Below are 55,477 nucleotides of genomic sequence, written 5' to 3' on the forward strand. Positions count from 1 at the left end.
TGGTGAACGTGTCCTTTCACAACTACTTTGGCACGTGTTGAAGCCATGAAATTGTAAGTTAATTATTATTTGCAAAAAAAAAATTACGTTTATGAGTTTCAACATCAAATATCATGTCTTCGTAGTGCATTCAATTGATTATGGGTTGAAAAGGATTTGCAAATCATTGTATTCTGTTTATATTTACATCTAACACAATTTCCCAACTCATATGGAAACGGGGTTTGTGTATATATATATATCCATCCATCCATTGTCTACCGCTTGTCCGTTTTGGGGTCGTGGGGAGTGCTGGAGCCTATCTCAGCTGCATTCGGGCGGAAAGCGTATATATATATATATATATATATACATATATATATATATATATATATATATATATATATATATATATATATATATATATATATATATATATGTATATATATATATATATATATATAATTTTCCTCCACTTATCAGAGGACGGGTCGTGGAGGTAGCAGCCTAATCAGGGAAGCCCAGACTTCCCTCTCCCCAGCCACTTTGTCCAGCCCATCTTGGGGGATCCCGACGTGTTCCCAAGCCAGCTAGGAGACATAGTCTTCCTAACGTGTCCTGGGTCTTCCCGGTCGGACTTGCCCTAAACACCTCCCGAGGGACGCGTTCCAGTGGCATCCTGACCAGATGCCCGAACCGCGCCATCTGGCTCCTCTCCATTTGGAGGAGCAGCGGCTTTACTTTGAGCTCCTCCCAAATGACAGAGCTTCTCACCCTATCTCTAAGGGAGCCCCCCGCCACCCTCCGGATAAAACTAATTTTGGCCGCTTGTACCCATGATCTTGTCCTTACGGTCATAACCCAAAGCTCATGACCATAGGTGGGGATGGGAACGTAGATCGACCGGTAAATTGAGAGCTTTGCCTTCCGGCTCAGCTCTTTCTTCACCACAACGGATCGATAAAGTGTCCGCATTACTAAAGACGCCGCACCGATCCGCCTGTCGATCCCACAATCCACTATTCCCTGACTCGTGAACAAGACTATGAGGTAGTTGAACTCCTCCACATGGGGCAATATCTCTTCCCCAACCCGTAGATGGCACTCAACCGTTTTCCGGGCAAGAACCATGTTCCTGAATCCATGGTTCAACTCCAGTACACCTGAATAGAGGACTGTGATCCCATGATAGTTGGAACACACCCTCCGGTTCTCTATCTTAAAGAGAGGAACCACCACCCTGGTCTGCCAATCCAGAGGTCCACGCAATGTTGCAGAGTCTTGTCAACCAAGACAGCCCCACAGCATCCAGAGCCTCCAGATCTCATCCACCCCCTTGGCTTTGCCATCGAGGAGGTTTTTAACTTACTCAGCAACTTCATCCCCAGAAATAGGGGAGGCCCCCACAGATTCCCCAGGCACTGCATCCTCATAGGAAGACGTGTTGGTGGGATTAAGGAAGTCTTCGAGGTATTTCCTCCACTGATCCCCAACATCTGCAGTCAAAGTCAGCAGAACACCATCCTCACCATACACCCTTCCTGAGGCGGCGGAAGATGGTCCAGAATCGCTTCGAAGCCGTCCAGAAGTCGTTTTCCATGGTTTCCCTGAACTCTTCCCATTCCGAGTGTTGGCCTCCATGACCACCGAAGCCGCACACCGCTTGGCCTGTCGGTACCTATCATCTGCCTCTGGAGTCCCATGAGCCGAAAGGACCCGATAGGACTCTTTCTTCAGCTTGACGGCATCCCTCACAGCTCCAATCAGACACCTCGACAATAGAGGTATGGAACATGGTCCACTAGGACTCATGACATGTTCAAGGTTCTTTTGGAGGTGGGAATTGAAACTCTTTCTGACAGGAAACTTTGCTAATTGTTCCCAGCAGACCCTCACAATGCGTTTGGGCCTGCCAGGTCTTTCCGGCATCCTCCCCCACAATCAGACCCAACTCACCACCAGGTGGTGATCGGTAGAAAGCTCCGTCGCTCTCTTTTCCCGAGTGTCCAAAATATGAGTCCACAAATCCAATGACACAACTACAAAGTTGATCATGGAACTGCGACCTAGGGTGTCCTGGTACCGAGTGCACATATGGACACCCTTATGTTTGAACATATTCAATATGGACAATCTCAGACGAGCACTGAAGTCCAAAAAAAAACCACCACTTGGGTTCAGATCCGGGCAGCCATTCTTCCCAATCACACCTCTACAGGTTTCACTGTCGTTGCCAACATGAGAGTTGAAGTCACCAAACAGAACAAGGGAATCACCTGGGGAAGGAAAGCACCCTCCAGTACTCCCTCAAGGGAATCCAAAAACGGTGGGTACTCTGAGCTGTGTTTGGTGTCTAAGCACAAACAACAGCCGAAGGCGTAGGGAAGCCACCCCAACCCGTCGCCTCTCATTGTGTGCAACGCCAGAGTGGAAGAGAGCCCAGCCCCTCTCGAGAGAACTGGTTCCAGAGCCCTTGCTGTTCGTCGAAGTGAGTTTGACTATATCTAGCCAGAACTTCTCCACCTCGAGCACTTGCTCTGGCTCCTTCATCCCCAGCGAGATGACGTTCCACGTCCCAAGAGATAGCTTATGTAGCCAAGTGCCCTGCCTTAGGCTCCCGCCTAGCTCACGTTGCACCTGACCTCTATGGCCCCTCTTACGAGTGGTGAGCCCATTGGAGGGCGCCCCACGTTGCCTCTTCTGGCTGTGAGCCCTGGCCGCCAGGCGCTCGCCATCGTGTCCCACCTCTGGGCCTGGCTCCACAGGGGAGCCCCGTTAACCTGCGTCCGGGTGAGGGAAATCTGAGTCCTTTATTGTTATTTTCCATAAAGTTCTTTGATCTGCTCTTTATCTGATCCCTCACCTAGGACCTGTTTGTCTTGGGAGACCTTACCTGAGGTCATAGAATAGCTCCTAGGATCATTAGGACACGCAAACTCCTTTACTACGATAAGGTGGCAGCTCAGAAAAGATATATATATATATATATATATATATATATATATATATATATATATATATATATATTTACATTTATAGTGTTCGGTTAAAGATACAACTTTGCGTATTAGATGACAAATAGTTTTATTATAAATTAAATATTTGTTTGAAAAATTAAGCTTTTTCTCATGACGTTTATATTTTTTGCTCTTATTTCTCACATTTTCACTCTTCCATCCATCCATCCATCCATCTTTTCCGCTTATCCGAGGTCGGGTCGGGGGGGGCAGCAGCCTAAGCAGGGAAGCCCAGACTTTCCTCTCCCTAGCCACTTCGTCCAGCTCTTCCCGGTGGATCCCGAGGCGTTCCCAGGCCAGCCGGGGGACATAGTCTTCCCAACGTGTCCTGGGTCTCCCCCGTGGCCTCCTACTGGTTAGATTTGCCCTAAACACCTCCCTAGAGAGGTGTTCGGGTGGCATCCAGACCAGATGCCCTAACCACCTCATCTGGCTCCTCTCGATGTGGAGGAGCAGCGGCTTTACTTTGAGCCGCTCCCTGATGGCAGAGCTTCTCACCCTATCTCTAAGGGAGAGCCCCGCCACCTGGCGGACGAAACTCATTTCGGCCGCTTGTACCCATGTTCTTGTCCTTTCGGTCATGACCCAAAGCTCATGACCATAGGTGAGGATGGGAACGTAGATCGACCAGTAAATTGAGAGCTTTGCCTTCCGGCTCAGTTCCTTCTTCACCACTACGGATCGATACAGCGTCCGCATTACTGAAGACGCCCACCTGTAGATTTCGCAATTCACTCTTCCCTCGCTCGTGAACAAGACTCTGAGGTACTTAAACTCCTCCACTTGGGGCAGAGTCTCGTCCCCAACACGGAGATGGCACTCCACCCTTTTCCGGGCGAGAACCGGGGACTCAGACTTGGAGGTGCTGATTCTCATCCCGGTCGCTTCACACTCGGCTGCGAATTGATCCAGTGAGAGCTGAAGATCCCGGGCCAAATGGAGCCATCAGGACCACATCATCTGCAAATAGCAGGGACCTAATCCTGCGGCCACCAAACCGGAACCCCTCAACGCCTTGGCTGCGCCTCAAAATTCTGTCCATAAAAGTTATAAACAGAATCGGTGACAAAGGACAGCCTTGGCGCAGTCCAACTCTCACTGGAAACGTGTCGGACTTACTGCCGGCAATGCGGACCAAGCTCTGACACTGATCGTACAGGGAGCGAACCGCCACAATCAGAAAGTCCAATACCCTGATATTCTCTGAGCACTCCCCACAGGACTTCCCAAGGGACACGGTTGAATGCCTTCTCCAAGTTCACAAAGCACATGTAGACTGGTTGGGCAAACTCCCATGCACCCTCAAGGACCCTGCCAAGAGTATAGAGCTGGTCCACAGTTCCACGACCAGGACGATAACCACACTGTTCCTCCTGAATCCGAGGTTCGACTATCCGGCGTAACTTCCTCTCCAGTACACCTTAATAGACCTTACCGGGAAGGCTGAGGAGTGTGATCCCACGATAGTTGGAACACACCTTCCGGTTCCCCTTCTTAAAGAGAGGAACCACCACCCCGGTCTGCCAATCCAGAGGTACCGCCCCCGATGTCCATGCGATGCTGTAGAGTTTTGTCAACCAAGACAGCCCCACAGCATCCGGAGCCTTAAGGAACTCCTGGCGGATCTCATCCACCCCCGGGGCCTTGCCACCGAGGGGCTTTTTAACTACCTCAGCAACCTCAGCACCAGAAATAGGAGAGCCCACCACAGATTCCCCACACACTGCTTCCTCATAGGAAGACGTGTTGGTGGGATTGAGGATGTCTTCGAAGTATTCCTTCCAACGATACACAACATCCGCAGTCGAGGTCAGCAGAACACCATCCGCACCGTACATGGTGTTGACAGTGCACTGCTTCCTCTTCCTGGGGCGGCAGATGGTAGTCAAGAATCGCTTCGAAGCCGTCCGGAAGTCATTTTCCATGGCTTCCCCGAACTCCTCCCATGTCCGAGTTTTTGGCTCCGCAACCGCTGAAGCTGCACACCGCTTGGCCTGTTGGTACCTGTTGACTGCCTCCAGAGTCCTACGAGCCAAAATAACCCGATAGGACTACTTCTTCAGCTTGACGGCATCCCTCAGCGTCGGTGTCCACCAACGGGTTCTAGGATTACAGCCACGACAGGCACCAACTACCTTGCTGCCACAGCTCCAAACTGCTGTTTGGTGCGTAAGCACAAACAACAGTCAGGACCCGTCCCCCCACCCGAAGGCGGAGGGAAGCTAACCTCTCGTCCACTGGGTTGAACTCCAACGTACAGGCTTTGACCTGGGGGAAACAAGAATTGCTACCCCAGCTCGTAGCCTCTCACTGCGTGCAATGCCAGTGTGGAAGAGAGTCCAGCCCCTCTCGAGAGAACTGGTTCCAGAGCCCTTGCTGTGTGTGGAGGTGTGTATATCCGGCCGTAGCTTCTCCACCTCGCGCAGGCTCTTTCCCTCCCAACGAGGTGACGTTCCACGTCCCCAGAGCTGGCTTTTTTAGCCGAGGATCAGACCGCTAAGTGCCCTTCGACTGCTGCCCAGCTCACAATTCACCTGAACTCTATGGCCCCTGCTATGAGTGGTGAGCCCATTGGAGGGGTGACCCACATTGCTCCCATGTGGACAGGCGCTCGCCATCGTGCCCCAACTCCCGGCCTGGCTCCAGAGCAGGGCCCCGGTGACCCGCGTCCAGGCGAGGGAAATCTGGCTCGACGATTTTTTTTCCTCATAGAGGTCTTCGAGCTGCTCTTTGTCTGATCCCTCACCTAGGACCTGTTTGTCTTGGGAGACCCTACCTGGGAGCATGAAATCCCCCGGACAACATAGCTCCTAGGATCAGAATCAGAATCAGACATACTTTATTAATCCCCGAGGGGAAATTAAAATTTTCAGCACAATCCCATTCAAGATCAGACAAACATTACAGGGAGACAGAACAGGATCGCTGACGGGTCTGCCAACTTCCGGCGCCCCTTACAAAAAAGGTGAGATACAGGTAAACAAGTGGGGCGGAATGGGAGAAAAAAATAAAAGATTAAAATAAAATAAAATAAAATAATCGGTCTAAGCCTGGGTGGGCCCCTGGAGAGGGGGTCCAGACTGAGGCCAAGGGAAAAACAACAACTCATAGCCATAGTACACATCCCTCTTACATGTGTGTAAGAAGAAAACATCAAAAATTAAAGAACCCAAAGGACATGACAGACATTAAAGCAGCGGAGCTGATACAACCAGCCACTTCTACATACAGCTATGAATAAAAAGTAAAAGAAACATACACTGTGGTGGCCTCTGCAGTGTTCCACGCCGTCGTCTGCTGGGGTGGAAGGAGCATGGCCTGAGACAGGAGCAGACCCAACAAAGCAACCAAGAGAGCCGACTCCACCCTCGGTTGCTAACCAACTCTCGGCCAGTGTCCAGTCAGCATGGATGAGCAAGGGTATGTCCAAGGAGACCGAGGTGTTCGATACCTGCTCATTCATGCAAGACACTGTGAAGCTTGTCCGTCCCGACGCTCAGTGCCAGCTCCGCAGCCCTGTCTCTTCATCCGCATCTCCTCCAGTCTCTCCAAACTGACTCTGATGTGGCAGAGACCCAGTAGCTGGTCTCCATGGCCAAAAGGCTCCCGGGAGGCAGATCCAGAAGTCCACAAAAAAGCCCCGCAGAGGTCACGAAAGTGCCACCCCTTGTCACACAGTCCCAAAGGGTCCCGGACCAAAAGGCAAAATAAAAAATATATATATAATAACACATGAAAACAAGAGGGAAACACAAAAGGATGACACAAGAGCACAGAGCTCCTGCCAACAGCAGCCACTACAGCGTCGCCATCTTGGAAAAAATCATTGGGACACGCAAACTCCTCTACCACGATAAGGCGGCAGCTCAGCCACTGTTGAGGCGCAAAAATGACGCCCGGGCTACTTTTTTAACACCTCTAATATACATACTTGCCAACCCTCCCGATTTTACCGGCAGACTCCTGAATTTCTCCAGACTTTTCTCCAGATTTTCACCCGGTCAACAATATAAAGGCACTGCTTTTAGCGTCCTCACCAACCTATACTCACGTCCACCTTTCCTCCATACTAACAGCGCACCAATCAAGTTACACAATATATGATATAACAGACACACAAGTGAATGCAATGCATACTTGATCAACAGCCATACTGGTCCCACTGAGGGTGGCCGTATAAACAACTTTAGCACTGTTACAAATACGCGCCACACTGTGAACCCACACCAAACAAGAATGACAAACACATTTTGCGAGAACATAAACAAATAAATAAATGGGTTGTACTTGTATAGCGCTTTTCTACCTTCAAGGTACTCAAGCGCTTTGACACTACTTCCACATTTACATGGAGGGAGCTACCATGCAAGGCACTAACCAGCACCCATTAGGAGCAAGGGTGAAGTGTCTTGCTCAGGACACAACTGACGTGACGAGGTTAGTACTAGGTGAGGGTTGAACCAGGGACCCTCGGGTTGCGCACGGCCACTCTTCCACTGCGCCACGCCAAGCACAGTAACACAACATAAACACAACAGAACAGATACCCAGAAACCCTTGCAGCACTAACTCTTCCGGGACGCTATAATATATATACCCGCTACCACCAAACCCCGCCCCTAAACCCCGCACACCTCAACTACGGCCCCACCATCTCCCGAATTCGGAGGTCTCAAGGTTGGCAAGTATGCTTAGTATTAAAAAAACAAAACTTTTATTATCGTTATGGTTAAATTGTCATGTTAGTAACATCAACAATGTCGTTAAAATTCTATTTGAATAGTTTTGAAGAAAAACAGTAGATCTAGCTTTTCGGGTTTGTATTTTGTGTGACGTATTTCCGGCCAAACCCGGAAGTAGCAATGGACATCTGGACAGCTTCTGAATTAACTGATCGTCCTCACTAAATTTATTCATTACCTTTTAATTTGCGGTACATTTGTAAGCGCTGGCTTGTACATAAGGTAAACATCGCCATATAAAGTACACCTAAAGCACCGGAACATGGTAAGACTGTGCTGTTCTCTCCATCTTTGCATCTTTGGCTGCGCTAGCGTCGCATGCTAACTATGTCTGTTGTGCTAGCATATATGCTAACAGTGGGTTTTCATCAAAATAATCACCTTCTGGTCGCTTGGTGGAAATTCAGTCACACACATAAGTATCGTTAGGCAGCGTCGACATACGTTTTATTTCAATATTTTTCTTCTGTCCTTACTATCTGTTGTAATAAGAGGAGGGCAGGCAGCGTTGAAGTGGCTTGCTCTGCTCTGCGTCTATTTGTAAACACATGTTAGCCTGCCCATTGTGTGCAGCCCTCCATTCAACTCAATTCTAACCGAATATCTAAGCTAATATTTTTATTTAATTGTAACTAAATATCTGCATCCAAATTTTAAGGAATGTAAAAAAGGCCTTGCCATAATATAATAACAAATAACGGCAGATTTAAGTAATTAATTATAAACAATACGCTATTGCGTATTATTTTGTACGCGTTTAATTTTGAACACCGGAAGTCAACTTAATTTGAAACATGTTAAATTTATTATGCGAATGGACCGTCGGTAAAAGACAAGGAGATGGGAAATTATTAAATATAAGCAATTCTTCTTCCTGATCCTTTTTTAAAGATATGGTAAAATGTACAAATGCAAACCTTAAAGGGGAACTGCACTTTTGTAGAATTTTGCCTATCATTAACAATCCTTGTGTATGACACACACACACACACACACACACACACACACACACACACACACACACACACACACACACACACACACACACACACACACACTCTTATATATGCATAGTAGAGATGTCGATAAATGCTTTAAAATGTAATATCGGAAATTATCAGTATCTGTTTCAAAAAGTGAAATTAATTACTTTTTTAAACGCCGCTGTACGGAGCGATATCCATCCATCTATTTTCTACCGCTTATTCCCCTTTGGGGGCGCTGGCGCCGATTTTTACAATCGGGCGAAAGGCGGGGTACACCCTGGACAAGGCGCCACCTCATCGCAAGTCCAACACAGATAGACAGACAACGTTCAAACACAGCGCCAATTTAGTGTTGCCAATCAACCTATCCCCAGGTGCATGTCTTTGGAAGTGGGAGGAAGCCGGGGTACCCGGAGGGAACCCACGCATTCACGGGGAGAACAAGCAAACTCCACACAGAAAGATCCCGAGCCTGGGATTGAACCCAGGACGGCAGGACCTTCGTATTGGGAGGCAGACGCACTAACCTCTACCATCGTGATATATCCGGTAAAACACGGATGTAGGGCATACTTGCCAACCCTCCCAATTTTCCCGGGCAACTCACGAATTTCAGTGCCCCTCCTGAAAATCTCCCGGGGGAAACGTTCTCCCGAATTTCTCCCGATTTCCACCCGGACAACAATTTGGGGGCGTGCCTTAAAGGCACTGCCTTTAGTGTCCTCTACAACCTGTTGTCACGTCTGCTTTTTCTGCATACAAACAGTCACATAATATATGCGGCTTTAACACACACATAAGTGAATGCAAGACATACTTGATCAACATCAATACAGGTCACACTGAGGGTGGCCGTATAAACAACTTTAACACTGTTACAAATATGCGCCACACTGTGAACCCACACCAAACAAGAATGACAAACACATTTCGGGAGAACATCCGCACCGTAACACAACATAAACACAATAGAAAAGATACCCAGACCCCCTTGCAGCACTAACTCTTTCGGGCACTACAATATCCCCCCCGCTACCACCAAACCCCACACCCTCTAATCACCCACCCCAACCCAGCCATGCCCCCCCCCCCACCCCCCATCTCCCGAATTTGGAGGGCTTAAAGTTGGCAAGCATACGCAAGTATACTCTGGACTGAAGCTGTGTGCCTTCATTGTTTTTGTAGTTGTTATTTCGAGGCATGTTTAAAAAAAATAAAAATAATGCACTTTGTGAAAGTCAAAGTATAGTATTTCCCATAGTTGTAGTGGGTATCAGGATTATCTCAGGGAGAGCATGTCCCAAATTCCGAGCTGTTTTGAGGCATGTTAAAAAAAAATTATGCACTATGTGACTTCAATAATAAATATGGCAGTGTCATGTTGGCACAAAAAGGGACATGCGGTAAAAAATGGATGGATGGATGATTGAAACTTGTATTAGTAGATTGCACAGTACAGTAAATATTCCGTACAATTGACCACTAAATGGTAACACCCGAATAAGTTTTTCAACTTGTTTATTGTTTATTAATCAATTCATGGTGAAGATACATTGTTTAATACATCCAGCAGGGCATCACAACACAATTAGGCATAATAATGTGTTAAATTCCACGACTGTATATATCGATATCGGTTGATATTGGAATTGGTAATTAAGAGTTGGACAATATCGGAATATCAGATATTGGCAAAAAAACCCATTATCGGACATCTCTAATACATAGCAAAAGTAAGCCAACAATGGAGCCAATGGGGGTCGCTCTTTTCTGCCTATAAAGCGCTGTAAAAACCTCCATGAACTTTTTATATGCATGCTGTAAGTATATATGTAATATGGTATCAGACACATTCATAATAACAAGTAATATTTACGTATTTTGCTCATTTTAAGCATATGGCAGAGCATAATTTAATTGATACATCACAACGTTCTCATTTTCTTTCAACAACAACAACACTGATTATTACTTATTCTGTCTTCATGAGAGACAACAAACATAATAAAACAATCACTACCAGTACAATGTGTCCTCTCACCGGGATGATGACTGATGGGATGTTCATTCATGCCTGTTTAGATAAATAATTATATTCCTCACAAAGGGTGAAAAAAAACTGCCGCAAAATTGCTTCTTTTCTTGTCTTTTTCGCCATTTCTGTTGGATGGGGCCAACGTTCTACTATCCAGGTGATATGCATGACTTGTAATCTATAAATACATTTCACCATCTCAGAGGTGATGCAGCAGCTCATTGGCTCAATGTGCCAATATAGCGGCTTAACTAGTCAGCTCTCTGTAATCACGGCACTGCTAAAAATAGTCTTTCTGCGTTAGTGCTTATAGTAACAATATTGCTAACACTTGATTAATATTCAATTCACAAGATGTAAATGGAGTGTTGTTGGCAGGTTTGGGGTGTTTTTTTTGTGGGCTTTACGGGCGGAATAGTTTACGTCATTAGCTGCATTGTCAGTCACCTCGTATTTGCTGTTTTTTTTTATGAATTAGAATGCATAAAGAGAAAGAACAACATATGTGTTCATCTCTTAAATAGGGATTTTGAATGATAGGCACAATTCCAAGAAAAATCCAGTTCCTCTTTAAACGCCTTGTCGCTATATATTAAGAATAAAATATGAAATATACTTCACCTTGTTGGTTAATGTTCTTGGTGTGCAACGGAAAAAAGAGGGGAAGGCATTTTCCACAACGCTGTGAATACTTCTTGAATGTTTCAAACTACATGTTGTTTGTCCATTGCTTTCTTTGGACTCCTACTGATCTAGCCAAGCTAGAAAAATCTTGTAGGAATGTTTAAAAAACACTTAAAAATCACACAAAGTAGAGCAGGCGCTACTGACAGCAATGCTGTGCTGACTAAATAGGCTGTGCTGAGAGGCACACAATGGGTGGATGAAAATTTCGTATACTGAGACAAGGTTCACACACCAAAGCATTTTTAATTCGGTCTGTGGTTCATTAATGAAAACGTTTGTTCAATGAGGGGTTTGTAAATCGAGGTTCCACTCCATCCGTTTACTACAGTGTTTTGGGTCAGTGTTATTGTTCTTTGAACAACATTTAAAGTTGCGAAAAATATGTCAAAAATGTCCAATCAACCAAAAGTTTCACTGCAATACTTCCACGGGCCCTCTGTTGAAGTCCTCTCCTCTATAGGACAGGAGTACACTGGTGTAGTTTCTCCCAAGTTTAGTAGTGAACTAACCTGCTGCCAGTTGACAAGCACTTGTGTAAACGACTGACATTGTTTTTGTGTTGCAGCTTTGCTGCTGTGCCTTACTGCCTTGGGAATCATGATGGACCATCGGAAAGCCTTAACCTTCCCATTTACTGTCGACAGGAACAAGTTGGTAAGTGGCACTCAACTGTTGACCCTCTTTTCGACATAATCTTCCTGGGCTGCTTTGGTGGCATACAACTTTCCTTCCAGTCTGGACCATATAGAAATGTTTACAATCACCTGATAAACGTTTTCTCTCTTCCTGGTGTCATGCTCACATATCATCTCAAACCTTAAGAGGTCCTTCAAAAGTCACTCAATTCTCATTAATGACAAAATACTGTGGGGGAAAAAATATATATATATACTTTGCACACTTTATATTTCTGAAACTACTTCACCCTGAAATATACATCACAAATGGTTATTATATTTTAGTCTTTTCAACCTTCAAAAGGCGAGTATGGTTGGATAATTCAGACAGTATGTTTGTGTTATAAATAATAATAAAAATATATAAATTTTCAGCCCTATAGATGTGTCAATGATTGGCAGGAATGCACATTTTATGCATTGCTTATGTCAAAATTTTACAACACAATTTCTTCTGGCCAAAAAATGTCCAATTTCCAAAAACTGCTTTAAAAATTTCTTGGGTGGGTAACAATAAAGGATATAATGATACACCGTGGTAAAACTTCCCACGGTTAGTCTTACTCTTTTAAAATAAAATGATTGTAAAAAAGTGATTGATAATACTTAAATAAACTCACACACCGGTGACCTTTAAATTTACTGGAGAAGCAAGCTCGTGCTAGCTACCCTAAATGCCGACATGAATAAAAGAGACATAACCTCTTTTCCTGTTAAAAAACAAATTGCCCAATCTAAACTTATAAACACATTACTAAGATATTCAACTGTGTGTGCTCTTTTAGAAAGAGAGATCAGTCGATGTTTGAGGCAATATGACAACAGTAAGTGACACACCCAAACACTTTATTTTCTTTGTTGTTGGAAAAACTCTAAAACTTTTACAATTCAAAACAGAAGAAAATAACATATTTAAACACTTAATTGAAATAATATGGCTTTACTTTAAATTTTTGAGCCCATTCAACAATACTCTAATAATATTAACTGTGATAATTTTGGGAACAATAACTGTGATATTGAATTTTCTCTTCGTTAAATTCCTAATATATATATATATATATATATATATATATATATATATATATATATATACTTTTAACTTCAAACAAGTAGTTTGAAACAGCTTATGCCTCAAATATACAAATAACTTAGTAGAGATGGTAAATACACACACTTGTCATTTAGGTGTGAAGCTTTTTCTGAATGTGCCTTCTAGTGGACAATTTAATCCAGTCTTTCAAATCAAAACGTACCATAAAGAATTAATTTGTTATTAATCACTACTAATTGCGGTCATTTTATAGCTTGCCCATGGACTACAGTTGAACACGAGTTCATAATAATAATAATAAATAATGTTTTCTGTTTCAAATAAATAAACTTAAAGTCTGAAAGGATTTATTTTTAAATAAAATTACTTTTTTTTTGGCTCTCAGGGACAAATGTGTCACTTTTAAGGGAGAGGGAAGACAATTTTAGAATATTTTGTTAACATTCCTGTGACAAATTCTACCTTTTATTTGTTAAACACATTTTGAAAATCCAAGATTGAGCGACACAAAGGATCTCCTCAGGGTTAAACCAATGAAACTCACCAGCGGTGTCGACAACAAGCTTGGGCTCTTTTTGGTTTTCTTCTAAATTCGAAGCCAGCGTGGTAACAAGAAACCTGTGAATTTAGGATGGATAATCCGCTCAGAATCCCCATGATTTATCACTCGTCAGAGTGTGGAAGGTTAGAAAAACAGGTACAAAGCTTGTACATGAGAAGAAAACATGACTTTAAAGGGCTGTGGTACTCTGATTGCTCTTCATCGTTAGCCACAGTCTTTTTATTCACTCATTCTTTGGTGTGTGTCTATTTATCAACAGGTGTCCTGGGCCGCCATTCCCGGTTGCAAGCTTAAAGTGTCGGACTTGAAGCTTGAAAGGGGGTCCCAGCCGTTTGATCACAATCATGCAGCACTGGTTAAATGGGGAGTGGCCAGGTAAGCAGCTGCATGGGACTGACTACTACTTGCTATCTATTTGTTACACAAGCAGAAGTAGGTACTTCTTAAAGTACCTGCTCAGGGTTCCAAGCGGATCAAGGTGATACCATATTAGTGCCTTAGCTCTGCAACCTTGTGGTCCTAGTGTTTTTCTACAGAAAGGCCTTAAAAACAGCAGTTCTCTCCTGTCATATGGAATATCTTTGTATATATATTTTTAGGTATATTCATTAAATCAGGCACAATGCCACCAAAGGATGTTTGTACTGAATTCCTAAAAACAGCAAAAACACTTCATAGAGGAGTTTTGACCAGTTATTTTGTATGCAGAAATTTCTTAAAATTTTTAAAGTAGAGTCATAAAATTATGCAAAATACCTTCACAGAAGATATTTGTCTAGCATTTTTGCAGTAGAATTATAAAACAGCTTAACACTGATATAGAGGATCTATGACCTGTGTTTTTCAACAGAAAGGTCTTAAAAACAGCAGTTCTCTCCTGTCATATGGAGGATTTTTACTATCTTTTTTGCAGTAAGTCTTTAGTGTGCGCCCCTTTTAAATGAATGATATTTTACTGTTTTTTATTTGCAGTACAGTCCTAAAAAAAGTAAGCACTCTTTACAGAGGATCTTTCATAATTGTTCATGCAGAAAGGTCTTTAAAAACCCAGATCACTTCTACGGTGTGGGGGATCTTTGACTAGCTTATTTAAAGTAAAGGCATACAATCAGGCTAAGTGCCATCATAGAGAATCTTTGACTAATGTTTCTTGCTGTGGAGTCCTATAAAGCGAACTAATCATTCAGAGGATCTTTGACTAGTGTTTTTGCAGAATGGTCTTAGAAACAGCAGTTCACTCTTGTCATATGTAGAATGTAAGACTAGCATTTTTGCAGTAGATTCCTAAAAGAAGCAAAATATTCATACAGAGGATATTTGACTGACATTTTTTAAGAATGGTCTCAAAAAGAGCAAAGAACTTCTGTCATATGAAGGATCTTTGACCCGATTTTTTGCAGTATATTTCTAAAATCAGGCAGCATACTGTTAGAGTATCTTACACCAGTGTTTCTTTCAACAAAATTTCAATCAAACTAATTTAGTGCAAACTCAGATATATAGATAAAAACAATACATAAAATACCAAACACACAGCTCACAGGCACAGTCAATCTTTTTTATGCCTTGTGTTGAGACACTATTGCTCTCGGGTAAAAACTGTTCTTAAATCTGTTTGTCCGGCATTTTATTGTCCTGTATCTCCTGCCCGTGTGCAGCAGTTCGAATAGTTTATGTCTCGGGTCAGATGGATCCTTTATGATGTTTTTGGGCCTTTTTGAGTCACCTGGCACTGTATAGTTCATCTAAGGTGGGTGGGTGGGGGGGGGGGGGGGGCACGGCACCCAGTGGTATTCATGGCAGTTTTTATGACCCTCTGAAGTTAGATTCTCTCTGCCGCTGTGCAGCTGAAGTATTACCATACACACAGGCTTTATGTCAGCACACTCTATTGAGCAGCGATAGAAAGACAGGCAGTTTTTGTGACAAGTGGTTCTTTCTGAGGAGTCTCAGAAAGTAAAGTCTCTGCTGTGTCTTTTTGATGGTCACTCCACGACAGGTCTTCCTCGATCTGGATGCCCAGGAACCTGAAGTGAGAGACCCTTTCCACATAGTCCCCGTTGATGTACAGTCAGCCGCTCCACTTCATTTCTATGGGCAGGCTCATCTGTCCCAGGAATGAGTCCCACTACTGTGGTATCGTCTGCAAATGTAATAGTGGTATAGCTTAGCGCGCAGCCCTGGGGTGAGCCGGTGCTGATGCTGAGAGGTAGGAGCCTACTCTCACCCTCTTAGAGCCATTTTTTCAGTAAGTCCAGGATCCAGTGGCAGATGGAGGAAGACAGTCCCAGCCCCGTCATTTTGGCACCAGACTGTGGGGGAGGATGCAGAGCTAAAATCAACAAAGCCTTGCATAGCTCCCCTGCTGCTGTAGGTGGCTCAGAGCAATGTGATGGGCTGTTGCGATAGCATCTTCTATAAATCTGTTGGCCCCCTCACACAAACTGGTGAGAGTCCAATGCAGGTGGCAGATTTGAGGTGATGTGCCCCTGAACCGGAGTTTCAAAGCACATCATAATGGTTGGTGTAAGTGCCACTGGACGGTAATCATTCAAGCTGTTTACTGCAGTTTTTTTGGCAGTGGGACAATAACAGAGTCCTTTAGACAGAGTGGGATGATGTACTAGGACAAGGACTGGTTGAAAATCGTGGTAAAGACAACAGACAGCTGGTCTGCACAGGTCTTTCGTACACATCCGGGTACACCATCTGGTCCAGAAGCTTTCCTCGGGTTCACCCTCCTTAGTGTGCGCTGCACCTCATGTTCCTCCAACATGAAGACGCTATCACAGGTTGAGGGTTGTGATGCGACTGCATGTGGTTACTCCACCTCGTAGATCTTTTGTTTTCGTAGTAAGTCTTTACAAAGCGCAGAGCACTGCTGTCATAAACATAATCTTTGACTAGCAAATAGATTCCCAAAAACACCAAAACACTGTCGAAGGACTTTTGATCAGCCTCTTTCCCCAAAACAGCAAAGCACTCCTGTCTCATGGGTTAGGTGTTCTTGTTTTTATTATTGCAGTATGTTCTTTAAAACAGCAGAGATCCTCTAATATTGAGGATCTTTGATAGGAGTTTTTTTATTCTGTCTTCTGACCAAGCTTATCAGGAGCCTCCATATGGTTTATCTATGTCAGCTGATTGCCGCCTTTCCCCTTTTACACCCTCTGCTGCATTTGCAGTGTTTGTCCTCAGTTTACAGCTGTGGCGACAGACACACACACTCCAATCATTTAATGAGAGTGATCGTTCCTCCGCACGCAATATGGCGAACAGATGAGAAATTGTGAATGCTATTTAATAAGTTTGATAATAGGACAATGTCTATATCAGCACTGTATGAAACATATCTTTAAATTATTTAATTGTCTGGCGCTTCATAAAAAAATTGCATGAAAATTTAATTAACTTTACATACAAATATAATGGTATGGAAAGCAGTGATACTTAACAACGATATTTATTATATATGCAGAGGTTTCCTTTGAATAATCCACCCTCTCTTTTGTCCTGCAGGAGGCGGCCTTGCCTGAAGCTGAAAGATGTGCTGAAGACAAACCTCGGCAAGGCGTACCTGAGCAAGCAACAAGGTAACAAAAGAGGCCAAACTCCCTGCGTGAAGAGTCCGTGCAAGAAGCAGCCTGTCAGCTGTCAAAGGCAGACGCCAACCAAGAGTGATAAAAGCGAGACGCTGACAGCCAAAAGTGACCAGAAGAGTGCGACAAAACCCCTTCAAAGGTAGCAGGGCAACCTAGTGTTCCACACCGATGTGCTGTTTGTTTGTCATTGGGTTCCAGGGCTGCTGGGTCATGACACAAAACTCAGTGAAAAAACTGAGCTTTTTGGTGCGTGACATAAGAAATCTCAGCCATTTTTAAAACCTTATTTGAAATCGAATTGGTTTGGTTTTGTGCAGCGGTAGACGTGGGGGTGCTCTAAAAGATCGATTCACATCCAAACTGCAAATTGTATGTATTCTGGATTATAAATCGATTGAAAAATGTTTCATATTAACATACTTACATATTTGTGTGTGTGTACATACTGTGTGTATATATATATATATATATATATATAAAATAACCATATTGTTTTGAGCAGCCAGGAAAGTTCCATTTCTGATCCTAATTTTTCCTCTTCCGCCCTGTTGTGTGTGTCCAGGGGTCGACCGAGGAAGTGCTTACGGGTCGGTGTAACGAGGAAATGCTTACAACCCGTTGAAGCCAAGGAAGAAAGCAAAGGCATTGAGGAGGGTGTACTCGCCAATGGAAATGGAAAGGACTACAGAGTAGTAGGTGAGTACTTACTGATAGAAAGGATTTTCCCCATCTTAACGTGATGGATGACTGCAAGGCTGCAAAGGAAGAAACATTTGGAAGGAAGAAGCGTTTTGTTTACGTCCAGCAAACAAAACTGACAGTGAGCGTGAGAGTTCATCTGAGGATTAGCGATACCCTTTTCTCCTCGCTTTTCTGGCCACGGACATCTGAGTTGACATAGCTGTTTTTCCTGCCCTACTTTCCACTTGACACAAAAATGTTCTTTACGACAACCAGATTGTCAGTTCTATTGAGGGTTTCACTCACCGTCCGTGTTCTGTCTACAGATTGTGGCCTGTCACTGAGCTGGAACCCTGCTCAGGATGCTGGGGAAGAGTTTTCCTCGACTCCCATCAAGGACATCGGAACTGAAGAGAGGAATCAAGTACAACCGTGTCAGGTAAGCGTCAGGTCTGCCACAAATTTACCTTAGGGTGACAGCAAAAGTCACATGTGTGTTGGTGTGGTAATGTCAACCCAAAGAGGAAAAGAAAGAGCGGATGGGTCAACGGCACTAGCAGCCCCAAACGCCACCGTGAAAGCGTGCTGCGCCTCACAGGGGAAGACAGAAGAAGTAGAAGGATGCCCTCGACACATGTATTTTCCAATGAAGCCGGGGAAGATTCCGACAATGCAGACGATAACATCGTGAAGTTCACAGTGGGCGCGTTGGACGGGACGCCGTGTCTTCTGCCGGTTGTCCATCCTAATTCGGAAATCAGAAGTCAAAGCAGCCTTGCGTCTTCACAGGACAGCACGTCTCAGACCAGCCTGGTGGAACCCAGTAAGTACACCCATTGTACTGGGACCATGGGGGAGAACACTATTCAAGCGTTAATAGTAAGGTATCAGATGGGTTCTCTAAACTTTTGACTAGTCACATATCTTTGTTGTAAATGTATAATTTGACAAGAATGCTGAAGATTATGGATTTTTAAAGTGAGGTACAAATGCCATGGTGGTGTACAGGCTCCATCGAGTGCTATGCAGGAACATCCAAGTTTAAAAAAAAAAAAATCTAAATGATCTAAATATGAACAAGAAAGATAAAAGAAATAGTCATACAAATGCAAACATACCAGTACTTACAAAGTGAATTTACACGATAATAACAAGTTAACGTTAATTTCTTTGTGTGAGACAAAAACACGTCTTTCTTGTTTCTGAGTTTTTTAAATAATAAAAAAAAACTCTAGCAAGTGGTGGCTAACAATACAGTGAATGACGATTAACTTGTCTGTCTAAAAATTTAATTCAATTAAAATTTCAATTGCTGTTTCACTAGAGGCCACATGTTGAAGCTTTACTACGATGGTAAGCGGAAGTAGTAGAAGTGGTGAAACTGGCAAAGCAAAAATATTTTGAAGTTTAAGAGCCACTGCTGGAGATTTTTATTTCAAGGACTGAGTTCAAAAGTAAACAAACGTAAGTTAGACATTCATGTAATTCCAACAATTCAAGTGGCCTTTTTGTACGCCTTGCAGTTGTGCTGTCCAGTGATGACGAGGGGAGCAGCCATGTAGACGATGCAAAAGGAAGAGTAGAGAAAGAGGAAGCTGCATCCAAAGAGCTAGAAGTCTCTGTTTTACAGAATGTGGAGGTGAGTTCATGATGGTTACATAGCCAACTGTCTGTTGCTTTAATGCTAATGAGCTGTGTTTATTCATTCCTGTAACAGATGTCGTACATCACATACAACAATGCAACAATGTGTGGGACAGGAGCACACAAACGTTAGCAACACTAACATCGCTATATCTCCTACATGCTAACATTACACACATTTTTAGAGCAACCTAATGCTAGGTTAGTTGAAGAGAAACCAAATAATCACAAATGCAGCTCCCATGTCTGTAGCTGACAGACATATATTGTACATCTTTATTTTATGATATGTAGCAAAAACTTCATTTGTATTTTTGTCCCAAAGCTGTCCTCCATGAAGTAGTGGGCTCATCCAGCTAGGGGCCGGTCAGACTATCATGTCCATGGAGAAGGAGTCTCCTTCATGACGTCATAAAAATCCAAAAGCGAGCGTTTGAGTACCTCTTCTCTCAAAGGTGCAGCAGACAAGTGAGGGAGATGATAGCTTTTCTTTCTCACATTTGGTGCTCAGAAACTGGCTCCGAAAACATCATTGAAAAGTCACTTTTCATAATTGGGTGCCCTTTTTAAAGAAATGGTAGCATTACACTATGCATGAAGGGACAAGCGGTAGAAAAGGGATGGATGGATGTGCTGGTGAATTTAGTAAACTGTGTCCAGCAGGGGGCGCTTAAGCAGGAGGATTATTGCTCCATGACTGAGGTTTTCATTGAGCATTTATAAATATTTCCCCTTTTTAATTATGACTGTATTTTTCTTTACAGGCGTTACATGCGGTTGTAGACGGGGTGGAAGCAGTTCTTCACATGCCCAGGATAGACACCTCTTTCCTGGGAGTTGCTTTCAGCTCCATGTTCTGTGGGGGTTACCAAGGAAAGGCAAATGGAAACCTCTTGGTAAATAACTTTTTCTCACCTTAATTTTGACTCATGCCTAATGTTCATCACATATTTAAATGTGATAATAAAATGAGTATATGTGTGTTTGTTTTTTATATATTAAATGAAATACAACATTGTTGTATTGCAATGAGGTTTGATATTTGCACTCCTGAACAATCTTATTAAAAAAAAATAAAAACACAACACATATTATAGAGAATAATTGTAGTTTACCATGCAGAAAACAATGCAAAATACATATAAGTGATGAATGAACATTTAACATCACTTTTACCTATATGGAAGATGATTGTGTGCATTGGAATGTTGCTCAAGCATTATTGTAAATATGTTGTATTATCTGACATTTGGACTATTTTTAGTCCTATTTTAAGGCGTTCTGATGATTTCTTTTGCACAAGGTTTATGTTGTCATTACTTACATGAGGAAGGATCTGATCTGATTAATGAATGACTGATGATGATGTTCTGTACTGCTGTATTACTGCAGTTTTATGACTTTGTGGAGTAGTTTGTCTTATTTAGTGCTGTCATTCATTTTTGCCGGTGCAGCGATCACATGAATTAGATGACTCATCTTTATCAAACACAGGAATGTAGTCGTCTGATAGTTAAGCCAGGGAGTTTTTGTGTCTTAGATAATTTTGAGTCATCTAAATTATTTTGATTATGGATTTTGTGAGTTAACACTAATAATCTGAGTGGAGCGGTTGCATTATTGTCCCCTGGGAGTTTGCTTTGTTATGTATTTGCTTGGAATCGTGTTGACCCAAGACCACCTTGCATGTTTTTCAAATTGTACAAAAGAGGCATGGTAACATTAATTGTTAATGTAACATTGTTTTATTTGATTAATACAAATGTATATAATAATAATCAATTATTGTATGTTTGTGAGTAATACATTAACTACAAATAATTATGCAGTAAAATATAAGGAGTGCCAAAGAGAAACAAATCACATTCGATCGCCATTCTTATTTTTTTAATTTTAAATCGCCTAATAATTTTCAAAAATGTATAAAAAAACTAACAAAAAAATAATCAATCTGTCAAAGCAAACTTTATTTATGTAGCAATTTTCATACACAGGCAAGTGGCAAACACAAAGTGCTGTACCAAAAAAATAGTTAAGTTAAAGTACCAATGATTGTCACACACACACTAGGTGTGGCCAAATTTGTCCTCTGAATTTTACCCATCCCCTTGTTCACCCCCTGGGAGGTGAGGGGAGCAGTGGGCAGCAGCGGTGCCGCGCCCAGGAATCATTTGTTGTGATTTAACCCCCAATTCCAACCCTTGATGCTGAGGGCCAAGCAGGGAGGTAATCGGTCCCATTTTTATAGTCTTTGTTATGACCGAGCTGGCGTTTGAGGTCCCAACCTACCCAACTCAGAGCGGACACTCTAACCACGAGGCCACTGAGTAGATAACAAAAAAAATAGAAGAGGAGAAAAAACACACACGTATTCACACACAGCACTATTCACAATAACAAAGCAAAAACGTGCTTATGTGTGTATACATACATACATACATACATACGTACGTACATACATCTAAAGGTGTGTACGTACGTATGTATGTGTGTGTGTGTGTGTGTGTGTGTATATAAACAATTATTCAGACGCCTTTAAATATTTTAGTCTGTTTCATTGCAACCATTTGTGAATTAAAAAAGTTAATTATATTTCTCATTACAGAAACAACAGAAATGTAGAAATGTTTGCAAATTAAAAAAACCTCAAAAAAACTGCATGTCACATAGTCGTTTGTATTCCGACCCTTTGCTGTGACACTCCTATTTAACTCACATGCTGTCCATTTTTTCTGATCCTCTTTGAGATGGTTCTGTTTCTTCATTGGAGTCCAGCTGTGTTTAAATAAACTGATTGGACTTGATTAGGAAAGCCACACACCTGTCTATATGAGACCTTACAGCTCACAGTGCATGTCAGAGCAAATGAGAATCATGAAGTCCAGGGAACTTCCCAGGGAGATCAGAGATATAAGTGTGGTAAGGCACAGATCTGGCCAAGGTTACAAAATAATTTCTGCTGCACTTGAGGTTCTTAAGAGCACCGTGACTTCCATAATCCTTTAATGGGAGAAGTTTGGGGCGACCACAACTCTTTTGAGACCTCGCCGTCCAGCCAAACTTAGCAATCACAGGAGAAATACCCTGGTGAGCGAGGTAAAGAAGAACCTAAAGATCACTGTGGCTCCAGTGATGCAGCAGGGAGATGGGAAAATGTTCCACAAAGTCACCTATCACTGCAGCTCTCCACCAGTCGGGCTTTATGGCAGCGTGGCCTGACATAAGTCTATCCTCTTTGCAAGACATATGAAAGCCTGCATAGCGTTTGCCAATAAACACATGAATGACTCCCAGACTATGAAAATGAGATTCTGTGGTCTCATTTGACCAGTGCTTCTCCAATATTTTCTGTTAAGCCCAACCAGGAAGAAGAAAATATTTTGCCCCCCCCCCCCCCCACTCTGCACTCTGCATTGTGACTATAAATAGTATAATTTGTTTAAAAAATGTTTTAACTATTACCTTTGCATAAGTTTGTAAGCTTGTTAACAATAATGGAATGACACCAGTCTTTCCTGTACATGTACATGTATATATATATATATATTCGTTAGGTCAGGAAAAAACACGGAGGCTAGTATAAACTTCCCCAAAAAGCAGGGAAACCTGCGAAACAAGCTGGTAGGGATGAAATAGCCTCCTAGTTTTTTCCTGACCTAACGAATACTCCGCTTTACCCCAATATTGAGCACTGTCTTAACGGATAAACCACAGTAGCCTCGGCTATACAGTATGTATGTATGTATGTATGTATCTAGAAACAGTTTCCGCAGCCTCCGAAGCAGAACCTCCAGGTTCTGTAAAAGCTTCTTCCCTCAGGCCGTTAGACTTTTGAACGCATCATAATTAAATGATCCCCTCAACTCCCCCCAAAATGGATTAACTCGCTGGAATAAAAAAGACAATATAACATACATCCATTACGTGGACGCATGTTAAAAAGTGCAATATATTTATCTGTACAGTAATCAATTTTTTTATTTATATATATTTATATATTATTTACATATATTTAATTATAGTGGGGCAAAAAAGTATTTAGTCAGCCACCGATTGTGCAAGTTCTCCCACTTAAAATGATGACAGAGGTCTGTAATTTTCATCATAGGTACACTTCAACTGTGAGAGACAGAATGTGAAAAAAGAAATACAGGAATTCACATTGTAGGAATTTTAAAGAATTTATTTGTAAATTATGGTGGAAAATAAGTATTTGGTAAATAACAAAAATTCAACTCAATACTTTGTAATATAACCTTTGTTGGCAATAACTGAGGTCAAACGATTACTATAGGTCTTTACCAGGTTTGCACACACAGTAGCTGGTATTTTGGCCCATTCCTCTATGCAGATCTTCTTGAGAGCAGTGATGTTTTGGGGCTGTCGCCGAGCAACACAGACTTTCAACTCCCTCCCCATATTTTCTATCGGGTTGAGGTCTGGAGACTGGCTAGGCCACTCCAGGACTTTCAAATGCTTCTTACGGAGCCACTCCTTCGTTGCCCGGGTGGTGTGTTTGGAAAAATTGTCATGCTGGAAGACCCAGCCACGTTTCATCTTCAAAGCTCTCACTGATGGAAGGAGGTTTTGGCTCAAAATCTCACGATACATGGCCCCATTCATTCTTTCCTTAACACGGATCAGTCGCCCTGTCCCCTTAGCAGAAAAACAGCCCCAAAGCAAGATGTTTCCACCCCCATGCTTCACAGTAGGTGTGGTGTTCTTGGGATGCAACTCAGTATTCTTCTTCCTCCAAACACGACAAGTTGAGTTCATACCAAAAAGTTATATTTTGGTTTCATCTGACCACATGACATTCTCCAAATCCTCTGCTGTATCATCCATCTGCTCTCTGGCACACTTCAGACGGGCCTGGACATGCTCAAGGGGACACGTCTGGCACTGCAGGATTTGATTCCCTGTCGGCGTAGTGTGTTACTGATGGTAACCTATGTTACTTTGGTCCCAGCTCTCTGCAGGTCATTCACCAGGTACCCCCGTGTAGTTCTGGGATTTTTGCTCACCAATCTCATGATAATTTTGACCCCACGGGATGAGGTCTTGCGTGGAGCCCCAGATGGAGGGAGATTATCAGTGGTCTTGTATGTCTTCCATTTTCTGATAATTGCTCCCACAGTTGATTTTTTTCACACCAAGCTGCTTGCCTATTGTAGATTCACTCTTCCCAGTCTGGTGCAGGTCTACAATTCTTTTCCTAGTGTCCTTCGACAGCTCTCTGGTCTTGGCCATAGTGGAGTTTGGAGTCTGACTGTTTGAGGCTGTGGACCGGTGTCTTTTATACAGATAACGAGTTCAAACAGGTTCCATTAATACAGGTAAGGAGTGGAGGACAGAAGAGCTTCTTAAAGAAGAACTTACAGGTCTGTGAGAGCCAGAGATCTTCCTTGTTTGAAGTGACCAAATACTTATTTTCCACCATAATTTACTAATAATTTATTTAAAATTCCTAAAATGTGAATTCCTGGATTTTTTTTCACATCCTATCTCTCACAGTTGAACTGTACCTATGATGAAAATTATAGACCTCTGTCATCATTTTAAGTGGGAGAACTTGCACAATCGGTGGCTGACTAAATACTTTTTTGCCCCACTGTATATATGCACCTTATTGCTTTTTTTATCCTGCACTACCATGAGCTTATGTAACGAAATTTCGTTCTTATCTGTGCTGTAAAGTTCAAATTTGAATGACAATAAAAAGGAAGTCTAACTCTAATATGTACATGTATGTATATGTACATGTGTATGTATATGTACATATATATTCTTTATAGGTCTTTGCTGTGCATATCTTTCAATATGTCAGCAGCTAGAAGGAGCTTTTGTAACCTCTAACCTGTTTTCAAAAGGTTTTATTATCTTTATTATTAATTTTTATACAAAATAATAAATTGTGAGAATTATGTTGAATTGAATGATCGTCCCAAAATCGGAAGCAAATCATGAGTTGTCACACACCTATAAAATATAAAGCACACAGTATACTTGTGTATTGCAACATAGCAGCCCCTACATCCTTAATTATTCTTTTAATATGGTTTTGTTTAGCAAATATATTAGTGTTATATTAATTGTACGTAATTAATAAGTAATATTGTATGTTTATTACATGTCTTAATTTGTATTATACAATTAAATAATATACTTTCAATAAAATGATAGCAAATAATAACTTATCGTTAATATTTTCTTTAGTTATTAAAAAAAACTAAATCCATCCATGAGCCAGAGTACCCGGAGGGAACCCACGCAGTCATGCGGAGAACATGCAAACTCCTTACAGAAAAATCCCGAGGACTACTCAGGACCTTCGTATTGTGAGGCACCTGCACTAACCCCTGTTCTACTGTGCCGCTCAACAAACTAAATACATTCTAATATTACATGTGTATGTCAGCTGATGTCTTTTGTCTAAACCCTAAAGAACCATAAAGAGATTAACTTGATTCAATACGTCTTTCTCTCTGCAGATAGCAAATCAAAAAATCATCATACCTTTGAAAGGTAAAGTTTTGTATTTTATGACTTCAACACGCAAGAAAAATGGCTGCTGTGATAAAACAAGCCTTATGTCGCCTCTCTTCTCGACCTCAGACGAAAACCACCAATCTGAGGTGACTGTGACGTTGGAGCGCAAGGAGATGAGGAGGTACAGCATTTGGGAGTTAGAGGATCTGGCATCCAGGGGTCTTTCCTGGGAGGGCGACGTGGGCGCCGTGCTTTTAATCTGCGTGACACAAAGTGCGGCGGTAGCAACACAGAAGGCACTCTTTCACCTGAGTGCTGAACAGGATGGAGCCTTGAGCAGTGGTGAGACGTGCGATCTGTTAACACTTCAAGTTCTCCATGGTGATGATGGTTTCCTAATGTAGGTACTGTGAGTCCCTTCATCGTGCTGAGTCTAAAGGACCCCCTGGTGGGCATGGAGGGCGCGTTACTGCGCTCTCTCCTGGAACTCGACTGTCTTCACTGTTTGGCTAACGACGACACCTCCGTCGATGGGCTCCACCTGAAGGACTACATCAGTCCGACTCTGTCGCTGGATGAAAGTTTGGAGCTGATCAAAAGAAGCGCTCGAGACCCCCTCTTGCTGCGACGGCTCGGCGTGGAGACCACAGAATCCACATCAGACTCGGCCCCACCTTGTCCATTTTCGGATTCAAGGGCAAGCAGCAAAGAGGCCGAAACACAAACAGAGACGTCACCAGAGGCAGAACCCACACTGGAGCTGGGTGCCTCTGACGTGCAGCTGCTACTGAATATGGAGAAGACATCCATGCAGGAAGTGCAGACCACCACTGAAGGGCAGCCTCGTCCAGAAGAGGAGCAGAAAGAACTTGAAGCTCAGCAGCCCAACAAGGTTTGTGGGCCTCTTCTTGGACTCCCAGACCTACATTACTTAAACCTTTGTCCTGTTCCAGGAGGACAAGGAGGAAAATGTTCCTCTGTACACACTGTGCCGACGGAGAAGCAAAGAATCATACGTGATCTCCATGTGCACACCTGACTCCTCCTGGGTTAAATATAAACATCAAAGCCTGGGAAAAAGGTAAGTTATGTCATTGTCAGCGTTTCCTTTACCAGTGGTTCTCAAATGGGGGTACTTGAAAGTATGCCAAAGGGTACGTGAGATTTTTTAAAATATTCTAAAAATAGCAAAAATTCAAAAATCCTTTAGAAATATAATTATTGAATAATACTTCAACAAAATATGAATGTAAGTTCATAAACTGTGAAAAAAAATACAACAATTCAGTGTTGACAACTACATTTTTTTGTGGACATGCTCTATAAATATTGATGTTAAATATTTCTTTTTTTGTGAAGAAATGTTTAGAATTAAGTTCATGAATCCAGATGGATCTCTATAACATTCCCCAAAGAGGGCACTTTAAGCTGATGATTATTCTATGCGTGGAAATCTTTATTTATTATTGAATTACTTGTTTATTTTTCAACAAGTTTTTAGGTATTTTTATTTTTCCAAATAGTTTAAGAAAGACCACTACAAATGAGCAATATTTTGCACTGTTATACAATTAAATAAATCATAAACTGATGACATAGTGCTTTATTTTACTTATTTATCTTTTTTTTTCAACCAAAAATGTTTTGCTCTGATTAGGGGGTACTTGAATTCAAAAAATTTTCACAGAGGTACATCACTGAAAAAAGGTTGAGAACCACTGTCCTATACTGTAGTTCCTCAATTTAGGAGTTTTGGGAGATTAGAGATGTTTTTTAAGTTGCAAACAAAGATTTGAGTTTAACCCTTGAGTCGCCTTAATTCTAAACTACATTAAACCTCCTAAGCAACAGACACACTCAAAAAAGTGTTATAAGTCTTAAATACACTTTCAATGCTTTACTTCAACAGCTTCAGACCTATCTAATGGTAACAATGCCAACAAAATTACGTCAAGATAGCATGTACAAATATGCATGAAAACACTCCTTTCAATACACATGGGAAGTATAAATAGTTTTAGTTATATTGTGAAACGTAGAAACGTTGCTTGGAGGGATAAATAAATAATCCTTACGAGTAGAAACACAATGCATGACGAGAAGACCAAACGGCAGCTGTACTTCCGGTTGAAGAACTAATAGGAAGGAAGGAAATACTGTAGACCAGGGGTCTCAAACATGCGGCACGCGGGCCAATTTCGGCCCGCGAGACGTTGTTTAGCGGCCCACACTTTGATATGACAATTTAAGTTTAATGTGAACGGCGCTTGACAGCGTCATACTTGCCAACGCTCCCAATTTTCCCGGTAGACCCCTGAATTACATGGCATCCATTCTTTTGAAATCCTGTCGATTTTCACCCAATCAACAATATTCAGGGGGTGCCACAACGGCACTACCTTTAGTGCAATTTACATTCTGTACAGACAGCGTGCAAGCCCAGATAAATGTTGCATCCGGCTATTTAAAATGCATATATGTAATTGCAAGAAATATTTGATCAACAGCTACACTGTAAAAAAAAAAACTTTAACACTGTTACAAATATGTCCCAGACTGTGAACCCACACCAAACAAGAATGAACAAATACCCAGGATCCCATGCAGCCCTAACTCTTCCGGGCTACAATATACACACCCCCGCTACCACCAAACCCCCCACCCCCACCCTCCCTACTTGCGTCGGTTGAGGTGGTGTATATTGTAGCCCGGTAGAGTTAGGGCTGCGAGTTGTTCTGGGTATTTGTTCTCTTGTGTTTATGTTGTGTTAGGGTGGGGATGTTCTCCCAAAATGTGTTTGTCATTCTTGTTTGGTGTGGGTTCAAAGTGTGGCGCGTATTTGTTGTTAATACGGCCACCCTCAGTGTGACTTGTATGGCTGTTGACCAAGTACGTCTTGCAGCCACTTACGTGAGTATGCTCAAGCCTCATACAGTATGTATGAGGCTTGAGCCAGGCAGGCTGGTTGTGTGATGTAAAAGGGAACGTGATGACATGTTTTAGAACATTAGTTCTCTTCAGGGGGTGCACGTACCCCTGGGGGTACTTGAAGGTATGCCAAGGGGCAAGTGAAATCTATTAAAAATATTATAAAAAAATAGCAGCAATTCTTAAAACATTTATAAAATTATTTATTGAATAATACTTCAACAAACATTAATGTAATTCCATAAACTGTGAAAAAAATAATACAACAATCCAACATTCAGTGTTGACAGCTAGACTTTTTATGGACATGTTGCATAAATATTAATGTTAAAGATTTCTTTTTTTGTGAAGAAATGTTTAGAATTAAGTTCCTGAATCCAGAGGAATCTCTATTACAATCCCCTAAGAGGGCTGTGGAGGGGCGTGGTCGCGCGTCCCCTGTGGGCGGGGTGTGTGCAGCCAACAGGTGAGTGGATAATCTCAGCTGGAACGAGTTATCTAATCACCTGTTCCCTTTATTAAGAGGGGCCGGAGACCATGAGGGGGGCCCTTCTTCGTGAGGACAGAGGAGACTGAGAGGCTGAAAAGCAGAGAGAGTGAACACTGTAGAAAAATAAACCCGATTGCCGAGAGCAGAAAGATAGGGACTTTGGAAACGAATGTGAATGTGAATGTAAAATAAAAACTGTTCTGGTAAAGACGCGGGTATCAAGTGTTGTGGTCCCAGTGATCCGCTAGGAATCCGGAGGGGAAGAGGAAGACTTCCACAGTGGGGCCCAACTACAAAGGACCAAGAAAATGTCGACCACAACACCCCTAGAGGCGCTCGGACGAGTGCTGGCGGAGGTATCGGCAGCGAGCCAGCAGCAGACCCAACTACTGCAGGCCCTAATGGACAGAGTAGACTCAGGTACGGGGAGGACCCTCAAGCGTACCTTGAGGTGTTCGAGGCCACAGCAACAGCGTGCAGGTGGCCAGAGGAGGAGTGGGGAATGAAACTGCTCCCACTCCTGGCGGGGGAGGCGCAGCGGGCGGCCCTGAGTCTCCCAGCGGCCACCCGGATGCAGTACCCGAACCTGCGCCGCGCCATACTGGATCGGGTTGGCAGCAATCCAGAAGACCACCGGCGGAGGTTCCGCGCTCTGCGGTTGGGTCCAAATGACCGCCCATTCGTGCTGGCGCAGCAACAGAGGGACGCGGCCACCCGGTGGCTACAACCAAATGGGCAAGACAGTCAAATGTTCGAGTTGATTGTCCTCGAGCAATTTATTGATGCCATCCCGACCAGGACCGCCGCATGGGTGAGGTACCACCGGCCCCAGGACGTGATGATGGCGGTAAAGTTGGCGGAGGACCACCTGGCTGTCCAGAAGGAGGCGACGGTAAAAGTGGCCGAAAGGCCTACACCAGCACCCTGTCGACGAGTCACACCGCCGGAAGGAACTTCCCTGGAGCAGCGCACCCGCACGGCCGAGCCACCCGGAACCAAGGAGCAGGTTCCCCACTCAGAAGAACAATGCCAAAGCACACACACCCGCACCCATTCACGCACCCACAGACACACAACAAGGGGGGGTTCACGGGGTCATCTCATTTCCTCTGCTTGTGCATTGCAGGGTACCGGCGCTGGATATGGAGGGCTTCCCTCGCAGATGGCGCCTCGAACCCCAGGGCCGGTGTGCTGGGAGTGCGGCCAACCTGGGCATGTACGCCGGGAGTGCTCCATGATGGAGGTGGGGCAGGTGTTACAGGTTGTCGGGCCTCCAGCACCCGCCCCCGATTCAGGGGAGACATACTGTGTCCCGGTAAGGGTACAAGGGAGTGTATACCGGGCAATGGTGGATTCGGGCTGCAAACAGTCCATGATCCACCAAAACTTGGTTCGATCCGGGGTGTTGAGGCACGCAACACGGGGTAAAATTAGGTGTATTCATGGGGATGTGCACGAGTACCCGATTTTGCCAGTGGAAATTCAATATAAAGGCCAAAAGCATAGTGTCAAGGTTGCCGCCAGCGCGCACCTCACGCACCCCATAATTTTAGGAACGAATTGGCCAGGGTTTAACCAGCTAGTAGCGCAATGCGTGGGGATGCGTTCACGGGCTGTAGGAGAGGGGAGCATCCGCGTGGCTCTCAGTGGCGACGCAGTTTCACCGGGGACGGCCGAGCGGGAACCGGGGGGGATGTGCGGCAGGCCCCCCCGGCCCTCCGATGGCAACCTAAGGAGGGTTTTCCCCTTGAGCAGTCCCGCGATGAAACCTTGCGTGCGGCCTGGGACCAGGTGGATTTCATCGACGGTCAGCTGGTGCACCAGGGGAAAGCGCGGGTGTTCCCCCATTTTTCAATTATTCGCGATAGGTTATACCGAGTGACCCGTGACACTCAGACCGGGGAGGAACACACCCAATTGTTGGTGCCAAAAGGACGCCGGGAAATGATTTTCCAGGCGGCCCATCTTAACCCGCTATCTGGTCACATGGGGTATGATAAAACACTTAATCGGGTCATGGTCCGATTCTATTGGCCAGGCCTCCGGGCAGACGTGCGCCGGTGGTGCGCGGCCTGTCCGGACTGCCAGCTGGTGAACCCGGCGGCCATCCCGAAGGCCCCCTTGCGCCCATTACCACTCATAGAGGTCCCGTTCGAAAGAATTGGGATGGACCTCATCGGACCATTTTCTGCGAGCACACGGGGATACCGCTTTGTGTTAGTCCTGGTGGATTACGCAACGCGGTATCCCGAAGCAGTGCCGTTGCGCTCCATCTCAGCCAAGAGTGTGGCGCAAGCACTCTTCACGGTCATTTCCCGGGTCGGGATCCCGAAAGAGATCCTGACCGACCAGGGCACGTCCTTCATGTCATGCACGATAAAAGAACTATACGGGTTACTGGGAATCACGGCCATCCGCACCAGCGTTTATCATCCCCAAACGGATGGGCTGGTGGAGCGTTTGAATAAAACGCTAAAAACCATGATCCGTAAGTTCATGCACGAGGACAAGCACAATTGGGATAAGTGGTTGGAGCCCCTAATGTTTGCGATGCGGGAGGCACCCCAGACCTCCCTAGGTTTTACACCTTTCGAGCTACTATATGGCCGGAGGCCTCGCGGAGTGCTGGACATCATTAAGGAAAGCTGGGAGGAAAGTCCAAGCTCCAGCAAAAACGAAATTAAATACGTCATGGACATGCGGGCAAAACTCCACCAGGTGGCGCACTTATCACGTATAAAATTGCTCCATGCCCAAGAGCATCAACAGCGCACGTACAACAAAGGGGCCCAACTGCGCAAATTTGCACCGGGAGAAAAGGTGCTTGTATTGCTCCCAACCTCAAGCTCCAAATTACTTGCAAAGTGGCAAGGACCCTTTGAGGTCACACGGCAATTAGGTGATGTTGATTAGGAAGTTCGGCGCTCCGACCGACGCGGAGACACGCAGATTTATCATCTGAACTTGCTGAAGGCATGGAGGGAGGCCGAGCCTGTCTCCATGGTGACGATAGTGAGAGAGGAGGAGGAGCTGTCTCCATGGTGACGGTAGTGAGAGAGGAGGAGGAGCTGGGCCCTAAGATCCCGCACTCTGGCCCGCCCCCTCATCTTCTCTGTGACAAACAGCTCACGGGGGCGCAGAAGGAAGATGTTGCCAAGTTGCAGCGGAGCTTCTCTGACGTGTTCTCCACGCGGCCCGGACGAACGAATCTCATACAACATCACATTGAAACCAGCCCGGGGATTATGGTGCGATCTCGGCCATATCGGCTGCCCGAACACAAACGCAAAGTAGTTCGGGAAGAATTAAAAAACATGCTTGAGATGGGGGTAATAGAAGAATACCACAGTGCCTGGTGTAGCCCCATCGTCTTAGTAGGGAAGAAGGATGGGACTATACGGTTCTGTGTGGATTACCGCAAGGTAAATGCGGTATCACGGTTTGACGCGTACCCAATGCCCCGGGTCGACGAGCTCCTGGATCGGCTAGGCGCAGCTCGGTTTTTTTCGACACTGGATTTGACCAAGGGCTACTGGCAGATTCCCTTGTCGCCAGAGTCCCGAGGAAAAACGGCCTTTTCCACTCCGGACGGGTTGTACCAATTTGTGACACTTCCGTTCGGCTTGTTCGGTGCGCCTGCCACGTTCCAGCGCCTCATGGACCGAGTGCTGCGACCCCATGCGGCGTACGCGGCTGCATACTTGGATGATGTCATCATTCACAGTGGCATCTGGGAACAGCACATGCGGCAGGTGGGGGAAGTGCTCGAGTCCCTGAGGCGGGCGGGGCTCACCGCCAACCCGGCCAAGTGCGCAATTGGGCGGAGGGAAATACAGTACCTGGGGTACCACTTGGGGGGGGAAGGCTGCAGCCACAAGTCGACAAGACGGCGGCGATCGCGGCCTGTCCACCCCCCAAGACGAAAAAAAAGAGGTGAGGCAGTTTTCGGGACTGGCGGGCTACTACCGCCGGTTCATTCCCCGGTTCGCGGACCTGACCAGCCCACTGACTGACCTCACCCGAAAGGGTGCCCCGGAGCTGGTCCAGTGGACGGAGCAGTGCCAGCGGGGGTTCGAGGAGGTAAAAACAGCACTCTGCGAGGAACCGGTACTGCACATGCCAAACTTTAATATTCCCTTCTGTCTGCAGGCGGACGCGTCGAGCCGGGGACTGGGGGCTGTGCTGACCCAGCAGGTGGGGGGCGTCGACCGCCCCGTGCTGTACATCTGCCGGAAGTTGTCAGACCGGGAGGCGAGGTACAGCACCGTAGAGAGGGAGTGTCTCACCATCCGGTGGTCGATCGGGGCCCTCCGCTATTACCTGCTGGGGCGGGCCTTCAGTCTTTGCTCGGACCACAAACCTCTGCAGTGGCTCCACCGAATGAAGGACGCCAATGCGCGGATCACCCGGTGGTACATCGCACTGCAGCCCTACAACTTCCGGGTGGTCCACAGGCCGGGCGCGCGGATGGCCGTGGCCGACTTCCTCTCTCGCCCCGCTGTGGGGGGTGGGGGGAGTTGGTGCGGCCGGACGGGTGTCCGGCCTGAGTCTGGCGGTGGAGGCCTGTGGAGGGGCGTGGTCGCGCGTCCCCTGCGGGCGGGGTGTGTGCAGGGCCGGCCATGAAGCAGCCAACAGGTGAGTGGATAATCTCAGCTGGAACGAGTTATCTAATCACCTGTTCCCTTTATTAGCAGGGCCAGAGACAGAGGCTGAAAAGCAGAGAGAGTGAACACTGTAGAAAAATAAACCCGATTGCCGAGAGCAGAAAGAGAGGGACTTTGGAAACGAATGTGAATGTAAAATAAAAACTGTTCTGGTAAAGACGCGGGGTATCAAGTGTTGTGGTCCCAGTGATCCGCTAGGAATCCGGAGGGGAAGAGGAAGACTTCCACAAGGGCGCTTTAAGTTGATTACTTCTATGTGTAGAAATCTTTATTTATAATTGAATCACTTGTTTATTTTTCAACAAGTTTTTTAGTTATTTTTATATCTTTTTTTCCAAATAGTTCAAGAAAGACTACTACAAATTAGCAATATTTTGCACTGTTATACAAACCCTTTTTCCATATGAGTTGGGAAATTGTGTTGGATGTAAATATAAACGGGATACAATGATTTGCAAATCATTTTTAACCCATATTCAGTTGAATATGCTACGAAGACAACATATTTGATGTTCAAACTGATAAACATTTGTTTTCGTGCAAATAAGCATTAACTTTAGAATTTGATGCCAACAACACGTGACAAAGACGTTGGGAAAGGTGGCAATAAATACTGATAAAGTTGAGGAATGCTCATCAAACACTTATATGGAACATCCCACAGGTGTGCAGGCTAATTGGGAACAGTTGGGTGCCATGATTGGGTATAAAAGCAGCTTCCATGAAATGCTAAGTAATTCACAAACAAAGATGGGGTGAGGGTCACCACTTTGTAAGCAAATTTTCGAACAGTTTTAGAACAACATTTCTCAACGAGCTATTGCAAGGAATTTAGGGATTTTACCATTTACGGTCCGTAAAATCATCAAAAAGTTCAGAGAATCTGGAGAAATCACTGCATGTAAACGATGATATTACGGACTTTCTATCCCTCAGGCAGTACTTCATCAAAAACCGACATCCGTGTGTAAAGGATATCACCACATGGGCTCAGGAACACTTCATAAAACCACTGTCAGTAACTACAGTTGGTCGCTACATCTGTAAGTGCAAGTTAAAACTTTTCTATGCAAACCTAAACCCATTTATCAACAATATCCTGAAACGCCGCCGGCTTGGCTGGGCCCGAGCTCACCTAAGATGGACTGATGCAAAGTGGAAAGGTGTTCTGTGGTCTGACGAGTCCACATTTCAAATTATATTTGGAAACAGAGGATGCGGTGTCCTCCAGAACAAAGAGGAAAATACCCATTCGGATTGTTATAAGCGCAAAGTTCAAAAGCCAGCATCAATGATGGTATGGGGGTGTATTAGTGCCCAAGGCATGGGTAACTTACACATCTGTGAAAGCACCATTAATGCTGAAAGGTCCATACAAGTTTTGGAACAACATATGTTGTCATCCAAGCAACGTTATCATGGACGCCCCTCCTTATTTCAGCAAGACAAGTGTTACAACAGCGTGGCTTCGTAACAAAAAGAGTGCAGGTACTTTCCTGACCCGCCTGCAGTCCAGACTTGTCGAAAATGTGTGGCCCACTATGAAGCGTAAAATACGACAGCAGTTGAACGACTGAAGCTCTACATAAAACAATTATGAGAAAGAATTCCACTTTCAAAGCTTCAACAATTAGTTTCAAGATTATTTCTTGTCATATGCACAGTTAAACAGACAGTTTGCCGTACAATGAAAATCTTACTTTGCTAGTCCACCCTTCAACAAGTCGCACGATACTTAGCTAAAAATAAAAAGTATATTTAAGGCACAGTAAGTAATATAACATTATTGCACATTCTGATTGACAGTCAACAGTAAAAATATGGAGGTGACCTTGGGTCACAGCAGCAGTTTAAAAGTGTCTTTTGTGATCAAATGTGAAAGGACTCTACAGTGATGGTTCACAGTTCGGGGGTGGTCAAGGTAGCTGTCTTTTGTTCAAAAAGACAAAAGTAAAGACGGGGATGGGGGGAGCTAGCATTCACAAGTTAGCATTCACAAGCCTGATGGCCTGTGGGTAGAAACTGTTTGTCAGTCTCGTAGTCCTGGATTTCAGGCTCCTGTATCGTCTGCCTGATGGTAGGAAGCTGAAGAGACTGTGCTGGGGATGTGTACTGTCCTTTATGATGTTGTGAGCTCTCCTGGTGGCCCTGGTAGAGTACATGTCCTGTAGTGAGGGGAAGGCTGCTCCTGATATGTACTGAGCAGTTTTAATCACTCGCTGGAGTGCCTTCCTGTCCTTAGCTGTGCAGTTTCCATACCAGACCGTGATTGAGCTGGTAAGGACACTCTCAACCATACTTCTATAGAAGTTGCTGAGAATTTTGGGTGGCATACCAAATTTTCTCAGCCTTCTTAGGAAGTACAATCGCTGCTGGGCTTTCTTTATTGTTTGTTGGGTGTTGTGATCCCACGGGAGGTCCTTGCTGATGTGGGTCCCGAAGAATTTAAAGGTTTTCACCCTGTTCACCTTTGTCCCCCCTATGTACAAAGGTGTGTACTGTGCACTCCTTCTCCGTGGGTCAATAATCATCTCCTTAGTCTTGTCTGTGTTCAAGGAGAGATTATTATCCTGACACCAGGCCACCAGTTCCGCTACCTCCCTTCTGTACGCTGCCTCAGCTCCCCCGGTGATCAATCCGACGGCCGTAGTATCATCCGCAAACTTGATGATACCGGTGTTTTTCTGGGAGGCCACAGTCTTGTGAAGAGGGTGTACAGTAGAGGGCTCAGCACGCAGCCTTGGGGGGTCCATATGCTTAGAACCTTTGTGCCTGATGTCTGGTTGCCGATTCTGACTGACTGGGGCCGATTTGTGAGAAAGTTCAGGACCCAGTCACAGAGAGTTGGTGTCAGACCAACAGTGAGGAGTTTAGCAGTGAGTTTTTGTGGGATGACCGTGTTAAAAGCAGAGCTGTAGTCGATGAATAATAGCCTGGCATAGGTGTCCTTGCCCTCTTAAGTGGGTGAGGGTGGTGTGGATAAAGGTGTTGACTGCATCCTCAGTTGACCGGTTCTGCTGGTAGGCAAACTGTAGACGGTCCAGTGTGTCTGGGATGGTCTTCTTGTTGTGTGACATGACTATCCTCTCGAAGCACTTCATCACTATTAGGGTGAGTGCAGCAGGGCGATAGTCATTCAGACAGTCCACAGTGTTTTTTTTTGGCAGGGGCAAGATGGTGGTGGTCTTGAAGCAGGTGGGCACAACAGCTTGTGCTAGTGACAAGTTGTATATATCAGCAAGTACGTCAGCCAGCTCTGATGAACACACCCTGAGGGCCTGGCCAGGGATGTTGTCTGGGCCAGCTGCCTTCCGTGGGTTTGTTCTCCTCAGAACTGTACTTACCTCTGCTGTTGTCACAGTGAGTGGTGGGTCCTGCATGCGCTCCGTGGTCAGAACCCCTCTCTGTTGGTTGGTGTTGAGGACCTCGAAGCGGGCGTAGAACTCATTCAGCTCATCTGGCAGAGATCGTTGACTGTTTGTGACCCCCCTGTTCCCCTGCTTGTAGTCTGTGATGTGTTCCAGGCCTTGCCACATGCGCCGGGAATTTGTGGTGGATGAGAATTCCTCCAGCTTTTGTCTGTATTGTCCCTTGGCCTTGTTGATGGATTTACGCAGGTCATATCTGGCCTTCTTGTAGTCCTCAGCGTTGTCTGAGACAAATGCAGTGGAGCGGGCATGTAGATTGGACCGAATATCACAGTTAATCCAGGGTTTTTGGTTTTGTGGGAACAATTTTTTCCACACATGTGCTGATGTAGCCAGTTACACTGGAAGCATATTCCTCTCTGTCCACAGTACCATCATCCCTCTGAGCAGTAGTTTTGAACATGTCCCAGTCTGTACTCCCAAAGCAGTCCTGAAGCACTAGTTCAGTGTCTTCATTCCACACTTGAACAGTTTTTATCACTGGGGGGGCTTGCTTGAGGCGCTGCCTGTACTGTACGCTGGATATAGAAAAGCTGAGATGTGATCAGATAGTCCAAAGTGTGGTCTGGGTACAGCCTTGTAGGCTCCCCTCACGTTGCAGTAAACTTGGTCCAGAGAGTATTTTTCCCTTGTGGGAAAGTTCACATATTGATGGTATTTCGGGAGGACACTCTTTAGGTTGCGGTGGTTAAAATCCTCAGCAAGAGACCGCAGCATCAGGGTGCGCGGTCTCTTGTTTACTGATGACATCATGCAGCAGCTTCAGCGCTGTTGTGGAGTCCGCCCATGGCGGGACGTACACAGACAGAATTAACACTGCACTGAACTCCCTTGGCAGGTAAAAAGGTCTGCATTTCACCATCAAAAACTCAATGTTGTCCGAGCAGTGTCTTTAAACCACCTGTACGTCCGAGCACCAGCGGTTACTCACGTAAACACAGACGCCGCCGCTTCTCGCCTTTCTTGAAACCTTTGTCCGGTCTCCGCAGTAGACTGAGTGTGTTGCTAGCTGGATAGCAGAGTCTGGGATGCTGTCCGAAAGCCAGGTTTCCGTGAAATCAAGAGCACAGCATTCTCTCAGTTCACACTGGGATGTAATCCTGGTTCTCAGCTCACCCAGCTTGTTGTCGAGCGAGCGCACGTTAGCTAGCAGCAGTTTAGGCAATGGTGGTCGTGTAGCTCTAGCCTTTGACCTAGCATGTAGCCCCGCTCGTTTCCCCGCCGCCTTGTTGATGTTTTGTGGTTAGCTGGCTCTCGTCGTAGAAGAAAGTTTAAGTCCGTCAGGCTATAAGTGAGCTCATGGTGAGCTTTTCCGATGTCCAAAAGTGCATCTCTGTTATATCTCACTGTTGCGTGCAAAAGCTTTGCATTTAGGATGCAAATTAGTACTAAAATGAACAAAAAACGTAAATGTTGTCAGGAGGATGACGCAAAGACGTCAGCCACGGGGGGCGCCATCTTCAGTTCCCAAACATTTATTGAGTGTTGTTAAAAGAAAAGGTGATGTAACACAGTGGTGAACATGCCCTTTTCCAACTACTTTGGCACATGTTGCAGCCATGAAATTCAAAGTTAATTATTATTTGCAAAAAAAATATCAAGTTTATGAGTTTGAACATCAAATATTTTGTCTTTTTTGTGCATTCAACTGAATATGGGTTGAAAAGGATTTGCAAACCATTGTATTCCATTTATATTTACATCTAACACCCTTTCCCAACTCCTATGGAAACGGGCTTTGTACAATTTAATAAATCAGAAACTGATGACATAGTGCTGTATTTTACTTCATCTCTTTTTTTCTAGCTCTGATTAGGGGGCACTTGAATTAAAAAAATGTTCACGGGGGTACATCACTGAAAAAAGAGAACCACTGTTGTAGACGACGTTAAAGGCAGTACAGTCGCGGCACGGGTGAAAATTGGGACAAATTCGGGAGAATGGTTGCACCGATAGATTGTCGGGAGGTGCGCTGAAATTTGTGAGTCTCCCGGAAAAATCGTGAGGGTTGGCAAGTATGTTGCTAGGGCGGGAAAGCCATTCATAGAAGCTGAATTCATTAAAAAGTGCATGTTAGATTTTTTTAAGAAATCTTTTCTCGCGGCCCAGCCTCAACCAGTTTCTGCATCCAGTGGCCCCCAGGTAAATTGAGTTTGAGACCCCTGCTGTAGACCTTCACCCCGCAGCACCTGCAGTGAGTGAACTTGTCCAAAAGATGGCGCCATAGCACAAACAATACTCGCACCCTTCATTGTCTCTGCTGGTGTTCAATGAAAACTATTTGCATTTTTGCCATTAGCGAAGAAAAATCCATAAATTAGCTGCACCGTTTTACAAGCCATATGGTTCAAAGCAGAGGAAAAAAGTAGTGGCTTTTAGTCCATAATTTACGTTGTGAGTATTTGTAATGTTTTTGTATGTTTTAGTTAAAAAACTAAATATGCAAAAATTTGTTGCAAACTGGAATACTTTCTTTGAGGTGATTACAGCCTTTAATAGTGGCCAGACGTTAGCCATTGTTTTGTAAAAAGTTAGCCAAAATGCACCTGAAAGTATATTACACCATGAGAAACTAAATTTTCTGGTCTGACGAAACAAAGATTGAACTTTTTGCCGTGAATGTCAGGCTTCCTGTTCTTAGGAAACCAGGCACCGCTCATCACCATGCCAATACCATCCTTACAGTGAAGTGGTGGCAGCATCATGCTGTTGGGATGGTTTTCAGTAACTGTGAGACAAGTCAGGATAAAGGGAAATACAAATGTAGGTATGTACAGAGACATCTTAGATGAAAACCAAGACTTCCCATTCAACCTGATGGAGCACAAGAGGTGCTTCAAAGAGGAATGGGCAAAACTGCCCTAAGGAAAGTGTTCCAAACTTGTAGCATTATAGTCAAAAATACTTCAGACTGTAATTTCTGCCAAAAGTGTATCAACAAAGTATTGCGCAAATGCTGTAAATACTTATGTACATGTGATTTTTTTTTATTTTTATCAATTTGCAAAAATAAAAAATAAACGACCACTTTGTCATTAGGAGGTATTGTCTGTAAAAGTTTGAGAACATGTATACCATTTTGAAATAAGGCTGTAACATAACAAAATGTGAAAAAGTGAAGTGCTGTGAATACTTTTCGAATGTACTACAGTCCATAGTTCAACTAAAATGAGCTGACGCTGACACATTGATCCTGCTTCAAACATTCCCTTGCATGAACTTTCTCAGCCACACGTCCAATGAATAAAGAGAAGGGCTAGTTGTTTTAATTTTACAGACACACAAAGGTAATTTTCTTTTATTTTTTTATAATAATAGCATTTGCATTTTTGGTAAAACTGAACATTCGTTTTAACGTCAAATAACGTTGATGATTCCATGCATTTGAAGTTACATAACCACCACATAATCTGTGTGGTTTAGTGGTGCCATTGCACATACACTGACAATTGGCACAATTCAATTCTTCAAAACCACATTCACACAACGTTTTCTAGCAATAACAACAGTCTTTCATAATTATTGTATTGAAGTTGCTGGTTGGAAGATTATTCAATTTGTATGATCAACTATGCAAAAACACTTTATATGTCTCTTGCATCCAGGGAATAAGCGGTAGAAAATGGATGGATGTCTCTCGCATTAACTAGAGGTTGAGAGCGCCCCCTGTAACCCCGAAGGGAATAAGCGGTAGAAAATGGATGGATGCTTGGGATCTATGTCCCTCGCATTAACTAGAGGTTGAGAAGTGTAATTACACCCAAAACAATTTTCCTTAATTGTCAAAGGGAGATGCTTAGTTAGATTCATTCAATATATGCGGTGAAAACATTATAACATGTTAGATTTTCAGTATATTAAAAATATGTTTTACAATGGGAGACCAATATGGGCAAAGGGGAAATGAAAAGGAAATGTTTCTCTCCTATTCGGAATAACTTTGCAAAAAGTGCCAAGGTGCCATTTTAAAGAACAACTATGTGGCCAAAGTTTCAGCACATCCAACATTTAAATTTAACTGGTTTATCAAAGATGGAAAAGATTAAAACGCAAAAAATGTAATTCTTTGGTCAAGGCAGATTCAGGATTAGGCGTCCTCGTGACTCGTTATAACAAATGCCACATGAACCCTGTAAGATGCGACCAAAACATCTGCTCTTACTCGTGAGCTTTAGCACTTAGCCGGAGGCGGACCTTTCAACCATGGGCAGGAAGACAGTGCCCATTGATACGTTGATTTGAGGTACAAGTGTTTTGAGTTAAGCGCTCCGTGACAGAAACAATTAAGCTTGTAAGTTGAGGTACTACTGTACTTCCTTGGTTCATTTCTGGTGACCTGTTGGCCCCTCCCCCTTAAACACATTTTAATACCACTTTCTGGATTGTTGCTTGTCTTTCCAACTTCGTACAGTAGATGGCATCGTAACTCTGCTTCTTAACACACATAATACCCACCTGCTCTGACAGAGAATAAGAAGACCCAGCAGGAAGAATCAGAGTCGCCAATTTAGTCAATAAACATTACTCAGACCTATCCAAGCTGTTTTTTTCAAAAAAGGCAACAAATCATGCAACCTTTTTTTGTTTTGTCGGGCATTTTTGGAGAAGCGTAACATGAGACAAGAACATCATAAAATAGGATACAAATAGAATATTTTACATATAGGATTAGATGAGACTAAATTGTGATCATGTCAACAGACCACAGTCTCTCCTCAGGGATGTTTACTCCTCTTCACCCTGACCTAAGACTGCAGATGTTGGTTTTGCTTGTCATTGCTCCCCTTCTGACTTTGGCCTTAAATTCAATGTCTTATCATTCATTTGTACTTGAATAAAGTCCTAATTTTACAAGTTAAGTCATTCATAAAAGGACTAAGGAGGTTAAAGTTGTATTTTTGCAAGAATCAGTTATGATATTGCAGGAAAAGAAAGTCCTAATTTAAGTACAACTTTCTTTTGGTTCCGTGTGCTCAGGTTGATCCAGTTCCCTCCGCCCCCCATGAAAGGTGGCATCACCGTGACCATGGAGGACCTGCAGTGTCTGGACAGCGGGCAGTACCTCAATGACGTCATCATCGACTTTTTCCTTAAGTGAGGCAGACCACTTTCAAGCCAAAGTCTCTCATGCCGTGCCCACTCAAACGTGTGTGTCTTCTTGACTCAGATACCTCCTCCACAAATCGCCACAGGCCATCGCCGAGCGCTCGCACGTCTTCAGCAGCTTCTTTTACAAGCAGCTCACACGCCGGGACAACGCCAGCGAGGGCAGCATCACTGAATCGTAAGTTTTTTGTTTGTCCTCAGTATTAGTTCAAATGTTTACCCCTGAGAGCCGAATATAGAAAAATTAAACTAGAGGTGCTAAATTAATGACGCTGAATTAATGACTTGTATTCAGCATTTTTTAATGGGGTTAATCTAACTTTTAATCAATGAAGTTATTGTCTTGGTGTACCTGTGACTTGTCTCACTTGACTCAGGTCCACACCAACATGGATACTTAAAGGCATACCTATCTCTGCATTTAGACCTCTTGTCCAGATGCAAGCGCATGCTTTTGTCCTTAAAAACGCAGACTTTTGCAAACACTGGCCAACGTGTAGGGTTCCAAAACTCTCCGCTCAGCCTGTGTGCACACAGCACAAATGGAGACGTGTACTCCTCTGATGACGTAATTTCCAAAGCTGTACAACACTGTGCTGCTTTTAAACACACTATAAGAGGATTTTCTGTATGTTTGAATGTAAACATGCTGCTTTTTTTCACTCAACATTGATAAAAGACGCATCAAAATAGGCTTTGCGACACTCCCGCCAGCGACAATGAGTTAGCCGTTTTCAGTGTTGCCGTTAACGCACTTTTTGTGTCTTTTTACGCATCGAAATCAGAAAGGACGCACCTTTTTTTTTACCGACCCTGCCTTCCCTAGGTCAAAACTCCAATCTGCTTGTTTTTTTGTTTTTTTATCGATTATCGCTTTCTGCCGGTGTTTTTTTTTGTTTATTGTGACAATGTCAGTGTCGTGACATGGAGAAGACAACCGTCAAATTTCTGTCCCCGTTCATTGAGTTTTTATTGGTCGTCTTCAAAGTACTGACATTTCTGGCACATTTGATTAAATTTTGATTCGCCGAAAGTTTTGTCAATAACAAATACTGCCTCAGTTTGCACTCTTACAACAACACTGCGAGGGGCTGTCAAATAAAAGACTTCATGGTAAATGTTAAGGTGAGTGTAAAGTCAACCTTTTTAACTTAATCTTATGCCATGTCTTCAGTAAATGAGTTGTTTTACTCTTTGTAAATCCATGGAAACTTTATTTTTATCTCCCGTTGGATCGACATCGTTCAAGGATGGAGACAGGCTGGCTTTTAGTTTCAAGCCAACCAGCACCCGACCAGACTCCTCCACCCCAAAAACATACTAGGCAGGTCAACAAATGGGGCAAATATGTCCCTTTTGAAGTGTTAATGTGCGAGGAGTGTTCAAAAGGAATCTCATGGAGAAGTGGCTGATAAGTTAGGAAGTGTCACTCGCGTTGCTGACAGTGATGTAATCATTGTTTTCTGATGCAGAGATGCTGACTTTGCGTTATGATAAACACGCATGCGTCGCCAGGCTCTGCTTTTTATCGTTATCAGGTTTAATTTTTTATTATCTATAGCAGGGGTGTCAAAAGTGTGGCCCAGAGGCCATTTGCAGCCCACAGCTAATGTTTTAATGCCCTTCGGCACATTCAAAAATACTATTAAAATAAAGAAAAACATTAGAAAAGTGGAATAAAAATCTTACAGGTAACATGTAATTTAGAAAAAGTTGCAATGTTGACTAATAAAACAAAGCTGGTTTTGTTTTCTTTAAAACTGTCATTGCTCAAAACATAATATTGAATCCAAATCTATATTTTTATGAATTATTAACCTATCCAAGGCTCCGATTACTTCAAATCAAATATTCGACTTTGAAAAATATTTTTTTGGAAGAGTTTGCATATTTTGTGTGTTTGCCATAAAAAAATAAAGTTTTCTTTGACAAAAAGGGCGGAAATCAAACAAAAAAACATTTAAAAAAAAAAAAACCCTGAGAATTGATGGATAGATCTGAAGTTGTTGTAAATTCTAGACATTTAAGCGTTAAATGTATGTATGCACTGGCACACCATTATCATAATTTCATGACTGAAGCAAAAAACTTTTTACACTTTTATACTGAATTAAATACACCTACAAATTATTAAATACAAATATAGAAAAAACTGTCGGCAGCGGTGAAGTTTAAATCCATGAAGGAAGAAGAAAGCGAATAAATGTTTATAACTGAATACATTCACATATGCATAAAAATGTGTTTTCTTTTGTATTATTTTTTTTAAAGAATTAAGTAGCGTTTCTGACAACCTTTTTCCAAAACACAACAACCTTTTTCCAAAACACAATATAGATAGAATGTGAGGATTGTAACAGGATAATGCATACATTTATTATTTGTTTTCAAAACGGTTACAAAAAAGTGGGACCCCAAAAATTTACTGTGGGACCACATGTTTATGACTATCGCTGTCAAATCTCTAGCTCAGGGGTGCCCATTACGTTGATTGCGAGCTACTGGTCGATGGTGGAGGGTGTGTCAGTCCATCGCCGGCCAGGCATTAAAAAATAGACCGAAAAATTAGTGATCATCAATCTTCATTATGACGTCACATTCGTCACTTAATTGACATTCACGGCACCCGAGGATTTTATGAGATGACGCTGGCTACTGCCAGATCATTATTAGGAAAAATGACCGACAGGAAGGCAAGGAATACTTTTTATTTCAGCAGACATTGTCAAAACTCTAAAGACCAACCGCTCAGTTCCTATCTTCTCAATAAAAGTGCCGCTTCATCCTGCCTGCGCTAACACAAAAAGAGTCTCAGAAAGCTGGCGTGCACAAGTCTTCTGAGACTCTTATTCCAGTCAATGCAAGTCATCAGAATCAGGTATCTATATGTTAAACATGCTTGTATTATAATTTTTTATTATCAATAAAGTGATATATTACATGTACTGTATATTAAAGGCCTACTGAAACCCACTACTACCGACCACGCAGTCTGATAGTTTATATATCAATGATGAAATATTAACATTGCAACATATCCCAATACGGCCTTTTTAGTTTACTAAATTGCAATTTTAAATTTCCCGCAAAGTGTCGTGTATGATGACGCGTGCGTTTGACGTCACCGGTTGTAGCGGACATTATTTTCCAGCCCGATCCAAGCTATAAGTAGTTTGCTTTATTCACATAATTACACATTATTCTGGACATCTGTGTTGCTGAATCTTTTGCAATTTGTTCAATTAATAATGGAGAAGTCATAGTAGAAAGATGGAGGTGGGAAGCTTTGAGCCTTTAGCCACAAAAACACAGCCGGTGTTTCCTTGTTTAAAATTCCCGAAGATGACGCTTAACTCTGGATCAGAGCGGTCAAGCGAACATAGATCTCCACTACATGTCAACCGGTAGTTTTTGGTGAGAAAATTGTGGAAATAAGTCGCCCCTTACCGGAGACATCAGCAGAGCTTGCGCCGTCCATGCAGCTGCCGTGACTTCCCTCAGAGACTCTGGCGTCAACATACCCGTGGCCACACCTCCCGACTTCAGGTACTATTTAATCCCACTAAAACACTAGCAACACAATAGCAGATAAGGGATTTTCCAGAATTATCCTAGTAAATGTGTCCTAAAACATCTGAATCTCTCTCACTGCCCTCGCCTTTTTTTTCTTTTTTTTAAAAATTTCTTTAATTTTTTTTTTTCTAGTCTTTCACAATCTTTCATCCTCGCTCAAATTAATGGGGAAATTGTCGCTTTCTCGGTCGGAATTGCTCTTACTGCTGGTGGCTCACATTATAAACAATGTGAGGATGTGAGGAGCCCTCACACCGGTGACGTCACGCGCACATCGTCTGCTACTTCCGGTAAAGGCAAAGCTCTTTTATTAGCGACCAAAAGTTGCAAACTTTATTGTCGCTGTTCTCTTTTAAATCCTTTCAGCAAAAATATGGCAATATCGTGAAATGATCAAGTATGACACATAGAATGGACCTGCTATCCCCGTTTAAATAAGAAAATCTAATTTCAGTAGGCCTTTAATGTGTACAATATGTTTATAATACATATAGTGACATATTATTACATATAGAATGTTTACATTTCATTTATAATCCATATGGCGATATATTATTACTTCCATCCATCCCATCCATCCATTTTCTACCGCTTAATCCCTTTCGGGGTCGCGGGGGGCGCAGGCGCCTATCTCAGCTACAATCGGGCGGAAGGCGGGGTACATCCTGGACAAGTCGCCACCTCATCGCAGGACCAACACAGATACATTATATTTATAATTAACATAGTGATATGTTTTTACATGTACAATATATTTCTAATCAATTTAGTGATATATTTTACATGTAGATTATATTTACCGTATTTCCTTGAATTGCCGCCGGGGCACTAATTAATTTAAAACCTCTTCTCACTACTGCGCTTATCAAAGGCATGCGGTAAAAGTAAGCATGCGCTAATTATTTTAAAACCCCTTCTCACTTCAGCACTTACCAAAGGTATGCAGTAAAAATTTGAGTGTGATGTAAGCTTGGACCTTAAATCCTACTGAATAGCTCTTAATTTTCTTTCCTTTATTTGATTTCAAATTACCGGTATTGAAATCAGCCTCCTCCATTTTGAAAATGATCACAGGGGAAGTGTCACTCGTGACGTCAAAAGTTTGACCAGGCGGTAATACTAAGCATGCGCTAATTATTTTGGGAAGCGAGTTTGACCCGGCAGTAATTCAAGGCTGGCGCATACTATATGCCCTGCGGCAATTCAAGGAAATACGGCATAATCAATATAGTGATATATTTTACATGTACATTATATTTATAATCATAGCATATGTACATGTAGGAAAATGTTTTAATCACGTGTGCCTCATAAGTCTGATGGTGGATAAAATGAAACTATGGGCCAGTCAGACCACATATCCCTGCTACTCATCCCAGCATGCTCCCACCACAACAAACACCATCAACACCTGGCCTGAAGGTGCCACTGAAAAGCTGCAAGACTGCTTTGACACCACTGCGTGGGAGGTCTTTGAAGACGAGGACCTGGAGCAATACACATCAGGATACTGGGCTACATCAAAGACTGCACAGACTCTGTTACTGTAGATAAGCGTGTCCGAGTATATCCCAACACAAAGCCGTGGATGACGAGAGACAGGTGCAGAGGCTGCTGAAGGAGAGGGACACCGCGTTCAGATCTGGCGACGGGGAGCTCTACAGCACTGCCAGAGCCAGCCTGAAGCGTGGTATCAGGGAGGCTAAGGAGGACTACAAAACAAAGATTGAGGTCTGCTTCCAAAGCAATGACTCCAGAAAGGTATGGCAGGGGGTCCAGCACATGACCAACTAAAGGCCCAGCAACCTCCCGGCCGGCAGGGGAGACCGCCGGCTGGCAGAGGAGCTGAACACCTTCTACGCCCGCTTTGAGGTAACACCATCGGAAGCAGTCACACCTCACTCAGTAGTAACACCTCACCCAACAGCCACACGTCAATCAGCAGTCACACATCACTCGGCAGACCACAGCAGCCTCACCCTTTCAGTGACGGAGCACGAGGTCAGACGCACACTGAAAGCTGTGAACCCGAGGTCCGGCGTCTCCGGACGGGTGCCGAGAGACTGCGCTGATCAGCTGGCTGGTGTCCTCACCGACATCTTCAACCGGTCCCTGTCCCAGGCACCCATACGACCCTGCCTGAAAACCTCCACCATCATCCCGGTCCCTAAGAAAAACACTGCCAGCTGTCTGAACGACTACCGACCAGTGGCACTCACTTCTATCACAATGAAGTGTTTCGAGAAACTGGTCCTGACCCACATCCTCTCATCCCTACCGCCCGCATTGGACCTCCATCAGTTTGCCTACCGAGACAACAGTTCTACGGAGGACGCCATCGCTTCAGCTCTCCACTCCGCCATTGTCCCACATGGAGGGGGGGGCTATGTACGGCTGCTCTTTGTAGATTTCAGCTCTGCATTTAACACCATTTTACCTGACAGACTGGTGACCAAGCTAGCAGACTTTAGGAATATCCAACACCACCTGTCTCTGGATTAAAGACTTTCTGACCGACCGCCATCAGAGGGTGAGGATGGGCACCCACACCGGCTCACCTCAGGGCTGCGTGCTGAGCCCCCTGCTCTACTCACTCTACACCCACGACTTCACAGCCACCCACCGGCAATCACATCATAAAGTTTGCAGATGACACAACGGTGATGGGCTGCATCTCTGGGGTGGACGAGACGAGTTGGAGCAGCTGGCAGTGTTGAGCAGGGTGAACAACCTGAAGCTGAACCAGCTCAAGACCCAGGAAGTGATCTTGGACAGCAGGAGGAGAAAAACTACCATACAGCCCCTGTACATCGATGGGGGCTGTGTGGAAAGAGTCTCACCCCTACGCTTCCTGGGAGTTTACCTGGAGGAGGACCTGTCCTGGATGACCAACACCACGGCCATTGTCAAGAAGGTACAGCAGAGGCTCACTTCTTGAGAGTACTCAGGAATCAACATCTGAGACAGGATCTACTGGTGTCCTTCTACCGCTGTTCTGTGGAGAGCATCCTCACATACTGCATTTGCGTATGGTTCTGCAGCTGCACAGCAGCAGAGAAGAAAACTCTCCAGAGGGTCGTCAACTCGGCCCAAAAAAAATCATCGGGTGCGCCCTCACCTCCCTGGAAGAACTGTACAACTCCCGCTGCCTGAAGAAGGCAGCCAACATACTCAAGGACCCATCCCACCCCGGCAACAGCCACTTCGAACGGCTGTCTTCCGGCAGACGTTTCAGAACCATGCGAACCCGCACAAATAGATTCAAAAACAGTTTCTAACCCTGGGCCATAACTGCACTAAACGCAGCTGCAATGTAAAAAAAAAAAGTAAAAATAAGATAAAATAAAAATAAAAACTCCCTCATGTGCAACATGAGGAAGCCACCGGTCAATCACGATCCGGGACTGTGCAATCAGTGGTTACATGCCAACTGAACAATATTTACCATATTTATTTACATATTTAAGCCACAATAAAAAGCCTGCACAGCATAGGAGGTAGGAAATACTGACTCCCACCCCCTCAGCACACTGGGAATCAGCATTACTCCTCTCTAGTCAGTTTTACCAGTCACCTTATACTTTTTACTGTCTCGTTTTTTACATTGCCTCTTAGAGTGGTCTTAGGCCATATTGTATATTGCATATTGTGTATATTGTGTTGTTTCTGTATATTGTGTGGTTTCTTCTTTTTTTAAAATGCAAAGCACCTCAGGGAAGCAACCTAAATTTCGTTGGACCTGTAATGCACAATGACAATAAAGATCATTCATTCATTCATTCATTCATTCATTCATTCATAAATAAGTTCATGATCTGTGGTCAGGAAAGTCAATCAAATTAACACTTTTTATATGGACCTAATGTTTTATTCTTCTAAATAAAACCTACTGCATCTGTTTAAGTCTGTAAAAGTTATTTTTGTTTAAATATATATCTTATCTAATATTTTAATAAAATTGAATGTAAATATCTCTAATTGTGGGTGTTTGTAATTTTTTTACATGAGATAAAGAATAATTAAATCATAATCAACAATATATCATTATATAAATATATGTATATATTTTTTTTATGTCATTTATTATATCAATTTATTATATAATCGCTTGACAAGACTAAATGAATAATAACCCAGACAAGATATGCAAAGCTATCTAAATAAAGCAACCTTTCCATCTTAGCAAAAAAGTCATTTATAAAACCTCCGTCATACATTTTGTATTCTTGTGCTTTCAGCTGTCAGAGGCAGAAGCGTCACCAGCGAGTTAAGACGTGGACACGCCACGTGGACATCTTCAAGAAGGACTTCCTGTTTGTCCCTGTCAACCAGGAGTAAGTCGCCATCCAACATGGCGGACGACACTAATGCTCCCAAACATTGCAGTCATGATGATAGTCTTCTTTTGAAGGGCTCACTGGTATTTGGTGGTCATTTGCTTCCCCGGACTGGAGGAGCCCACGCTGAAGGTCAGGGCAGGAAGGAGCCACAACAAGACGGGCGAGTCGCCCAAGGAAGAGGAGGTGGGAGGAAGCTCGACTGACGCTACAGCGCCGCCGTCCACGTTGTACCAAAGCAACACAGAGACTGGTATCTGCTCTATTTAGCCACATTGTCCCCCTTTTGACGTCTCGTAATGTTTACTTCCTGTCTTGCAGGAAAGGATTCCACTGAAGTCATTCCCACTCAAGTGGTGAGTTCAAATGTATGACACCATGATTTCTACAATCTTCAATTTCTTGCTTTTCTTTCCTAGAACTGCACAGAGCAGACCTGCAGCAGAAAGATGATTTGTGAAAGGTAAAAAAAGGCATTTGCTTTTTTGGGAGCTTTGACGTGAACATGTCCTGTCTTGATTTTAGGCCGTGTATTCTTGTCATGGACTCCCTTAAGCTGTCTCTTCACGAGCGCATCTTCAAAGTGTTACGAGAGTGAGTAAGAACTCTTTGCAGCCTTTGTCCATTTCCACAGCAGCCTAACTGTTTCATCCCCGCTTTTAGGTACCTGCAGTCCGAATGGGAGGTCCGCCGCGGGTCATCGAGGGACTTTGGCCCCGACCAGATGACAGGCTCACACTGTAAAGTTCCTCTGCAGGACAACAGCAGCGACTGTGGGCTCTACCTGCTGCAGTATGTGGAGACCTTTCTCAAGGTATAAACTTCTCATGTTATTGAACCAAATGAAGGAATTTATGAGAATAGAGGTCAAGTGTTACAAAAAGAAAGATTTAAAAAACAAAAAAAAAACAGGGGAATAGTTACTTTTGAGAATAGTTGAAGTTTGACTGTTGTCATTAATTAAATGTCATATGGTTGAATGTGCTCAAAAAGTATTGATACACAGAATTCTTTTGGCCAAGTTTTTTTTTAACAACTAAAATAAAATGCTACACTGTTAAAAAGCCCCTCTACAGTGTATAAAGTACCAATGGTTGTCACACACGTGTGGCGAAATTATTCTCTGCATTTGACCCATCACCCTTGATCGGGGGGAGCAGTGGGCAGCAGCGGTGGCCGCGCCCGGGAAGGGCGCAGTGTGAAGTACCGTATTTCCCTGAATTGCCGCCGGGGCGCTAATTAATATATAACCTCTTTTCACTCCTGCTCTTACCAAAGGCATGCGGTAAAAGTAAGCATGCGCTAATTATTTTAAATCCTCTTGTCACTAAAGGCATGCAGTAAAAATTTGAGTGTGTTGTAAGGATACCATCATGAAAAGCACATTTAATTAAAAAAACGTTATCATGGTCTTACCTTTATGTAACGCATGTGTCAAATACATACATACATTTGTGGAGACTTTTAGGCTCTTGCCTTTCTATTTACTCTTTGCGGCTTCCTAGTCACGTGACCACCACAGTCCAATCAGCTATAGTTGTATGCCAGTAGCAGGAAGTGATTGGTATGCTCTAGCTCTATTTAGTCTTTGGGAACTTGGTGCTCTCTCCCTGTCATGTGACGAGGGAGAGAGCACCGAGTTCCCACGCCGCCAACTCCAGCGTGCCCTGCCTGTCTGTCGGACCGTCGGCTCCACAGGTATATTAATAAAACAAAGCTGCTTACTGGCCTTTTGAGCATTCCGGTATTCAATAGCTTGGACATAAAAACCTACTGAATAGCTCTTAATCTTCTTCCCTTTGTGCGATTTCAAATGACCAGTATTGAAATCAGCCTCCTCCATTTTGAAAATGATGACAGGGGAAGTTCATTCGTGACGTCACGAGTTTGACCCGGCGGTAATACTAAGCATGCGCTAATTATTTTGCGATGTGAGTTTGACCCAGCAGTAATACAAGGCAGGCGCATACTATATACACGGCGGCAATTCAAGGAAATACGGTATATTGCATGTTTTCTATGCCTCACTGACAGTGTTCTGGTGTCATTCTCTGTTCAGCGGTCCTTGAACACACCATAAAAACAGGTCAACACAGAAACAGGAACTTATACAAATTCATTGTCTATCGCTTGTCCCTTTCGGGGTCGCGGGGGGTGCTGGAGCCTATTTCAGCTGCATTACAATTTAAAAAGATGGGTTTGACAAAAACAGATTATCTTTGAATCTCAGTAAAAACTAAAATAATGTAATTCCATGACAGTAGAAGAGAAAGTCAAACACAATAGGACATTAACAGATTACACATTTTGTGTGTATTAATAGTTGAGAAAATGAACAAAAAAACTCAATAAAATAAACAAACTGGCAAGAAATATGTCAATATTGAATAAAACAAATGATATACTTGACCAAAACGCATTCCATATTTTCTATTGCTCGTCAGTGTTACCATAGCTGAGTTTTTGTGCAGAGCTATGGGGAAATAAGTACAAAAGTACACTTATTCCCTTAGCATGTTACAAAAAAGGAAGATGAGTTAGAACAATAACACATACAGTGATTACAAGACAAACGCCACAGTTGACATACTTCACACTAAAATTCACAATTTCTCTGTGATTATTGGTCAAAAGCTAATGAAGATTTTGGCAAAATGAGGGTAATTTGTAATTTTTGGTCATTTTGTGTATATTGTTGCGTGTTAGAGTGCCTGCTGGTCACTTAACACTGCATATGAATGTAACAGCAGTGTGCGGCAAATATGGCTGCAAGATTTGTTTCACATAATAAAAGTATGTTTATTTTTAAGTTTATCAGCTGGAGTGTGTTTAGAAATACATATATATATATATATGTATATATATATATATATATATATATATATATATACAGTAATATTGTAGTTTATTTCATCAGAAAAACTAATGTAAAAACAACCGTTACATGCATCCAGGCACAGCTGCACACATCTTTGGTAGCAAAGATGGCGTCTGTTGTTTAGTTGGTCATACTCTTCTTACACATGACTCTGACACGCCTGCTATGTGGGCTCCATCTCGTGGTACCCCATTTGATTCAAGTACAGTGTTTTATTTTCTTATATGCAAACACAATATTACTGTTCAAACTGTGTTTGTTACAATGGCCAAAAATAATTAACCTACTCGTTAAATAAATAATAGTTTTAATAAAAATTTAGGCTTACTATGCTACCATATTTTACTGTGGGTTCATCATGGTGCTATCCTGTTTGAGTTTGCTCTGCTTATCAAAGGGGATCGAATTATCCTACATAATGGGATTTTTGGGTTCACATTTATATTGAACAAGATCCATAGTTGAAAAAGTATTTTAAGGAAGAACATTTCCTATAAGAACTAAAAGAAAGATGAAGGATTTGAAAAGAGGGAGCTTGTCCAGGAAAATGTTATTTTGTTGTGACACATTAGGGAACAATTCATTCCTATTGTACAAGAACAACACTGAAAGAAATGTGCTTCTTGTACCTGCAGGACCCCGTGGTGCACTTTGACCTGCCGCTATATCTGCAGCGCTGGTTTCCACGACATCACGTGCGTGGGAAACGAGACGAAATCCGCAATCTGGTGCTGCAACTTTATCGCCAGCAGAACTTGAGCAAGAAGCAAGAGTAAGAGTTTAGCACAGTGAATCTTCGCTCATACTGAGCGACACATTTCAGCAGGAACTCTACTGGGGACTCATCTTCATGAACCAAGGAGCCTCTCGCTTCTACTTTTTAACTCAACTGTACATTGTCTTCTTTAGCCTAGAACTTTTTTAAAGGATGTTTTTTTTTGTTTTTATAAATATTTAATTTTTACTCCCTATCACGTCAAAATAATTAAAGTGTGTCCATGGTGTTGCAAGTTCCAAATGTAGTTTGTGTAACATAAAACTCTTCTTTGGAATTCATTTGGTCAGCTCATTATTGTTCATTCTTTCACCTGAATGGTATCGGTTTTAGTATTGGTATTGGTATTCATATTGGGCCACAAGGTACGATAGAACTTTGCTGAAATGGCGAATTCCATCCATTTTCTACTGCTTGTCACTTTCTAAAAGTCATATTTTAACAGTATATTTGTAATATTACAACAAATTATTATATAAAAGTTTTTAATTTCATGACTTAAGTCACATCACAAGAAAAACATTAAAATGTAACAATAATATATTACAATTTGATTGTTTTAATTGTATCTGGCTCGGCATTTTAGACTAAATTGAAAAGCTCACAATGCAAATAGCTCACAAAATGCAAAAAAGTTCTCTGCATAAACTAACTGCTAACTTTTTCAAATGATGGCTGACATGTAAATGCTTGTTTTATTTCTTGCAATATTATGACTTTATTCTCATAAGATTTCACATGTTTACCCGCAATACCTGCTGTATCACAACTTAGTACTCATAATGTTACTACTCATAATGTTACTACTTTATTCCTGCGAAAAAAAATCTGTTTTCTTGTGATATCACAATTTTATTTGTGATTTACGCTATATAGCTTTCTCACAAAGTTATGACTATGCTACTAATATCACAAGATTGTTCTGGAAGTCTCAAGCTGTAAGTGTTTCTTAAGGTCAAAACAAATGGATATTTTTACTTAATTTCTACAGTGTTACGCACTTTTCTCAAAAGGATGACTTTAATCTTGTAATTCAGAAATCATTACCTCTCAAGTGTGACCCTAATAATCTTCAGTAAAAGTTGGCCCACATTCTCCCACTTGTTGTTTTTTCCCTCTTTAAAACGCAAATGTGATGTCTTT

The 55,477-nt window shown here is 43.3% G+C and overlaps 1 protein-coding gene across 3 annotated transcripts; it reads left to right on the top strand.

Moving 5' to 3' along the window:
- The first annotated feature begins 7,849 nt into the window (after positions 1 to 7,849).
- Positions 7,850 to 54,615, top strand: LOC133538320 (sentrin-specific protease 6-like). Of its 3 annotated transcripts, XM_061879852.1 has the most exons (22): positions 7,850 to 8,003; positions 12,012 to 12,100; positions 13,999 to 14,114; positions 17,259 to 17,480; positions 17,904 to 18,037; positions 18,349 to 18,461; positions 18,545 to 18,845; positions 19,546 to 19,661; positions 20,431 to 20,562; positions 26,158 to 26,191; positions 26,282 to 26,497; positions 26,560 to 27,047; positions 27,109 to 27,236; positions 42,643 to 42,759; positions 42,833 to 42,949; positions 50,583 to 50,678; positions 50,756 to 50,934; positions 51,003 to 51,037; positions 51,101 to 51,144; positions 51,207 to 51,275; positions 51,345 to 51,495; positions 54,195 to 54,615. In XM_061879852.1, exons 2-22 carry the CDS (start codon positions 12,044 to 12,046, stop codon positions 54,333 to 54,335), a joined length of 3,006 nt encoding a protein of 1,001 aa, XP_061735836.1. In that variant the 5' UTR covers positions 7,850 to 8,003; positions 12,012 to 12,043; the 3' UTR covers positions 54,336 to 54,615. The 3 variants fall into 3 exon arrangements, with proteins under 3 accessions (XP_061735836.1, XP_061735838.1, XP_061735837.1); XM_061879854.1 differs by lacking the exons at positions 7,850 to 8,003; positions 12,012 to 12,100 and adding an exon at positions 13,814 to 13,874; XM_061879853.1 differs by lacking the exons at positions 7,850 to 8,003; positions 12,012 to 12,100; positions 13,999 to 14,114 and adding an exon at positions 16,930 to 17,028.
- Positions 54,616 to 55,477: the final 862 nt, after the last annotated feature.

The sequence above is a fragment of the Nerophis ophidion genome, linkage group LG19, assembly GCF_033978795.1.
Source record: "Nerophis ophidion isolate RoL-2023_Sa linkage group LG19, RoL_Noph_v1.0, whole genome shotgun sequence".
NCBI lineage: Eukaryota > Metazoa > Chordata > Actinopteri > Syngnathiformes > Syngnathidae > Nerophis > Nerophis ophidion.

Excerpts from the sequence above, each read along its gene's own strand:
- LOC133538320 (XM_061879852.1), top strand. The coding sequence starts at position 12,044 with ATGATGGACCATCGGAAAGCCTTAACCTTCCCATTTACTGTCGACAGG. Across the intron at positions 18,038-18,348 it reads AAAGGACTACAGAGTAGTAG|ATTGTGGCCTGTCACTGAGC; the intron begins GTGAGTACTTAC and ends TTCTGTCTACAG. Across the intron at positions 26,498-26,559 it reads GGATGGAGCCTTGAGCAGTG|GTACTGTGAGTCCCTTCATC; the intron begins GTGAGACGTGCG and ends TTCCTAATGTAG.